This window comes from Rhinolophus sinicus, chromosome 16, assembly GCF_057876585.1.
Source record: "Rhinolophus sinicus isolate RSI-liver-muscle chromosome 16, RSI-T2T, whole genome shotgun sequence".
Taxonomy (NCBI): Eukaryota; Metazoa; Chordata; class Mammalia; order Chiroptera; family Rhinolophidae; genus Rhinolophus; species Rhinolophus sinicus.
This window is the reverse complement of record NC_142516.1, coordinates 140,019,961-140,092,049: the sequence shown is the minus strand read 5'-3', so window position 1 is coordinate 140,092,049 and position 72,089 is coordinate 140,019,961. Positions and strand designations below refer to the sequence as shown.

The 72,089-nt window shown below is 39.0% G+C and overlaps 1 long non-coding RNA gene across 1 annotated transcript; it reads left to right on the top strand.

The window, feature by feature from the left end:
• The first annotated feature begins 31,769 nt into the window (after positions 1 to 31,769).
• LOC141571297 (uncharacterized) lies at positions 31,770 to 55,566 on the top strand. The gene is made up of 3 exons (XR_012496058.2): positions 31,770 to 31,916; positions 50,166 to 50,238; positions 55,032 to 55,566. It is a non-coding gene; the product is annotated as an uncharacterized LOC141571297 (long non-coding RNA).
• Positions 55,567 to 72,089: the final 16,523 nt, after the last annotated feature.

The following is a 72,089-nucleotide window of genomic DNA, read 5'->3' as shown; positions in this document are numbered from 1 at the left end:
TTTTTTTAAGGAGGGCACAGCTCACAGTGGCCCATGTGGGGATCGAACTGGCAACGTTAGTGTTATTAGCACCACACTCTAACCAACTGAGCTACCCGGCCACCCCCTATCATAACTTTTAAAATATGAATTCTGTAAAATGTACGCATGGAATTAATACTGTGTAGAAAAATGTTCATTTACTCATTAGGCACAAGGACAGCTAACCCAATATTCAAAACATTTTCATTTTAAATGTAATTATGTTGAAGTAATTTAAATATATAAACAACCAATTACAAAATGATTGCAGTTAGTAACTTAAAATTCTTATTAATTCACCTCTCGATTTTGTTGTGTTTGAATTTTGAATATGTATTTCTAAATTTAAAACAATTTTTTCCCAAAAACTTTTCGTGATTGAAAACAAAATTTCACTTTATTGACTATATAACATTGCTGAGTAGTAAGAAAAAAAGAAAGAAAAAGAAAAGAAAGAAAGAGAGAAAGAAAAGAAAGAAGAAAGAAAGAAAGAAAGAAAGAAAGAAAGAAAGAAAGAAAGAAAGAAAGAAAGAAAGAAAGAAAAAAGAAAAGGAAAAGAAGAAGGATTCCTTCTTACACCATCCCTCTTCCTTGGAATGCTGGACTTGTAATCTAATACACTCACGTTTTGCCTGCCTAAATCGATGCCTTATGTAGCGCTTGCTGTTGGTGTTCTAGCTGCTGGATTAAAATGTTTGTTTGTTGTTGTTGTTTTCTGTCAGAGCAGAACAAAATTGTCTGCTTCTCAATCTGTAGCTCATGAGCAAATGACATGAGAAAAGGTCTCTAAAATGACACAGCTATATTTTCTAGGAGAGGGAGGGGGGGATGAGCAGTCAGGATGGCTGGGAGTGTCCTTGAACAGAGAGCAAATGTTAGGAAGGAGAAAGATCAGCCAGTGTTCATTGATCCCACTGTTTGTTCTAGGAGCAAGCTTTCACCCTGTTTTTCTAAACTGCTCAGGAGGTAAATACTAGGATAGGAGCCACCCTGCTTTTTGCCAGATGCTCTAGTGTTTTGTGGAACTGGATTGCAGTCAGACATCTTCCACTTTTCTGCAATTCACGTGCTGTTTCTAGGCTTGCCTTTGAGTCTGTTTTCTAGAGTTGTTTTGAAATCCAACCCAAAGATAACAGAAGAAATGTGACCCGCTCTTGTGAATGCTGCCACCAACTGGCAATGTTTTTTCCTAAGACAGAACGGGGCTCTCCTGCAAGTTGTTACAGCTAGAATGGTGATTGCTTTTGTAGAAAGTTGGTTACAATCTAACTACATTTCCTTTGCACAAATCTTTAAAGTAAATTGATATAAATAATTTGAGATAAAACAAAGAAACATTGACAATGAGTGACTAAGGGCAATATCAAATGACAAATGAGGAATGGATACATTAGTAAGTTTAAGAACTTAATTTTTTATGACAAAGTATCAAGCTAATATGTTCACACTTTTAAATACATTTTATATCTCAATTTGCATATTTACTTACCAAGAACAGCTATTGTGTAAAAAAGTGTGTATCAATATCCATTCAGATTTTAGAAAACTATTTGGTCAACAAAATAAAAACCAACAAGAATCTAAACTCAGGATTGTTTTGGAATGTTTCCTAAAACAAACATAAGAGTTACAATCAAGATTTGCTTGTCCTGAAGATAAACTTTTTATTATATTTCTCCACTAAATTTCCCTATCAGTTTCATATTTTTAGAATGAGTCAAAGTGTACTTTAGAGATATTGAAAAGCAAAATTTGAAAAACTATGGATGGGAAAGAAAATATAGTTTTAAAATTATAAATAACAAAAAACATTTTTAAACTATTAAAAAATAGCAGTTAATGTGTCAAAAGTGGCTCTCTTTTTTCTATAAACGTATAAATTAGATCTTTCTTAATTGCTTTAGTCTAAATCTTTAGGCGATGCAAATGATAAGAGATATTCCAGTTAGTGATAGTATTTTAGAGCTATCCAAATAAGTTATCCAAATAGAGTGAGGAGATCAGAAGACTTGATTTGTTTGCTACCAAACATGTCCTCCACGTACCTTCATCTGTGGGTGAAACAAAAAAAAGCACAAAAACAAACAAAAAGCTGGTACATAAAATAGCAATAATAATAATAATAATAAAACTAGTGAGAGTAGTTTATCAGTATATTTATGTATGTTAAGACATTTGCTTTTTACCAGTCTGTGGAATGAATAAAAAAATATATTAGTCTCTCCTAATGCCGATATTATAAACATGTGATTCCAACACAACTGACAATAGAGCTTAGATCTTTTAATTCGCCTACTGGGTAATCTTTAATAACCTGTCCTCTGAGCCCTCATACAATGTTTAAGAAGAATGATTAGTTATTTACATAGACATTACACTTCTTACCTTGTTTAGAACACTTATAATACAAATGGTATTAACTAAACTGAAGTAACTTGAGGAAATAGGGATTAGTGAAGTTCATAAAAAAATAAAGCACCAACTTGTGAAATTAAAGCAGATGCCACTTATTGCTATTTCCCGTGGACTGTTAAATGTTAAATGGAGATTTCAGTTTAGATAAACTCATTCTAAGAATTACTATTGGAAGTGTAAACATCAGCCTGCATTTTCACGTATGCTAGTTCTTTATTAAGATGTCTTGCTAAAGAGAGAGAAAAAATAAGAATTATATTAAAAATTTCTTAAAATTACATTTTATACTGCAAGAGTGTCTTTTTAGGTAGTAAATAAGAATTAAAATGTTATGTTTTCCACTGCTATTAAAAAGTACACAGAAAATGATATATATTCATATTTTGAGACATGACATTTTTCAGTTTTTATTTTGGTAAATGTGTACCTAATTTTAAAACTTCTACAGAGTAAAAGTGTATTAAAATTTCAAAATAATACCTATATCCCTCACAGTATAAATTAAAAGGAAATTAATATGATTAATGTCATTGAGCCTCATTGTTTAAAATCATTTTTTTTTCACTTATAGAATAATAAAAACAGTAGGATTATAATTTATTACACAGGTGAATATATATAGTTCTCAATTCAAAATATGAAAATCAGCAAACACTGAATTATTAAACATGTGAAGTATTTGTTAAGCATCAAACATATTTTAGGAATTATCTAGAATAGATATTTCCCCCTTGAGTTTTCCATCTAAATAATATAGCACTATTTTCCTTCAATTACTTATGTTTGAAAAATTTCTATTTCTTGCACCTTTTATTGCAATATTGGCCGCGTAATTTGGAAATGAAAATCATTATGTGTTATTACAACCATCATCTGGCATTTCTTAATTTTCTTAAAGATCTATTTTAATTCCTAACGTTGCTATACTTGCCTGTTCTTACTAGTAATAACCTGGTAGAAAAAGCGATTTTCATCTTTGAGTCTAGGAAGTTTCACAAAGCGTCTTATATCATATCAGATTACATATTCAGAGAAATTCTAGGAAAAGGTAATATGAAGATACAGTAAGAAAAGAAGAACTGAACTTCATCTTGGTTAAATAGAACTAACTTCTAATTAAAATTTTGTTGGCTCTTAGAAGAAAGGGGAAAAATTAAAACAAGTCAAAGGTGAAGTGAGGCAACTTTCAAAGTAATCTTGTTTTAAATGCCTTTTTATTTTATTTTATTGATGTTAGGTGTTGAGCAGTTAACATGTACATTGATTTGCAAGTGACCTGAGAGCTGTCTTCAGTACTGCAGCTTTATGTGGTAGCTGACACATCCTTCTGTGCTGTGAGATATCCTGCGTGTGCTCCCACAGAAGCATCACTGTGGTTCTTCCATTATTCAATGTTCAGTTACAGAGTAACAACACCACTTTTAATGGTACTGAAGTCCCTGTCATTCATTTCAAAATGTTCCTTAAATATAATGAAACAATTTGCTCATGTGTCTCACTGTTGCTTTCCTTTGGTTCCTTTTTTCCTTAAGGTTCTTAAACAAGTTTACTTTTCTCTCTTCTGAATGTGTTTGCAATCGAGCTAATTTCATAGGCGGGGGAAACTCCTTTTAGTCTCCCAAAGTTGTTTTCTGGATGGCATTCCTAGTCATGATTGGATTACAATTTCAAACATAATACTGCATAATTACAACATTTTAGTGATAATAACCAAGTGCCCATTTTATAAATAAGGCACATCCATTTAAAAGCTATTAAGGGTGCTTAAACTCAGTGCATGCTTTCAAAGTTATCAGCTGAATACTTCACAGGGAATGAAATAAAGCCTCTAAATTTCGTTTCATGGAAATTAGTTTTAATTAGTCAAACATCAGTAATTCTATTTAGTCTATTTTTAGGTTAATTTTTCTTTTTTTAAGTTAATGTTTTAGACTACTGATCCCGCTTAGGTCTACAGAACTCAGAATCTGCTTAGTATGGAGTAATAGTGAATAGATGGTTCCCAGTTATGTAGTCTGGCGATAAATTCATACTAACCGCATGAAATATTTGATTCCATTATATTTATCAATATGTTTTAAGATCCATTTTGTGTTAGACACTGTGTGTGGTCCTGTGGGCACCAAAATGCAAACCTACAGCAGCCCCCCAGCTGTTCCTAACTGGGAGCAACATCTTCCATGGGTTTTTCTGTTTCCCAAACCTCTTGCTGGATAAATGAAATATGCAAGTCCCTGGTCTCCCTCTACTCAAGCCAGGTTACAGGATTGCTTTTGCAGCCAGTCACCCTAAGGGATACAGTGATGGCTCCATCCAGGACAAATACCTGGTTTCCTTATTTCCTGCTACAGAAGAGGTGGGTTCCCCAAGCCTGGTGTGTCAGCTGTGACAAATGTCCTGTACCCACATAGTGCTTGGGGGGCAAGAGGAACAGAAAGGAATCCTGCTGTTTTCTGTGCCAGGAGTTTCTGATTCAAGATGCTCAGGTACTCTGCCAGCACACATGTCACCTGCAGCAGGCTAACTGATCAGTTTGTAAGGGAAGTGAAATGAAATCTCAGACCCCAGCAGGGCCCTCAGGAAGCTCACAGTCTAGTGGGAGAGAGAGAACCTATAGGCAAATAGCCAAATCAAAGGGCCACTGGGGTTAAGTTCAGAAATAGATCCAATTACAGAGAAAATTAGTGTATTATAAAGTTGACATTTTATTTCACTGGGGGAGAAGATAGGTTATGGAGTTGGCATAACTGGAAAACTTATATCTGAAGACCCATTAAAGTCGGATCCCTGTCTTCCACTAATGTCAGGTGAATCAAAGATTTAAATATTAAAATGTGAAACCATAAAATTTAGAAGACTATGAAATAAATATTGATAAATATGACTTTTGAAATAGAATTCTGTGCGAAAAAATACAGTAAAAACAGTGCAGATAGCTAACTAGGAAGACATCACAGCGAGTATCACAGATGAAGTACTAATTATGTATGGTTTTATAAAAGGTTTACAGTGGAATGGACACTTGAAAGAACCTACTGAAAATGTTTGGGTGATAAAGGAGGAGAATAGGGTAATACCCTCTCAGTCCATCCACGTTGCCACAAATGGCCAGACAGAGAATGACAAGTACCATATGATTTCACTTATATGTGGACGCTAAGAAACAAAATAAATGAACAAAGAAAACAGAAACAAATTTGTAGATACAGAGAACAAATTAATGGTTGCAAATGGAAGGGGCATTGAGGGATTGGAAGAAAAAGGTGAAAGGGATTAAGATGTAAAAATTGCCAGTTATAAAAATAGTCACGGGATGTGAAGTACAGCATAGGGAATATAGTCAATAATATTGTAATAACTTTGTATGGTGTCAAATGAGTACTAGACTAATGGGAGTGACCACTTCATAAATTATATAAATGTCTCATGTTGTAAACCTGAAACTAACATAATACTGTATGTCAACTATAATCAAAAGAAATACTTGTTTTTTAAAGAAGGAAAATAGTGTTGGTTGAACGGCAAGGACCAGTTAGGATAACCCTGTAGGCTCTAGCAAGTAGATGGCTGAAGGTGGCTGCTACTATAGGCAGAAGAAGTATGATGGATGGCAGGTTGAGTTTTAATACCTTGAAAGTTCCTGTAAGACAATAATAAAGAGACCAAAAACACATATAGAAATGGGTGAAAAATCTAAACACAAAGTTCACAATAATGAAAATAAATGCAAGAAAGTGTTAAACATATGCAAGATTGCTTAAATTTTCTCATTATAAGACAAATGCAGATTAAAACCATGGCATGGTACAACCATTCACCTATCAGACTGGCATAGATCAAGAAGTTTGATAATATAGTATGTTTGCCAGAATGTTGGGAAAGTTTCCCACCCAGGGTTGCTGGTGGTAGAGATGGAAACAGCATCTATACACAGCAATTTGACTATATCTATCAAAATGACAAATGTCTATGCTGCTTGACCCACAATTTAACTTTAGGTATTACTTGTGCATATATGAGATGATTTCTTGGTAAGGGTATTTATTGCATTATTGTTTAGAATAAAAATTTATACACATGTGTGAAATAATATGTATTAAAGTATCTTTATTACAGTCTTGTCTAGAATAGTAAGAATTTGGAAGCAAGTTGAATGCCAACAATTTAGAACTGGTTAAAAAATATACATATTCATACCAGAATACTATGCAACTGTGACATGAATGAGGCAGCTGTCTTTACACTGACTCGTGATTACTATTTGAGGATGCAACGTAAGATGGGAATATAAGCCCGAAAATGTGTACAGAAGAGTGCTACCATTTTTATAAAACGCAAATGTGTGTGTACTTGCATAGACGTTCAGGAAGCACACACACAAGCTGGCAACTTGCAGATTTGGCGGGGGTCAGGGCATGGAAAACAGAAAGGACTCGCATTTCACCAAGTTACTTTTTGGATTTTCTGAATTTTGTAATGCAGAATCTATTAGATATTCAAAGTGTACACATAATTCATTTTAATGTCAAAAGCTCAGTAGACATTGGTGGTTTGCATGTGAGGGTGGAAGGCAAGAATCAAGAATGGCTTCTGAAATGTCTTGTCCAGGACCTGGGTAGGCAGTAGCACCCTTCCCTGTGATAAGGGAGACTGGCCCCGGAGAGAGGAGAACTGGGAGACTGATTGTGTGACCCTGGAGGTTTGACATTCACTGTCAGTAATCCAAGAGAAGATGTCAGGTAGACTCAGAGAGGTCTGGATTGGAGGTACCGGTTTGGGAGTCAGGGGCATATAGCAGCTCGTAGTGCGAGAGATGAGATAGCGAAGCACCGGAATTGTGCCCAGACCAGTCTAACATTCAAGGCAGGGGCAGGAGGCGGAGCCCGTAGAGAACACGAGGAAGAAGCATCTTTGAAGCAGGAGAAAACTAGCAAGTGAGGAATCACAGGAGTGAGCAGAGGAGAGTGTGGAGGAGGAATCAGCGGGCCCTTGAGCAATCCAGTGAGGTGGCTCTGGAACATGGAAACCGCTGTTGATTTAGACCCACTTAGTTTCCTCAGGTGTTCATGGGGTGTTCATGGTGGAATCATGGGGAGGTGGAATGCAGCCCAGAGATGGCATGAGAGATGGCCAGAGTCCCCTGAGTGTGAAATTTAATGAGTGAAACACATTCATTTTATGGGTTGAAAGTATTGTGCCGGCAGGAAAAGTGGGGACCAAGAAAGGCACTGAACTTGGGTGAAAGCTGAGGTGGGAAGTAGCAGCATCTTCCAGGAACAAAGGGCAATTGGTGTCCTCAGGATGGACCTGGGTTTCAGATAACACTCAGGTTTGTAGGGGGATGGGCACTTGAAAGAACCTACTGGGAGTGTTTGGGAGATAAAGGAGGAAAAGGAGGCTGGTTGAAAGGCAAGGACCAGTTAGGATAACCCTGTGTGAGCACCTGGATGGCTGGAGGGGCTTCTACTGTGGTCAGAATTATGAAGGATGGCAGGTTGAGGTTTGTGTCTATGAAGACGCTAATTAAACTGTAGCCACAAAGGGAGGCCTGGCCTTTGTGAGGGCACTCAAGACTCACTCTCTCTGTGTTGCTTGTGTTGGCATCCATGGTAGGTGCAGCAAGAGCTGGCATGGGTGAACAGAGAGGCTCCAGCCATGGGGTCCTTCGTGTGGGACAGGCAGAAGCAGGGATGCACGTGTGCCTGGGATCCTTCTGTAAGTCAGTGCCCCTGGGATCCCCACACAGAGTTGTTGGACGGCCCCTGTCATATCTGGGCAGTAGTTCTCCATCACTCCTTTCAATCTCATGGTTTCCTTGTAAAGCTTAGAACCCCCATTACTGACTTTTCCTCCAAAGTAAATATCATTTTGTCATTTCAAAAATGGCTTTCTCATTTTTGGAACATGGGTCAAAACCCCCCTTTCCTCAACTCACAAGCTGACAGCTTGTTAGAACTTGTTCATATAATACCTGGGAGTGGATGCAACTTGTTTATATTCAGAAAGTCCCTTTGAATGCCTTCAGGTCAAGAATTTCCAGAGACTGCTCCATTAGAAGACAGATGTTACCAAACATGTGGAACCAAATGTGGGCGTCATTTGCAATAGACATGAAAACTAACACCCGACATTTCCTCCTGTACTCAGTCCTACAGACTGTCTGTCCCTTCTTGACTGCACATTCACAAAGAATTTCTCCTAATGGCCCTTTGAACTTGCCCTGGACATTTGTTGATTCATTCTTTACTCTTGATACAATTTCTTAAAGAACCTACCACATAGTAGATGCTCAATACATTCTTGTCACAATTGTTCTTCTATATTTGTGTATTATACTTGCATACGTTTTCTTCTAATTAAACATTTTTGTGGTTATAGAAAAACTCAAACAAAATAATGTATCAAGCCATGAAAAAATATAAATGAACCTTAAACACATATCACTAAGTGAAAAAAGCCAGCCTGAAAAGGCCACATACTGTATAATTTTCAACTATATGACATTCTGGAAAAAGCAAAACTATGGGAACAATTGAAAAAATCAGTGATTGCTGGGGTGGGGGGAGAGATGAACAGGCAGAGCACAGAGGATTTTTAGGGCAGTGAAAATGCTCTGTATGATAGTATAATGATGGATCTATGTCTTACCTATTTATCCAAACCCACAGAATGTACAACACCAATAGTGAGTCCTAAGGTAAAATATGGACTTTGGGTGATTATGATGTGTCAGTTTAGGTTCATCTTTGGTAAAAAATGTACCATTCTGATGAATGATGTTGAGAGTGGGGGAGGCTTGGCTTGTGGGGGCGGGGGGACTCCTTGTACCTTCCTCGCAATTTTGTTTTAGACCTACAACTGCTCTAAAAAACAAAGTCTTAAAAAAATAAAACTAAAAGTCACTGAATTGTATATTTTAACATAGTTATTTTTATATAATGTGAATTTTACTAAAAAATATTTGCCATAAATAAAGCATTTCACCTCTACAGAGAGAGCTCAAGTAACACCATGGTTTTCCTACTGTAGCGAACAGACAAACCAAAATGTAATATTTATTCCAAAACATGCCCTTATTGCAAAAAGAAGAAAGGAAAGAAGAGTAGAAGAAAAGGAGAAAGAAAATGAAGAAAGAAGGGCAAAGCCAGGGTGAACATGCAAAACTGTGACTTTCCAAAATTAAGAAGAGAAAAACATGTAGTGCCTGTAATCCCACCAGGATTTTTTTTTTTTTTTAATTATTTCTGATAAATTAACAAGCCTTCTTTCTTAAGGTGGTTTTGTGCCAGAATGTGCTGTGCTGAACACTCACTTTGAATCACCGGGGATGGACTTGAAAGGAAGGCTTTATCATCATGCATTAAAAGTGTCTGAATGAAAGCTGTAATTTGATTGCCCAAAGAGGCTTTTAAACCCCAACCACATAATTATGTCATAACAAACAAACATGTCTCTTCCCCATTGATTTCCCACACTATCTCACAGCACCTGCAGTTTCATGTGTGGTTTTCCAGCCTACCGTACAACTTCAATGTCTTAACATACACTTGAAGAGATTGGCAATGATTTCAGTCGCAATGGAAAATGCCACATATATGTCCTGATTATTGAAGAAATAGTTGCTTCTTGTAGAAAATGTTTACACTACAGAAAAGTGAATCAAAGAAAATTAAAATGAATGATACTTGTACCATCCAGAGACGACCATTGTTAGCAATGTAAGGACTTTTTTGCCGTCCCTTTCTACGCATATATATTATTGTGTAAAAGGGGAACTATGCTGCATATGCAGATGTTAGTCTGGTTTTACATTTCTGAAAGTCATCAATTTCTTAAAACATGGTTTTGTGTGGCTACGCATCATTCCTCCATGCAATTGTATCATGATTCATTTAACCACTGTTTTAAACTTGCCCATTTTTTTTGTTGTTGCTAATTTCTTACATTAAAAATTAAACAGCACCAACTAAACATTATTTTGTGGTGTTCTTTATCTTGGTAAGTACGTCACAATATATTTAGTCATGTGAGCTAAAAACCGATGTCCTTCTTGCTATGGTTCTCAAAGTCCTGTTAAGTTTCCATCTAAAATGTCTCATAAACCTATTCACTTCTTTCTACCACCACTCACCTCTGTGTCAATTCCTTGTCTTAATTTTTTTGAGTTCCTTATTTGTCTCTTTTTATCTCTTATTTACCTTATTATCTCTTCTATTCTTCACACTCTGAGAGGTAGATATCATCTCTTCCAACTTTTCTCTCACATATTTCATGAAATTTTGTTTATCTGAAGAATTCTTTTACATTATACAATTTGGTACACACACACACAAGGATATTTAACTTTTATGGCAACTATAAGTAATAATGTGAAATCAATATAATCAGCTCCAAGCTTAATAAATAGAACATTACCAATATTTTGAAGTCTATTGACTGGTCTTATTACTATCTGAAATTTTGTTTTATTATTCTTTGATTATCTTTATGATTTTACCACATATGTACATAAACCTAAATAATGTATTTCTGCATTATGCTTATGTTTAAGCATTATACAAGCATTATCATACAATTTGTATTTTCTGCAACTTGCTTGTGTTACTCAATCTTTTATTGAGATGTAATTCACATAACATAAAAAGATACAATGCAGTGGTGTTTAGCATATTCACAAAGTTGTGAAATCACCATCACTATCTAAGTCTGGAACATTCTCATCACTCCAGAAAGAACCCTGGTGCCCATTAGTAACTCACTCCTGATTCCTCCCCCCACCCGGGTCCATCACTTACCTACTTTCTGTCTCTAGTCAGCGTCTGTTTTTCAGAGTCATCTCCTTTGATTCATGTAGCTTTAGTGCATTCATTTCAACTGGAATAAATATATAACAACTTTTCACTTCTGCTAATGAAAATTTAGGCTATTTGTAGTTTACTTTTTAACTTTTATTTTAACCTCGCTTGTTTTAAAAATGTATGTTTAACAGTTAAGTGCTTGTTTACCAATTAAAGTACTGTTTAACAACTACTTTTATGTACATAGGTATTATGATGCACATAATAGGACACAGGAATGGAAGGTCTGGTCTCAATTCTGCCCATATTCAATTTTAATACATATTTAAAATTTATTTTTTAAAGTGAGTATATGCATTGAAAATCCCACCAAAACAGTATCATCAACTTTTAAATTTTCCTGTGTGCATGTGTGTAAAATAGTGCCTCATTGTGGTTTTAATTTTTATTTCCCGCTGTTACTAATTGGGGTGAGCCTCTTTTCATGGGTTTATTGGCCATTGGCATTTCCTCTTCTGTGAAGTGAATATCAAGTTTTTGCCCATTTTACTACTGGGCTGTTGGTCTTTTCTCACTGATTTGTAGGAGCTGTTTATTTTTTGCTGCATACTGATACTTGATAAAAATGTATTTTCCCAATCTGTTATTGTCTCCTCATTTTCTTCATGTGGTCTTTTGAATGAGCAGCAATTCTAAATTTTAATGGATTCAAATTTATCAAACTTCCCTTTTGGGTTTTGTACTTTTTTTTTTTGGCAGGGGTGTTAAAAAGAATTTCCCTATCTCTAAAGTCATAAACATTTATTCCTATATTTCCTTCTTTTCTTCCTTACTTTTTGTTTTTCTTTTTGTCTTTAAATCACTTTAAAACTCTTATTATATGTTGGTGTATAGTGTATAATAAGGGTTCTAGTTCATTGTTTTCTTATTCTTTCTGAAGCTTGTTTTGGATATTTAGCTTTTCCCCACCCATGTGAATCAGCACTTCTCTGATACAGTAAGTCTCCATGTTTGCACAGGTAAATACTGTGCTCTCTCTTTCTTCCACTTTTCTATTTCCTTTTTCCTATGCCAATACCACACTATAATAATTACTGTATTTTATTAATAAATCTCACTGTCTGGTAAAATATTTCCTTCACCTTCCTCTTCAGGAGCATCTTGAATATTCATAAACCTATTTCTTACAAGTTTTAGAATTAGCTTGACAGGTTTAATAAATCACCTGGTTAAAGTTTAGATAAGTTTGGCAAGATTGGGCATCTTTAAGATACTGAGTTCCTCTATCCATGAATATGGCACATCTCCCAATATATTCAGGGAATTTAAAAATATCTCTTAATAAAGTTTTATAATTTTTCCTACAGAGATCTTAAATGTATTTTGTTAGATTTACTCCCAGCAACTTATATATTCTGTTGCTGTTGTAAATAGCACCTGTATTAAAAAAAAACTACATTTTCTCTTTGTTGCTTGGTGATAGAAATCAACTTGATTTTTAATTTATCTTATATCTAGCAATTTCGTTAAACCCTGTTATATTAATTTGAGTAATTTAAAGATGTTTGGAGGGAGTGTCTTCGTACATAGTATACAAACAATGGGATTTTGGTGTGTTCTTTTCAAACTCTTTATTTCCTTATTTTTCTCATCTTACTGAACTGTCTAGAGCAGGGGTGTCCAAACTGCGGCCCGCGGGCCAACTGCGGCCCACAATCCATTTTTAATTGGCCCACAGCAAATTCCAAAAATATATTTAGTTTACTTAAATAAACCAGGTGAGGCAATATGTACTTCACGTCGAGTGAGTGGCCCGGCTGTTTGTGTATTTTACCGCATATGGCCCTTGGTAAAAAACATTGAAAAAAGTTTGGACACCCCCGGTCTAGAGCCACCAGTCCACGGTGTAAGGACAACCTTGTCTTAGTGATTTTTAAAGGGAATGCCTTACATTCTACCGTTTCATACAATGTTTACTCTAGGATTTTGGTAGAATCCATTCTTCTAGCTTAAAAAAAATATTCTCTTCTATTCCAATAGGCTGATGGTTTTCAGCTGAAGGGATTTGAATATTTATCAAATATTTTCAACACCTACTGAGATGGCCTTAGATTTTCTAGTTTAACTTAGTAGTATGGCAAAGTACATTGATTGATTTTCAAATGTTAAATCAAATTTGCATTTCTGGAATAAATCTAACCTGCTCATTTTTTAACATTGGGTTCCCATAAAAATCGACCTTGAGATAAATTCCCTGTGTCTGATAAGTCCAGCATCTGATTTTGTGTGTCTGAATTGTCATCTCTGTTTGTTTGCTGACTGTCAACCTTTGTGCCTAGATGTCTAAGTTACCTTGTCTCTTTTTGAGGGACAGATACGTTTCCATATCCATCCTCTTGCTGCATGTGCTCTTGGAGTTTCTGGCTGCATGAGAAGGTCCAGCCAGACTCTCCCCTTCCAAGAGCCCTAGGTATTTTTTTTTTTTTTTCTGCTTCTTTGTCTATTTTAAACCCAATGCACAAAGTTTCAGAATATTGGCTGATACCTCCAGGGAGCCCTTATTCATACTGCTGGCTCACCACTGGACTCCTGCCCCATTTGGTTTTGACCCCTGAGGATTTCTCTTACTTTCTTGCAAGCTCGTATGAACTTAAAAAGATGTGGATTTTTATTTTATTTTATAACAGATATTTTGTAACAGAAATTTTTTTCAGGATAGCAAATCTATAAGTTTGCTGGAAAGGGAAAACCAGAGGCTTTCAAATTTTTAAATTCAATCTAGAAATCTGTCTTGTGATTTATTCCTTTGTTTTTACACTTATAGCTTATAGATATTTTTATATATATTCTTTAAACAACATTTGAGGTGAATACTATATCACGCCAATAGACAGCTGTATGAAATATATTTCAACAAAGTTAACATTTTAAAGATATCGAACTCTAACAGGATGACTCACTTCCTTAGTAAGTTATATGTGAATGGGAACTTATTTGCAATATAAGTTATATTTTGTAATACGGGAAGAGAAAGGACAGAGCAGAAATCTTCCTTTGCTTACTGGCAGATTTAAGTGACACGTACCCTGGAATGAGCTGACAAAACCTAGTTTTGAGTGATACCTTTCACAATTTACGTCTGGTTGGTCAGGACTACCACATAAAGCCACACACAACTTCAGGGTCATTGTACACTATGAATGGTGGCCCTTGGATTTGTGCAGAGTGATGGCCCTGGTCTTGTGGCAGATGACATTCTTGAGCATTTAGGTATGCACGTATGAAATGAGAATTGTCATGGTGGGGTTAATACAATGAACAAACAGGAGAAGATGCATGAAATTACTCTAGAAAATGTTATTATTACCTCTGTGTGCACCTTTCAGAGAACCTACAAAGTTAGGACAAAGTCTGTTGGATTTTTGCCACCAATTCAACCTCATGAAGAACTTCAAGTTACATAATAAAGCTGTACAAACAACCTGGTTCAAGCCAAAGGGACCAGCCAAAGAAATTCTCTTGTCCTAGTTTCCCACTCTCTTTTAATATCACAGTGAGTCGGGTAGCATTATTCTTTCTATTCTCTCTTTCTTTCTTGGATAGCTATAGTATTTCCTTAGCTTTATGCAACATGAGGTTAAAGATAAGAATTCAGGAAGAGAGACTACCCTCCATTGTGCTTCAGATTCTCCCACCTGCCACAGAAGAATGTGTGGCCCCTTGCCGTGTGTGGCAGGCAAGTCCAGGGTCTTTAGAACACACTCTACAAGACGGGTAGTGCAGGTTCTCATGGGCACATGCTCAGCCCCTGGGACTCTGACCCAGGGGCCTTCTAATGTTCTGGGCCAGGTCAAGAAGGACTCCGCTGCAGTATTGGTGGTGGTGGCAGAGGTAAGAGGAGATAGCAGGAATCACAGGATACTCAGGTGGGGGCAAAGTGATGACTCAGTTTTAAAGATTTTACATTCAATACACTAGTTCTTTAAAGTATTTAGAGTAGAGGTGATAAGGAAATGCAGATAAGCCTAGGATGAAGCACCAGCCCGAGACGACTGAATGCAGCAGACATAGCTTCCTTTCAGGACATCAGCTCCCACTGCCACTTTGTGAGCACAGCTGATTTTGCTTTAGGGAACGGCTCTGGACCTTCGGGATGCAGCCACTAAACTCCCCATGTTTGGTTTAGGCCAGTTTGAATGGGATGGTCTGCCACCTGAACAAGGAAAAGCCCCACCTGATAAGTCTTTCAGAAAATGGTAGTACAGTACGCAAAGCCCTTTATTTGCCAGGTGTCAACACCAGTGTGCTGAACTAGTCTTTCCTTCAGGAGGGCAGCTGGAACTCTCTAGATGGTTTTTAAAGCCATGTTTAGTTTTTATATTCTCTAATTATCTATTCAGTAAAACAGATTAATTTGTCTTGTAGGGAAATGATAGCATTTACTGGGGTAAGGCACAATATAAGTGCTCAATAAGTTTTAGTTATACTCGTAGATAGCTACCACGTAACTGGACAAGGTCCAAGGAACTCCATTGTGTGCAAACCAGCACTGTCTCCTGCTGCTGTTGAGACACGTTCTCTGACTAGAGTCCCTCCCTCCTCTCTTACCTGTTCTCCTATCACTCGGGAGACCGCTTTGACCACTCTGTTCCAGGTGGACTTTTCTCTAAACTCTGGGCTCACTTGGAGTCCTTCTCACCCAATTTAGCATTAATTTATGCATCTTTTATATGGGCTTTTGGTTCACCTGTGTTTTAGCATGGTGGTTTAGCATGGAGCCCAGGCTGTCCAGGCAGCCTGCCTGATTTCCAATGCCAGCACCTTCACAGCCACCTGTGTGACCCCAGGCACGTTACTAGTAGCACACACTGTGCCTCGAGATAAAGGTCATCCCTACCTTATGCTAGGTAGAACCAAATCGGTTACATTCTTGACGTGTGAGGATCGCATACGCTAATATTTGAAGAGTACTAAAATAATATCTGGCGTATATAGGCATATAAGTATAAACAATCACTATGTTTTGGGGGTAACCATAGGGGCAAGTTCGGGGGCTTTAGATTCAGATAAACTTGAGTTCGAATCCTGGCTCCAAACTGTCTGTTGATGACATGTCCATAATCTTATGGTCCACAAAGCCTAGATATTGGCCTTTTATCAGCAGGCTGAGGCCGATCGAAGCTACAAGGAGGTCCTAGCAGAATGCTGGAAGACGTTAGCACAGACACAAGAAGTCCCCTCCTGCCCCCCTGCGACCCAGTGTGTGTGCCATCACTATGCTGAGGGCCAGTGGGCCGACATCCCTGGAGCTAATGCTGTAATGTCAAATCTTGGTGAGACATGTGCAATCGTAGTTCCTGTGCTGCTTAATGTTAAGTAGATATATATTAAATGGAACATGGTAAAGTTTAAATCTTTGAAATCCAATTTCCAGTACTCTTTATTGACTTCAGAGGATAGTTCAGAAGCCCCTGTGGGTGGATACATCTAACATTCTCAGGGTGACGAGGTGCTAAGTGCAGTGCTGGACCTCGGCTGCATAGCATCCGATGGTTCTCAGTGGGATTTCCAGGACCCCCATTGGGCCACCATGGGCAGGTGTGGGTCAGCACCTGTCCTGCCCTTATTGGCATTGGTGGTAGCCTCAGACTCCTCATTATACGAGTAAAGGGGTCCTGAGCTGGCCCTGACCAACTATTCCCTCCAAGGGAGAGGCTATTGCTGCAGACAGCAGATCCTCCTTATCTGACATGCCAATGAGCCCAAGTGCATCAGATCATTTCTGTGGCGCTATCATAGGGGGCTCGCTCTCTTCATCCCAAAGTGTATTTTGTGGTCTGAAGAAGGCAAATAGAATAATTTAGTCTTTGGATGGAAGCATTTAAACATTATGCCAGGATTGTCACAAAGGAGAAAGGAAGGCAGTCTGCTTCCCTGACAGTGACTCTGTCTGGCCATCCCACACTCAGCACACCCTCCTCTGGCAGCCATATGCATCGGAGCACCTAGAGTGTCAGGTGGTGACAGGAGAAGCACACACTCATCTATGTAAGCACTCATGAGCATGTGTGTGTTCTCTGTGAATTATAAATGGGTGTGCACTAAGGTAAGACAGGAATAGTCCATGGCAAAATCATGAGTTGAGAAGGATAATTTATGAATATTCAAAGGAGGGAGAAATACTATGCTTTACGATGGGCAAGAAAGGCTTTACGATGACATAAGGTTTGAACCATACCGTCTTGAAATTCATCTCCACTCTTTTGGAAACATCAATATAAACTGCCAGACATGCAGGCTATCTCAGCCCATCTCTCCCAGAGCAGCATGGGTCGGCTGCTCTGTGTGCTCTCTGCAGTGCAGCCAAGTAGCCTGATGGAGTAAGACCAAGGTCCACATCTTGCTTCTACCTCACTTGGCTGTGTGACTTTCAGTAAGACTTTTCATCTCTCTGGGCTTAAACATATTTTTAAATTTTAAATCATAAATCTCTCTGGATTCAGATGTTTTCCCAATCTTTAAATATGTCATGGCAGTATCTACCTCACAATATTGTTCAAAAAATTGGGAACGTTTATGTGAAGAGGCAGGCACAGAACTTGGCACTTGAGAAGCACCTGCAAAGTGGTAGCTATAATGTTCATATATTCACTCAACAAACATCCATGGAGTCTCCACCATGTACAGGTGCAGTGTCGAGACTAGAGGACGGCACAGTGAGCAATGACAGACGTGGTCTTGGCTTGGCAATATTTTCAGTCTAGTTGTAGATTATAGAGAAGTTAATGTGTAAATGCACATTAGTGTGGTCTTTTCTATTTTAGAAGGGGGGGGGGGGGCAAAGGATAGCCAAGGGAGAGCACAGAAGAAATCCCTCACCAGGATTTCGGGGATTATATATGTTTCCCAGATTGAAGTTCTATCTACGCTGAGCCCAGAAAGACAAATATCTGGGAGTCTAGAATTGACATAAGCTAGAGAAGTATGGGGTTGCCTTTTAGGCAGAAAGAATAACTTGTACAAAATCTAGGCACAAGAGAGTGCCATTTGGGTGGGGAGACACCAAAGAAATCCATCTGATGGGGGCAGCCTTGAGGGAGGGAAAAAGAGAACACTGGTGTGGGAATGACAGAATCTAGATTCTTGTCACAAGATCAGTCACTTCTCTTGAGCGAGTCAGAATTATTTATTTCTCAATTTTCAATCTTCTCACCATTAATTGTGCTTGTGTAGATGTGTATGTGTTCCTTTCTAGTTGCATTAATCAAACTAGACTGGGCTAAGCTATGAATAACAACTACTAAATCATAATGGCTGAACACAACAAGGTTTATAGTTCATAGTATGTGTCTTTGTAGGTTGTTGTGGGCTCAGCTCTGTAAAATTTGTGGAATAGGCTGGTGGAGGTTCTGCCACCTGAAACTTGTAGTCTCCTGTTTCCCAGACAGCAGAAAAGAGAGTAGAAGGCCCTGCACCTACAATTACACGGCTGCTTCACAGGACACTTCCAGTCACTGCCCATGAGCTGGAACTTGTCCCACAGCCTCGTGTTTGGGAAGTGTGGTCTTGTGTGCTGGAAGGAAAGAAGAGCCAGACACTTGTGAGCACAGCCATCTCTACCACAGTTCTGATGGGTACCGTCTCTACGATGCTACAGATTTAGCAAGATAATGGGAAGTTTATCGCTGATACCTGAGAAGTGCTGCTTTGTTCAGTTCACTGTGCATTTGTGCAACTTCTGCATGCAGGAACCCTGGCTCCTGAGGACCCAAAGAGAAATGAGACAGGGACACAAAATTGCGTAAGGGAAATAGAAGACATACCAGGGATCATCCTCAATACTTCACATGGATCATTATTCCCTCTTTATAGATGATGAAACTAAGGCATACAGAGGTAATTAATCTAAAATCACATGGCCAGTAAATAGCACAGTGAAATTCAGGGCCGGGATGTTGAGCTCTGCAGGCCACACTGGGCACATCCTCCTAAAGCTGTGTGATGCACTCAGCCACGGGGCAGGTTCAGACCCAGTATTCAATGAAGATTGCCAGTGACGTGCTTTTCTCCATGCTCTTCATTAGCTAAGCAAACAGTACTACATTGGGCCTACTGTGTGCAATTCACTGTGCTATGTGTTGGGGAGAGGGCGGGAAAATGAAGCATGTCACAGAGGTTCTGCCCGAGGAATCCTATAATAAAATTGGGTAGGAAACAGATGAAATAGTAATGGATGGTTACACTGATTAAGCTTTTATTTTATACCAGGTACCCAGGGTAGTATCCTGAGTTTGCACCTCTTCCTTTCTTTCCAGTGGAGACACTCTGGGTGAGGAAGATCAGGAGGGAGACAGAATGAGAATGAGCAATTCCTACGGCCACTGTTAGCCCAAAAATTCTTGAAGGAGCTAGGTTTGGTTCACGAAATGCCTCAAATTTCAGAGAATGACCAATAGACTCTTTAGTCAGCAGAATGACAACCAGAATCCCCAAAGTAACTCACAGAACTTCCATCCACAGATGGTTATTTATTGTCTAGATCCTTCCAATTAACTGCGGGTGAGGGGTGCCCTGGGGAAGCCTGTCTGTATTTTGAGTCTGATTGCCTAGACTTAAACAACCCCTCAATACATCACTGAATGTGCCCTGGCACTGAACACTGGGCTTAGTGTGGTGCCTGCCAACGTGACGGGCTAAGAGCGTTCCTGGAAGTACCTGGCTACAAAATTATTTGAAAAATTGGCGTAGGTATAAATGTTTTTAAGCTATTGTTCTTTGTAAATCTTTGGAACAGTTGTTATATATTTGCCTCAGGCCATACGGGTATGGTAGATGGGAAAAAGTTACTGTGAGATCCTGGTATAGCCCAAAAGGAGTATTGTCCAAGAGGAGAGGAAGGGGATCAACCAGCAAAAGATTGGGCTGAATATTGAAAAGAAAGAATACCAACTCCTTCATATTGAAACCACAATTAACTAATGAAAGAAAGGGATCCCATAAGCTTAAAATCCTTGGCACTCCCCTGGGTCCTCCCAGTCTTGGCCTAAGTGTCAGCACTGCCCTTCTCAAGGACTCCATGAGCATTCCTATGCTCTTGTTTGCTGCCATCATTTCTTCCACTGTAGGTCCTGACATCCATGTCCACAGATATCCATTCTCTCATTCTGCTTCCTTTTATGGTGACTTTGGGTAGCACAAGACCACATGGCTGAGCCTGCTAAGGACTCTCCAATCTCCTTTGGAGTCTAATGGTTGTGAGTCACTGAGTTCTAGGTGACGGGATGTGATGGGTGCCACCTCAAGTATAAGCCTTTCCAGAATTGGCATGAGCTCCCTAGCTTTTGTACCTCTCTAGCTTTTGAACCACTTTGGATGCACAGGTGGAAGATTTGTGTTGAGGATGGTGGAGCTGCTCTACCAATTCTGCACCACCTACATCTGGATTGATATTGAGCCCAATCAAAGGCCCATGGTTTGGACGCATTTGTGCAATCCCTCCCATCTTCTCAGCTTCATCTCAGATTCTAGCTACAGGGATGGCTGGTAGTGCAGGGAGGCTGCAGCTTGCTTCATGCTGATAGCACCTCAACTTAAATGCATGCCACTCCTCTCTTGGTTTTCCCTGGGCTTTTCTGATACCGAAAATACAAGGAAATGTGCTTTCAGCACTCATGTGTATGCTACCTGGAAGTACAGGGGACTTAGCATACCACATGGCAACTCTCAAACAATGGAAGTGAGGGATAGATAGACACGGGTGTCTCCTTTTTATACCACAACGTAGGTGGCAGTATATTATGTGGGCTAATAATCCTACTTGACTTGTGTCCTTACGGAAGAGGAAAAGAGACACAGAGACAGACACAGGGGGAAGATGATGTGAAAAACACAGAGAAAAGAGACACAGAGACAGACACATGCAGGGGGAAGACGATGGGAGAAACCATGTGACGATGGAAGCTGAGGTTGGAATGATGTGTCTACAAGCCAAGAACACCAAGGAAAGGTAGCAACACCAGAAGCTCAGTGAAAGTCACAGAACAGATTCTTCTCCAGAGCCTTCAGACAGTGCATGGCCCTCCTGATACCTTGATTTCAGACTTCTGCTCTACAGAACTAAAAGAATTAATTTTTGCCACATTAAACCATTAGTTTATGGTACTTTGGTAGGGGTGTCCTAGGAAACTAATACAATTAGCCTAAAACATTTTGTAGTGCCACATAATTAAGAAGCAATAAAAAACTATTAGGCATATTTCAAAAGAACTATGGAGCCAGCTTGACAAATTTCCCACTGGCCAAAAGGGTGAAATTTGAATTTCAATTAGGGTAGAAATGGCAAGGATTGACATATATCATACACGCTTAAATCCTTGTAATTATGATGATATTTTTTAAAAAACAAATTGGTCAGATTTTGAGGGGGATGAGTAATGAGTCCATTACCTGCAAACCTCAGTAAATAAAAGAAAAGAATGAAGCACTTATTACACTTATCCTATACCAACTGTATGCATCTAACTAAAGATTATATGAGTGGAAAGGTCTTCTTACAGATTTATGCCAGCTAACAAATGAAAACAGAATGATAGAATTAGAATACGGCTATTTTCCAATCTCCAATGACTCTAAGGATAGAAGCATTGAGCACCAATGGCTATTGCTGTTGAAAAGGAGCAAAAACCAGACATGAAGTGGCTCCTGATGATGGAGCCCAGTGCCACCAGTGGTCCTGCCAAAGGAATCAGACTCAAATCTGATCAAACCTCTGAATCCAGCTGCACACAGAGGACATAGGATAACTGCTGTGTGCAACCAGCAATTAGCAAGACCTAGTCTGTGGTAAACACTGCAGGACAAATGACCCACATTCTTCAACAGATAAACTGTAAGAAAAAGAAATAGCCCACATTTTTAAGAAAAAGAATGGGATCGGAGGAGAGATGTGTGGATTTAAGAATATATCAAGTTTAAGTACAACAATAAAAAATGCAAGAAAATGATTAGTATAAAAGTCAGGACAGTGGTGACTTTGGAGGGGCGAGAACCTACGATTGGGATAAGTACACATGCAGGGTTTCTGGGGAGGCTGACATGGTTCATTGTACTGACCTGCTAGTTGTTTTTATCTCATTGGCTTTGTCACAATTCACTAAGTTCTGCATATGTTCAGGGTGCCACGGTACCTGTGTTTTATAAGCTTGTCCCAGAAAAGGCTCCTGTTTTCTTCACATTGTTTTCAAGCTGGTAGCAACTCACTGCCCTTTCTTGAGAGCCCTCCTTGTCTTTTTTGATCATTTGAAAGACTTTACCTCTCTGTGCTGAACATGTCTTTATAGAGATAGACGCACACTTTTGTGTGGGGAGGGAAAATGGTCTATCAGGAGTACTGCAAATTGGTCATGAACTCTCACATGGAAAATTACTAGCTTGAGTACATCAAGATGATAGCAGTGCATGGATTCCTGTGCTGACTTGTCTATGCATTCATCAACCACTTGCTGCCAAGGAGTGGGAAAGAGAATATTCAGGACCTCTATGTAAGCAGAGGGGAATTCCTAGGGGATGCCAAGTGGATGGTAGAGAATTGACACACAGCAGTAATAAACCTGGCATTCATAGGGGCCTTCTGGGGGAGAAGTGAGTTTCTATAAACAGTACCCCAAAGCCTTGGGAATGAATAAGAAACAGGAGGCATACATGCCAGGACTCCTTTTCTTGTAACGGACACAACTTAAACTAAAATCATTGTATTGGAATATTAAATTGAACTTCTCTAGTGCCTCAGAGATTTAAGACAATGGGGCAGGATGGTTCTCATCGCTAATGGGAAAAAATATATATAGGACTTGCAAAAAGTCATTTCTGAGATCCTTTGCCTCTTATCCATGGCCAGCCAATGTAAAAGGAGACGAGGATTCAAGGAGACTGATTATTGAGCTCATTTTCCTTGAAGGGAGTTGTTAATCTAGTTTGAATTTTATGTCATTTGTGCTCCCCAGTCAACTGATGGATACCCATGAACATCTTTGAGCAACAAGGATGTACTGTCAAGAGGAAGAGACTTCCTGACATGTAAAATCTCACAAGACCTGCATTGGACCAAGAAACGTGCAGCCAGGAGTTCCGAGAGGCTGAAAGGACCCCCTGGAATTGGTGGGCAGATTGGAACACAGATTGTTGACTGACTGTTACCTGGAGAAGCAGGGAGGCAGGAAGGCTGGAGTAGCCCACAGTGACAGGACCAAAAAGACAGGGTAGCTGTGGGAGAAATATGCTCTTTCCAAATTTGGGGACTCGGGGGGCGGGGCAAGGCTACAAAGTTTTTGCGTTGACTAGCTGGATACCAGGAAAAGTAGCTGAGCTGGAACCCCACTCAAAGACATCTCCCAAGAGGGCTGCAGGGAAAAGAAAATGCCAGGGAGCAGTCCTCAGCTAAGGGTGGGGCTTCTGACACTAGAACACAGAAACACTCAGAGAGTCAACATTTGCAAACAGAAGGAGTAAACAGCCAGATTATGAAATATGTTCAAGTGGGACTTTCTCCCTTCTCTTCTAGAGAAGCCAGAGAAGTGAGGGAAGAGCCAGAACACTAGTGGTGGAGGGACAAATGCCAGCCCTTTCCTCATTGATGGTCCCCGGGATTTCAGGGAATCCCTGAGCTGGGAGGCAGAGATCTTTGGACAGGAAGAAAGAGTAAAGTTTTGTTTAGATTGGCATGGGATTTTAAATATCTGAGAATGTGATTGTTCCAAAACCCAAGAGTGACTAGAAAAGTTAATGGGACTGGTTTAAGGTACCTTTAGGAGGAAAGAGCAGGGGAAAGGTGTAGAAGGTGTTTGAAGTCAGCTGTGCCGGTGATTGCACGAGTTTAATCAGAAGACAAGACGTACTGAACTGCAGCTCTAAGCTCAGCAGTTGAATGGGCTGAATGTACATTTGGGTCTGGAGTTTAAATGGTGTAATGTAATCTGCTCTCTCCCCTTATTTCTGGCTTTTGTTTGTTTGTTTGTTTGTTGTTTTTCAATCTGTTTTATGCTTCCTTGTTGGCTTTATTGTCTCCATATGGTGGGAGAGATGGCTGTTGGCAACCTCCTCCTATTTCTTCATAGCTAGTGATCTAAGGGTAGAAAGCACCTCTTTCTCCCACTTGTCACAGAAGGACTCTGACTGAGCCTGCTTGGGAGTTGTCTCCATCCCCTGAACCCATCCCTGCAGAGGATAAATGGGATACCAGGATTTGCCAGACTCAGTCATGTCTCCTTTCTGTGGTTGGGGACAGGCAGTCCCAGAGTTAACCATCTAACCAGAGTCATCTAGAATGAATAAGGGAATGTTCTCCAGTGGAAAGAGAAGTGTGGGGTCAAGAAAATAACATTTGTCCACTGTTAGGAGCCCTGACAGTGAACTGGAGAGTCCGCCATAAACAGGAGTCCCACAGGAGGAGTCTGTGGGAGAGCCGCCCACAAAAGGCTTTTGATTCATTCAGGAAAGACTGAAGCACTTTTACATTTTAACATCTACTTTGCTCTCATCTTCGATGGAACAGACATGCAGTCCCCTCTCCCGTCTAGTATTTGTACCCTGGTGTCTGTAGCTGTGAGATGCTGTGTGGAGGAAAATGAAAGTACTGAGGCTATAGCAACATTCTGTTAAATAGGTAAATCGCTCAAAGGAACAGTGTATTGAAGGCCAAGAACAAACATGCTCGGCAGTGCTGGAAATTCCAGACCACACTAAAGTAGCTTATTGAAACACAAAATCGTGCATTAGATATGGCCGATGGTGCAGATTTTCCCACATATGACTGATATTTTTCTGTCAGTGTGTGACAACCAAGGGAATGCAAGGGAAGGCACTGTCCATAAATTATCACCAAGCAGCTGGCATACATTTTAATGCAAATGACTACATGAGAATAAAATTCCTTTTCACCGTACGCATACTCCTCCCAGCAATTGCCTAGTAACTGCATTTGCTTACGTTACTAAAAGACAGAAAAATAATTGTGGTGTTGTTTTTCCTTTTATGATGTAACAGTGGAAAAGGTAATAGGTTAAAATAGAAAATAGATATAATAATGTAGTTATTCTGTATTCTAATACTACTTGATTCTGAAAATGCGTCCTGTAAAGAAAACTGTTCTAAATCATCATTAATAGACACACGAATAGAACTGCATTTCAAAGTTGTTTCCAGCATGGGTTTGTTCATGGACATTTAAGTCAAGTAAGGTATAAATGTGGCAGCAACACAGCAACCAACAACATGAATTCTGTCTTGGCTTCTTCCATTTAGTAGCTACGTAATGGGCAGTGTACTTAGCCTAAGTATTTCCTCATCTAAAAATATGTGGGTATCTGGCTAAACGCTTGGTAAGGCTTCTTTCTGCTCTACAAAGTGATATTCTTCTCCAATGTTTAAACCCAGAGAACTAATCTTGTAAGCAATACAGCTTTTAGGTTTTATTATTTCAATTAGCCAAGACAGAATTGGACAGAATTATATATGAGGTACTATGCCAGGAATTAGAAAATAACAGGTAACTTTAGTGGGACCCAGAATTCATTGCTTCTCCCGCTTTACATGGTTTCTAACCCCTCCCTCAAGCCATTACTTCCCTCTGTACCCAACTTTAATTCCAAGGTCACCTTATTAATATCACTCCCTCAAACATACCCTCTGCTGCCTTTTCCCTCGCTCACCTGTAACATACCCACTTGTACTTATGTGCAATTCTCCACCACTGAGCAGCTGCACCAGACAGCTGAGTGCAGCAAGAGAAAATACAGGCCACAATGACTGGTCTTCAGTGAATTTTCACAAACACAAACATTGAGTGAGCCCAGGATGGCTGAACAGCTGTGCAACATTTCTGTGATCCTGGGCTCATTCCACTCCCCCACTCCTTCTCCTCTCCCCTTAAACCTCTATCACTTTTGGCTTCATCCTCACTCTCAGCTGATGTATGAGTTTCCCAGGGCTGCTGTGACAAATCCTCTACCCACTGGGGGGCAGGGGCACTTAGAACAACAGAAAATTACTCTCTCACAGTTCTGGAAGATTGAAGTCTGAAATCAAGGTGTCAGCAGGGCCCTGCTCCTTCTGAAGGCTCTAGGGGAGGATCCTTCCAGCCTTTTCCAGCTTCTGGTGGTGGCTGTGGATCTTTGGTATAAACACAAAACACTCCAATCTCTGCCTCTGTCTTCACATGGTATTTTCCTGCATGTCTCCCTGGCTTCTTGGAAGGTCATTAGTCATATTGGATTAGGGTCCACCCTAATGACTTCATCTTAATCTGGTCACATGTGCAAAAATGCTATTTCCAAATAAGGTCACATTCACTGGTACATACAAGGTCTGACAACTAAGTTCGCAAACTTGTTGCAACGATGTTGCTAATCTTTTTTTATATCAGAGGGATTATTCATTATGAATTTGTACCAACTGGACAAACAGTTAACCAACTGGACTATTTGGAAGTGCTGAAAAAGCTGTGTGAAAAAGTGAGATGACCTGAACTTTTTGCCAACAATTCATGGCTCTCGCATCACAACAATGCACCAGCTCACATGGCACTGTCTGTGAGGGAGTTTTTATATAACTGTATTGGAACACCCTCCCTACTCACCTGACCTGGCCCCCAATAACTTCTTTCTTTATCCAAAGATAAAGGAAATACTGAAAGGAAGACATTTTGGGGATATTCAGGACATCAAGGGTAATACGACGACATCTCTGATGGCCATTCCAGAAAAAGAGTTCCAAAATTGCTTTGAAGGGTGGTCTAGGTGCTGGCATCAGTGCATAGCTTCCCAAGGGGAGCACTTTGAAGGTGACCATAGTGATATTCAGCAATGAGGTATGTAGCGCTTTTCCCAGGATGAGTTTGCGAACTTAATTGTCCAACCTTGTATCTTTCAGGGACACGATTCAACTCTACAAGCAGATTTGTGCCTTTTTGTTTCCTCTGAATAGTTTGCTTTCTCTCAGATGACCATCTGGCTCCTTATTTCATTCAACAGAAAACAGCCAAGGGCTACAAGGACCTATTGCACCTGGAGCCATGTTTTCTCTTTTGCCTTCTATTCTAACTCTCTGCCCCTCACTGCTCCCGTATTTCAACAAACTTGGTGTCTTTGGACCCCAGGCACACTTCACTTGGGGCCATGCTTGGCCTTGCTGATCTTACCCTGACATCCTTTGGCCTTCCTTCTTCCGTAGGACTTTGCTGACATGTCACTTAAATTGATTCTCTTTACCATTTTCTACTTTATTTTTCATAACAGAAGTCACTTTGTAACTTGCAATATAATCTGTTTATTTATTGTTTCCCACTGTTAGAATGTCAGCGCCACATCTGTTGTGTTCACTGACACGCTAATTGTCTGGGAACTAGTAGGTCTTCAATAGCTGTTTAATTTATCAGTGCAGGCAAGAACTCCTTCCAAACATTTTTTTTAGAATCTGTCAAATATTTGGAGGACATACCCCTTTGAAAAAAATTTCTGGTTTATATTTTTGTTTAAAGGGAAGTAATGAGCCACCAGGTTTAGCAACTAAATACTTCAGTTAAAAAAATGAATGTAAAACTAATGTTGAGAGGCTAACCTGGAATATATAATTTTGGTCAAAAGTAAGATTTTATGAATACAATTTGTAGGAAAAATGTGAGGCTATTGAAAAGTTTAACCACTGCAGTGTACACCTGAAGCTGAAGCTGAATAATAATGAATGTCAACTATAATTTAATATATATATATGTAGAGTCACAGGATGTGGAGTACAGCATAAGGAATAGAGTCAGTGGAACTGTAACAGCTGTACGCGATGTCAGAGGGGTAGTAGATTGCGGGAGGGGGGTTATCACTTTGTGAGGGATGTAAATGTCTATTACATTGCTTTGTACACCTGAAACTAATAATAAAAAAAAGTACATATTTGCATTTTTGTAACTAGAAACAACACATAGGGTTGAGGGGTTTTTGTTGTAATTTCAATTACAGAAGTCAATATATCATGCTATTCTCTTGGTACTTAGTACATATGCATTGACTATTCATGCATGTTAAGGCACTTTCTTGAAGCACTTATTTAATTTTCAATCTAAGTATCATTGAGACAATATTTCTCTTAAAAGCATCATTAAGAACATTTCTGCACCTTGTTAAATTATATGAAGTGTTGGTAAATACTTGTTGGTCAAATTTCAAATAACAAATAGAACTTGGAAAAAGGACAACACTTGGCATCTGCAAAATTATATTATATAAAAATATTTCCAGAATAAGTAGATTCCTATATGGAAATTTTGTCTCTTATGGACTACCGAAGTCAATATTCAATTTAATAAATAAAAGATATGGTTAAGAAGTAATTAGGAATGACAATTTCTTTTAAATAACATTCCATATGTAAAAACCTTTCATAGCAGGATTTATATCAATACACTAAAATATATCAATTTAGAATGTTTTACTGTTGTTCATAGTGATGACAATGTGTGTATGGATATACTTTTCAGTCTAGAAAAACTATATGAATGCATATGTACAGAGTGCAATGTTAGGGAGGTATTGCTTGATTAGATAAAATGTCAACCTAAAATAACAATGAGATCAAATAGATGTACTGATTCGTTTGTACCTGCGGTTGTTGGGTCGTCCCCAACTCTTACCTCCTACCCCCACCCGACACTTGAATCCTGTAGTTAGAAGAGTCTTCCCGAATCACAGGTGGGATTAACCAAGTACAAAGCTGCTTAAGGAGTTTGATTAGAATGTAGGGACTAGAGCTGTATTTATGACACAAACATTATCAGAGGTAAGTTGGTCTCTGTTTGGTGTAAGTTTAAAAGTGTGTCTTATGTCTGCCCAATGTTTACCGTGGAAAATAAGGTTCTTCTAGCAGAGACATTTAAAATGATTTTAGAGGTGCTAAATTATGTAACAGTGAGTATCCTCACAGAAATGTTGGTGGACAATTTGGTCATATCTTAAAATCTAGGCAGGAAATTTCTCCTTGAATGTTAGGGCAGGTGGAAAGAGTCAGCCGTTTTTTACTTGGGAAAGCTCCTTAAATTTTGGCATTTACACCATTTGATAAATATTACAGTAGAGTCTACGTGTATGAAAAGAAGTTTAAAGTTAGCATTTTGTTTATTCATCTGAAGCCAGCTTTTCCAAAAATACATTGCTTTCTATAGTTCTTATCTGGGGCATTCTATAAGTCAGATGGAGTCAAAAGGAAAACACGTTATTAGCCAATGACAGGTTCACCTACACAGTTAATAAATTATTTACTTACATCGTGCATATATCTACCAACTACCATTGCACCTAACTGAGTAAATAAATTCTTGTGCAATAAATAAAACAGGGTATGGTCTTTCCATCTGATGTGATTAATGAGGAAGAATTTACTTAGAGTCAAGCATTATAATGAAATGATGAAGCTTAGCTTAGTCATTTCAGGCAGTACCCAACATGTGGTCTGGGAACGTGGGAGTTTAGGTGTCTGCAGTAATTTGCAAGGGTTCACTATGTCCATATCTTTCTAGTTCTGTGACCTTGAGCAAGTTAATTAATCTCTCAAGGCTTCAGTTCCTTCATCTGTAAAATAACTATACTAATAATGTACACTTATAATGTCGAGTGCGTAATTAGCACTATGCTTACCACGTAAGTACTTGGTAAGGCTCAGCTCTGATGGTTTTATGGACTGAATAAATTCCATTTCTCACACATACATGGTAGTAATTATAGAACTTGGAGATGGTATTGTTATTACTACATTACACATTCACTTAGTAGAAGTCCTGATGATACTGATACACAGTATATAGACATAGATATAGATCTATAGATATAGATATAACGTTTTTCATCAGTGGAGAATGAAGGTAAATCTATTACTGTATGGTGGTCTAAATAGTTATGGATGTCATAAAAATGGTCCTCATATGCACAAAGCTTGAAAATCACAATTCTACATCACATTTTAGAATCACACACTGGAATCTGCATTCACAGAGACTGAATGCAATATTCAAGGCCATTGAGTTGGTCAAAGGAAAAGTCAGCATCCAGCTTGCAGAATCCCCCTACTGCCATATCATGCTGGACTGCTCAAGAGAGAAAAGCCCTTGGGGATCAATTCACCAGTGGTCCACCAGTGGTCAGGGTTTTATGCCCATTTTCAGATTAAAACTTGAAAAAATGGTGTTGCTCATACTTCTTTGTTATAAGCTTATCATAGGGTTAATGTGAGAGTAATGCTTTTTCAAGTTTGAAAATTGTTAAATTGATATTTTAACAACTGAATCCATATGGATCAAATGGGATTTTTCAGAATAGTAATGCAATTTGACAAATATATTTTGTTTGGATATAAAGTGGTATTATTGTTTCATCCTGCTTTTAAACACTTAAGATGTTTATATTTATCAGTATTACCAAGTTTTTTTCAAAAATTCCCTCCCCCGCCCCGCCCAGGACTTCATTATTGCAGCCTGAGCTTCTGAGGCAAGAGATGAGGTACAATCGCTGCCCAAGTCAAATAAAACTTAAGCATAGTTGTAGACAGACATTTTCATTATTGCCAGGACTTAATTGCTATAGCATTACTAAAAAGCTCATAAATTAATTAAAACTGTGTTCTGTACTTTCCCCCCAAGAAAGCTCCACAGAAAGTCATGTAAATGGTGACTAGCTTTTGATGAATTATGCTGCTCTCATTCCTAATGTAAGGTTGAGTTTCTCATTATTAAATGGTCATGTGCCAAGGTAGTTGGTGGTCTAACGGTCAATTAAGTTTCAAATGGACTTCAAAGACAAGGATTAGTTATTTCCCTTTACTTTCAAATCTTTAATAATTTACTCAAATCCCTGAGAAAATTTTTAAATGCACTTCATTTGCAGTCAGGGTTTGCAAATTAGAAAATACCATTTTCCAAAAAAAAATTTTCACAACTGAAACTTTTTAAATAGCAAATCTGGCAATCATTAGAATTGTGATATAGTGAGAAGTAACAGTGGCTATGCCAACATGTCAGAAATGCAATGTTTTCATTGGCCTATTGAAGATGTTTTAATTCTGCTTCATTGTTTCAGGTTTCTGATTTGCATATCTCAGAGGGAAAAGCTCCGTGTATATACAATGTGGCATAAGTCTTATTAGAAGTGTGACCACTGTAAATGAGTGGTTTTCAAAGGAGCAATATTTGGGAAACTACTTGAAAATTTCTTGCTGGGTTTTCCCATTGTTTTATGATATAACTCATTTGATACAGAACTTTAATGTTGGTGGGGAAAAAAGTACCTAGATTTCCTATACCTCCAAACAAACTGACACAGGAAGAGTTCCAGACTCCTGGCCCTCGTCCCACAGTGAGCCCACAGAGCACCCTCTGATTAGCTCTGTTATCATAACAGAGATTGGTGTGCAACACTGAAAAGTACCTAGAAAGCCATGTGTTTTAAAGCTGGAAACCCGTGAGCTCCTCCTCTATGGTAATCTATTTTTTAAACCCACATTTCAAGAGGTCTGTCATACACAGACTTGGACATGGATACTGAATGCAAAACAGCAATAGATGCATCATAAATTATGGGCATCCTGGTCATATGGCTGATGTGCGTGGAGAGCCTGGATCTGGCGACGCAGAGGAGGGGCGGAGAGAAGGTATGGGAGTCCCTCAGCTTCTTCAGGCTCCAGTGCTGCTCTCAAGTATGGTTCTCCTAGAGCTTGGCCAACTGCTGCCAGCCGACCTGTGCTGTGGAGGCGGTGTACCCAGAGAAAGGTGGGGAGAATGGGCAGGTCTCAACTAGAAGTGAGATCCCAGGGCTTTAAAAAAAAAGCAAAAAAAAAAACAAAAACAACTTTTTTTTTTTGTAACAAGAAGTTGCAAAAATCGTAGAGCGAGAGATCTTTAAAACTGTTCTTCTCCATGGATAGTACCTTACATTGCTGTTGTATCATCCTGCTTCTGACAACCCATGGTCCCGTGGCTAAACATGCCCCGTGTACTTACTATACACTACTGTGAAAGGAAGAACTTCTTCTTTGATTCACACAGATAATGTTACTACCTTCAATGAAACTAGTGGGAAGCATGCTGACATGGGGCATAGCATCTTGATTATGAGATAATTCCAAGATATGACAAGGACAGCTGGTGATGGTGAGAAGGAGAGTGGAATGATGTATATTGTAGTTTGGGGTCCCCAGGCCCTGAAAGGTGTGAGGTTTATTACTAATATAATAAACAAGAGCAAAGGATTTCTATTGTTATCAACATATGTACCAAGCCATGTGTTATCCAGTGTTATATAAATGAAGTTTTTCTCTCACGAGAATAACTTATCTAGATAAGTAGAGGTGAATCCTTTCAACACCCAATATATTAATTTGACCACTTAATAGAAAGCTTTCTAAACTAAAGTGTAGGTATCTCAGCTTCTTAAACAATATGCCCCACACTTAACTGAACATTTCTTACTGACATAATGTGTACTAGAAAGAACATCACCCACACGTGTTCTTAGTTTTTAAAAGGAGTTGGGTTTTAGCAGTACTTTTGCTTCCACTGCTGGATCACTGAATAGCAAAATAGTGCTTTAGTAATCTCCTTGCTCTTCGGGGTTGCTGCTCTGATCTAGAATCATTTTAGAACCATCTAGAATCATCTAGAATGAGTCTTTCTGGGTTAGCCACCCAACCCCTGCTTTTAGTAAACCAGTTTCTCCTTTCTCTTTACTATTTACTTTGTAATATTAGAGAACTAAGATTTTGTTTGAGAACAGGACCTGCTGCTAAGAAATATTTTAACAACCAATGGATCAGAGAATCTCTTTATGATCATGTGACTCTACTTTGCCATACGATAGGGTTTACAACCAGAATATCGAGATTTCCTAGTTTTGAAATATTTCCCCAGTAGATATTCTAGCTGCTCATCATTTTCCATGTGTCCCATGTGCTGTCCTGGATTTCTGGTGGGAACAGGATTTTAGCCAGTGACAGTGGCCCAGTGCCACTTCCTTTTCCCCGATGATAGATTTTACTATGAACACCATCCCCTTGGGTGAAGGGAGCAGTTCTCTCTCACAGCAGGGTAGAGATCCATTAATAAACATGTGGCTGTGGTTGAAATCAATTGAGACAAAATACGAATAGCTTGAATGAATAGTCAGGAAGTATTCAAGATTCGTTTTTTTGAAAAATCCCCTGCATCAGCATGCAGTAGAATAAGGAAATGTCGTTGTTGATCAGGGTAAGGAAACATAACTGTCTTTCTATAAAATTAATAAACAAGTCAACATGTGATGTAATGCTCTTTCAGTTGGTCCTGTCATTCCCCAGGACAGAGCTGTACTCTGCTGGCAGAATTGTTCACATCATCATCTGTTTCTTCCTTTCTTTTTTTAAAGTCTCAAATGAAACAAATTGTGTCTCTTCTTGCAGCTTGGTTTCCCTATTAGTTGATGCAAAGGAACCGAGTCATATGAGGTAGGACAATAAAGTCCTAGAAAAACTGCTACATACCTCATTGCTGAATATCACTACAGTCACCTTTGAAGTACTCCCCTTGGGTAGCTATGCACCGATGCCAGCGCCTAGTCCACCCTTCAAAGCAATTCTGGAACTCTTTTTCTGGAATGGCCATCAGAGCTGTCCTCCTATTACCCTTGATGTCCTGAATGTCATCAAAATGTCTTCCTTTCAATATTTCCTTTATCTTTGTGTAAAGAAAGAAGTCATTGGGGAGCAGATCAGGTGAGTAGGGAGGGTGTTCCAACACAGTTATTTGTTTACTGGCTAAAGACTCCCTCACAGACAGTGCCGTGTGAGCTGGTGCATTGTTGTGATGCAAAAGCCATGAATTGTTGGTGAAAAGTTCAGGTCGTCTAACTTTTTCATGCAGCCTTTTCAGCACTTCCAAATAGTAAACTTGGTTAACTGTCCAGTTGGTACAAATTCATAATGAATAATCCCTCTGATATAAAAAAAAGTTAACAACATCATTGCAACAATTTCTCAAAGTTAATTTTCATACCTCGCATGCCTAACCATTTGAAGAATATTTTTTTTAAACTAGTCTCTTTGGGCAATTTACTCGAAAACCCACGTTTTCCCATTGTCATCAAAAGTGCACTATACTTCCTGAGGTTAAAGCACAAAAGTACAGTTTAATCCAAATTGTTCTGGATGCTATATTTTTAATTGAATCCCAGGCATACATAATATTAAAAATTATATCTCTTATGTTATAATGAGATTAAAAATCTGGCAGACTACACAGATAATAGATCATAGGACTGTATTTTTTATGAAAACGCATCTGTCATGTTTTAGATTCTAAATATCACCCTCACTCATGGACTAAATCACTGGGGAAATACTGTTGGTCAGGAAAATCAGCAATGGGCCCATCCTAAGGAAATACCCATAAGATAGCCTTATTTTTCCTGCATGAGCCTTTGATTCTGACATGCTCTTTCACTTGAAGTAAAAATTACGGAATAACTAGTCCGTCTGTGCTTTTGCTGGTCCTCAATGAGAAATAGGTAAAACGGCAACATCTTTTGGATGCTCTGAAGTGATTAACCTTTTAAACTCAGAAGTTTTCATTTTATGGCTGCCTGCAGATTAATCAATACCCGTAAGAGTAGAATTTTGCAAACTGGCCTACTTTCGTTAGCATTGCAAGACTTCAGAACTTTTGCCAAAATTCTTTCCATCCATTTTCCAAGCCAATGACAAAATTGGTCTATGGATGATGGGCCTTGCACTCTGATCCATTTTGAGGCTATTAAAGTTTTTAAAAATTATATTTATCTTTCTCCCCTTTTCAAATTACAAAGAGAAACTTTGACATATAGTGTTATTTCATATTTATTAATGACAAAGTGACTCCAAGAGTTGCATGATGTCCATCAAAGATTAACCACACAGTCCAGGGAGAATCATGACCAAATTTGGGGAAAAAGAACTTAAATTGCAGTTTGGCAAAGGGTGGCCATGTGACTCATCATGCCCTCGTCCTTATCATGGAGCACACTATTCTCTTCTGTCTGCCTGTGCCCTGTCCTGCTGCATGGCCTTCTGGACAACCAGCTTGTCTGGATTCCTCACCGTCATATAGGCTGCTTTAACCACATAACCAGGGCTTTCTGGCTGATAACTTCGGCCTGTCAGTTAAGTTTTTCCACCCTGCACACGTCCCTTGCACAAACACAGAGATAGCACCTTGGACCCGCGGCAGGTGGAGATGAGTATTTATTAACTCAGGTTTCCCACAAACACAAGGAAGAGTCACAATGAGAAAATGAAAGTGAGAGTTATTTCTTGAGGTGAGAATAAGTGAGTGGCAAGAGCCATCAAATGACTGGTGCTTTAAAAAAGAGAAAGAGAAAAAGCCATATAACCAGCAAAGCTCAGGAAGAAAGAAGTGGCAGAGGGGTGGCTAATGCCAATGCATGGCTCCTCTATACATCACTCATCCTCTGAACAGCACAGCCTCCCTTGAATCCAGAGCTGGATTCCAAACAATCCCCAAACTGCCTCTCCCCACTATAGCCTGAAGTCAGCCATCGAGGCTTCCTGAGTCCCCAGGCCAAAACTACTGAATGTCAGCTGCGATCAGAAACTTGAGCCAACTAGGTACTTTTTACATAACTTTGAACATAAATGAAATCTAAACACTGTTCTTCATAGTCTTTCTCCAAAAAGCCCAAACATCTCTCTTTCTCAACAATTCTCAGGAATTCATTGAAATAATTTGTATACCTTTATAAACGTACATTCATATAAAATTATGGACTGAACTTCCCATTTCTATCATTGGATAAAAAACACATGCAATTTTGACATTTTTTGCATTCAAACATATTCTTCTTTCCAGACATTAATAATGATTATAAGCAGAAAATTTTTAGTCCAAAGAACGCACAACATGAACAATAAAAGTCCAGATAGAAGTTCAGTTGGTGAGTTGTCTGAAGTGCTGCATTTGTTAACTTGCTTGGTTTGTAGCCATCTCACAAACTCAGACCTTTTACAGCATACTGAAAATATTTGCTATTGTGTGCTTGTGAGACTGATATGTTTATTTCAATCATAGTTGAGTATCAGAGTGAAGGTGGAAGTGATTCTATTTGCCATTTTGAGGTCTTATTTCAAAGGATTTAAGGAAATTAGAATTGCCAAAAGATGAGAATTTAATGTGTGCATCCCAAATTGTACATATCATGTAAACGTTAGAAGGGGGATAGATATAGTGATATAAATGCATAATTAAATGTACTACTCAGAAACGCCCTTTCCAACACTACAGGCAATGCTTCAATTTCACCTACGTTTCTGTCTTATTCAGTGGGGGAAGGCACAGGCCTCTGGAAAAGCAGTTCTGATTATGGCCTTCCTGGAGTCCTCTATTATCTGAACCCATAACCATTTCTTTGCTTTGCAGTGCACTGCTCATGGGACTGTGTGAAGTCAATGCCAGAGAGAATGCAGCATTTCATTAAAAACTGTATTAAGCCATCATTCTAGTATATTGAGAAAAACGATTAAAGAATCATAACATGTGAGGGTGGAAGAGGACCTCAAAATCCACTTAACTCAGTCGTCTCATTTCGCAGACAGAAACCCAAGCTTAGAGACATTGGCTTGTTCAAGGCCAAGTAGCCACCTAATGTTGTTGCTGATGAGGCACCAGATAGTGGGAAAGCATGAAATTTGGATGGAATCTGAGGACCAGGTGTGAATTATAACTCTGCCTCTTTTTAACTCTAGACATATGACCTCCTGGGGCCTCAGTTTTCTTCCTCACTGTATAACGAAGACACCACCTGTTCTACAGACATTAACCAAATGCCAGAATGCTGTCTGTAAAATGCTTGGTTTATAGATTAAGATACTTGGAGATGTGATTGTCCCTCTTTCTAAATGCACCTTGAGCTGGCGGATGTGATAGGATAGCCTGCCTGATTTCAGTCTTGGGTCATCCTACTGTATCAGTTAGCTGTACCATCATCTGGTGTTATCCGTCCTTCAATAAGCTGTTACGTGTAGTTACCTCAGAAGGCAAATAATGAGGTGACAGTATGTACCCATATGAGAAAATGATCTATTATAAAACCCAGTGTTTATTCCTGGAGGGCTGATCACCTAGACTTATCTGAATATAAGAGTTCCCCAAACGACAATGAGTTCCCCTTCATGGCCCATGGGTTGAGCATGTATGTGAGTTTTCCGACTCAGCAATGACTTATCTAATTATAGAAGACTCTTGTCTTTCCCAAATCCAGGTTCCCAACCTTCTAACCCTGATGACATCTCATCTGCCATAAACCTACTGTGGAAATGATTTCCCAGAGAGCTCAGGAATTCCCTGGTCTTTCTATGAATTAAGGAGCCCTCACTCTCTAGGTATCTGAGAAAAAGGAGAACTTAAGCTTTCCAAAATACTAAAGACTTTTTAATAGTTTTTTTTCCCTTGATACAAAAAAATTTCTGTTTATAGAAAACTCCCCTATTCAGAGAAAAATAAAGAAAAAAATTAAAATAATTCTATAAGCCTGCCAACTTGACATAATTATGACTTTTTTCTTTTTATATTTGGGATCATGATGTAATAGAAACCCTAACACACTTTTCTATTTAATAAACAATGTATGCCAGATTTTTCTTATGCCATTAGATATTCTTCTACAATATCTTTCTTTGATGGCTGTGGCATAACATATCCATTTTGAGCAGGGCATATACTAAAATAAAATACATTTTATTGAAATCATGAGAGATCAAAATAAAAATTAGTACACTTATCTTGAATGAATTAAGTGTATTGTGGATAAATCAACCTGAGCACAACTTACACAACTTAAATGGTGTAATAAGCTAACATATAAGTTAAACTAAAAAAGGCAGCCACTTTTTATAATTAAGACAACCAATATCAAAAGAACAAAGGTACAGGAAACATTTTAAAACATGTAATTATGGAAGACAAAAGGCATTTAAGAGAAAACAGGAAGAGTGTTTAAAAATGATTAGCCTAAAAGTGGAGAAACGAAGCCACCATTAAGTGTGGGGTGTACTTCCTGTGGCCTACAAATCAGGAGCTTAACAGTGGGGCCAGCCCAGAGCAAGTGTGGGGGCCATGCAGTGGCTGTCACTGTCTGTCTGCATCCTGCCAGTGACCCCCAGGGTCTCGTTCATCTCAATACCTCTTGAAGAAGAGCATTTGTTGAACACTTAGCATGCGGAAGGCTCCTTGCCAGTACTGGGAACACTGAGACCCATGACCCTACCTCTGCTCCCTGGGACACAGGTACAGGGGCCCAGGCAAGACAGAGACACACAGTGACATTGCCATCCTGTAGGAAAGCTTTTGGGAGCACAGAAGAACGAGCACACGGGGTATCTCAAGGATAGGAATGTTTTCCCAGAGGTATCATCTAAACTGATTCATAGAATGAGGAGCTGCTCAGCTGGGCACATAGGAGAATGGCCAGGTTTTGGAAAGTCAAACTCAAGTAAGCGCGGTGTGGGCACCCAGCACCCTGAGTTCCAGGGCAGGATGAAAGACAAGGATAAACCTTGAGCCTTGTCATCAGGATAACCAAGCCACATTCCCTGTGGCTTAGCCACCCCCTTACCCACTTCCTTCTCAAATATGTTTCCAGTCACCGTGTGGGAAGGACTCCTGGAGGTTGAAGAGCAGGAGTCGGCTAACGTGGGAGGATCCATCTTGGTGGCACTCACAGGCGTTTGTAAATCTGTTCTAAACCTTCTCTCTGGTGTGTAACGTTCACTTGGAACAATTGCATGTAATTTTACTTTGCCTCACTCTGCTGTGAGAAAATCCCTGCTTACATTGGGTGGTGACATTTACACTGCAGCCACTTTAAAGCTGTAAGTTAAGGTTTGCAGCTGGCAGGGCACTGTGGCTCAGGAGTCACTAGGAGTGTGAGACACGGGGCCCAGCACAACACCCAGGCCCTGTTTCTCCCGATGCTGTGGGATTCCTTTCTGGCTGTTACTAGAACCAATACCGACAAAATATTTTCAGCATAAAGAGCCCCTGGAGTTTATAACCCAATTATTACATGAGTGATATCAAGACTGGCACACACACACACACACACACACACACACACACACACACACACTCTCCAAACTAGAACTTTGCTGTTTCACAATTATAAAAGTAATTTAAAAGTTTGGAACTGCAAAACCTACATTTTATTATTAGTGTTTTTATTGTCATTGTTGTTGCTGGTGCTATCCTGGAGAAACTGTTTAGAGCTTCCCTCTTTAAACACTTTTGTTTGAAGCTGTCACCAACCATGCCACTCACTCATAATGCCAAGACCAGTATTTTTTCTCAGTTTTACTTCCACTAACGTGACACAGCAAAGCCACTGCAGTGCTCTGATCCTCTTCTAAGAAAACTAGAAACCAATAAAACAAAGGGAAAGCAACAGATAATGCCGAAGAGGTAAATCAAGGCAAAATAAAGGTGCTCGATCCAGATCCAGGGGACATTGCTCACAATCCTTGTGAGAGAATTGGGAATCTGCTCTGGGAATTCTGGCCAGCACGCCTGTGTCTTACTGTTGGTGCGTTAGTGGTGACAACTTAGCTAGACATACTCTTCTTGCCAGTCAGGGAATGTCACATGGCACAAAAAGTCCCCACGCCTGTGCTTTTGCCCAAGAGAACCAAGGATAGGGTATGCGGGCAGCATCCTGAGAAAGGTCGGACCATGCACTTACATCTAATTTATGGGTTTCTCTGAAAACAGAGGATTTGTATCCTTGGTTGATAAATATAACATCGCTCAAGCCTGATGTGCCCCAGTGAGATGAGAGTTCCACAAGACTTCTTTTGTTTTTGTTGCCTTGCTTCTGAGAAATATCTCTGCAGTGTAGGGGAAACCCTTAACCAGAATTAACCTCGCCGGGCTTCAGGAATTCCTAAGCTTTAGCTTTCACGAGGCTTTCGCATTCCTTCCAGCTTTGATACTATATGACAAGATGAGTTAGATGTGTTAAATGTTATAGTGATTCAGGGGCTTACTCTGTAACGCAACTGTCCTTAAAGACTGGAAATGTTACTTACCTCGCTCCAGGGATTTTTCATATGAGGATTATTCTTCACCTTTGAAGAATACGTCCCTAGAGTAATGTAAGAAAGATCCCTGGAGTGACGTAAATACCACAGGAGTGGGAAGCCAGGTCCTTGTCTGCTGTGGACTGCCCCCCACCCCCACCCCGGGGTTGCTGCGATGTCTGAGCTGAGCTGAGCTGAGCTGAGCTGAGTTGAGCTGGGGAAACAGTGAAATAGGAAATAGCAACCTTGCACCCACCTTTTGGGTTTCAGACAGAGCATCTGTGGGGCCCATCCTGGCTGCTTTCTGGAGCCAGGAGGAGCTTTCCTCCCCTCCCCGGGGTCTGGCTAGTTCCTACTGATCCTTCGGGTCAGGCTCTAAACACCCTTCTTGCAAAATCTCTTTCTCTGCACAGCGCTTACTGTGTTGCTGGATGGATTTATCCTCTCTGCCAAGTCTCTTGGGGGTAGGTCTGGTGTCCCATTGTGTCCATCCCATGCCTGGTACAGGGCTTGGCACTTAAAGGTTACTGGAAGATGCCCATGGACTGGGGCTGGGTCAGTGTCAGCCAGAGGCTCTGCCCTGAAGTGTCTGTCAAGGGGTACCGTGCAGACACCTCTCGGCAGTGCTGTGGACCAGCGCGAGTGTGGGAAAACATTGTTACTGAACACCTGGGGTTCTCTCTCATCCCATGAGGAGTCATCTTGAAGGAAAAGAAACACCATTTATGCTGCACTTGACATTGAGAACATGGCAGAAAGTTGCTGGTTTTCACTAAAGTCACTGAAAGGGGACTAGATGTTCTCAGTGGAAATGCTAGTGGAATAGGGGCTTAAAGCTTCCAAAGAGGGCTAACTCCGGCCAGCCACTCAGATGCCTGATGCACAGAGGGCCAGGAAAGGAGTCACAGGAACAAAATTGACAGCTAATTTCACTGCACTCTTGTTTCTTGGGAGAGGTTCTTTAGAGCAGTGAGACAGAAAATGAAGGAGCAAAAGAAGGGGAAGAAGCAAATGGCCCAAAGGTTCCCTTTAGAGTGCAGTGCAAGGGCTCTAAGAAATTCCAAGTTATATCTTCACTTAAAAAAATAAATTAATAAACTGTATGCTTAGTGCAGTCTTACGTTTATAGAAAAGTTGAGTGGAAACTACAGAGTTCCATATACAATAGTCCTCCTTATCTGCGGTTTCGCTTTAGCTATTTTAGTTACCCACAGTCAACCGCAGTCCGAAAATATTAAATGGAAAGTTCCAGAAATAAAAAATTCATAAGAAATAAAAAATTGCGAACCATTCTGAGTCACATGATGAAATCTCACACCATTCTGCTGCATCCCTCTGTCCAGTGTATCACGCTGTGTACACTGCCTGCCTGTCAGTCACTTAGCTGTCTCCGTTATCAGATTGACTGTCGCAGTATTGCAGTGCTTGTATTCAAGTAGCCCTTATTTTACTTAATAATGGCCCCAAAGCACAAGAGCAGTGATGCTGGCAATTCACATCTGTCAAATAGAATCATTAAGTGCTTCCTTCAAGTGAAAAGGTGAGTACAGTACAATAAGGTATTTTGAGAGAGAGAGAGACGACATTCACATAACTTTTTATTACAGCATATTATTATAATTGCTCTATTTTATTATTAGTTATTGTTGTTCATCTCATACTGCGCCTAATTCATAAATTAAACTTTATCATTGGTATGTACGTATACGAGAAAACATAGCATATGTAGAGTTTGGTACTATTCAGTTTCAGGAATCCACTGGGGGTTTGGAACATATCCCCCCGCAGCTAAAGGGAGGCAGCTATACCCCCAGCAAGTTGCCCTATTATTAACACCTTGGATTAATGTGGTATATTTGTGAGCATTGCTGAGCCAATGTTAATACTTTATTATTAAGTGACAATCTATAGTTCAGGACTCACTCTTGATGTTGTACAGTCTGTGGATTTGGACAAATGTGTAGTGGCATGTGTCACACAGAACAGTTTCACCACCCTGAAAAAACCCTCTGTGCTCCACCTAACGATCTCCCCTCCTCCCTAACCACTGACCTTTGCTGTCTCCTTGTTTGCTTTTCCTGAATGTCATACAGCTGGAATCACACAGTGTGCCGTCTTCTTAGACTGGTTTCTTTCACTTAACAATATGCATTTGAGGTTGTTCCTCATCTTTTTGTAGATTGATAGCTCATTTCTTTTTATCAAGAAATAATATTCCATTGTTAGGATGTACCACAGTCTGTCTGTCTTCTCTTTTTAAATGAAGAAAATGACAGTTTTGGAGGAAAGTAAAAAGACAATGTTTCCTCATCCATTAGTTTTGTTTCTTTTGTTTCACTTTTCTACTTCTTTGTACAAAAATAATACCATATTCTAAATGTAATGAAACTAGAAGTTGGTGAGCAGTGGGTCACTACAGTGTAAGTTTGTTGGTTCCTGTTTCAATCAGGGGCCTGCCCCAAGAGTACATATAAATACTCTGTGATCTCATTTATTAAAAATAGTGTGGTAAGCTAGGTCCCATCTGCTGTCACCTAGTGATGCCTCGGAAAACTAAATCTAATAGCTGCCCTTCATTTTTCAAACATGCTCCAGGATATGAATCATTAGAATTGTTTTATTCACCACTTACCTTCCCAATAACACTAGACCTAATGTTAGGCAGACATCACCTCAGTCCGTGGAGACATATTATACACTGACATGACCAGTCTGAGTCCTGGAGAAGGTGAGCCACCCAAATACCTGTTAACAACATCAAACTTCTATACCTAACCAGGTGGCACTTAGCCACTTTCTATTTCGTATGCGGTCTTAATTTTAAAATATCCCATCTTTTGTTGTGTAAAAGCTATTTAAATGAAATTCAGTTAGTGAGTGTTACTCAGCTAACTCACAGGAAAGCAAAATAGATCTCAAAACATGTTCAAATAATATCATAAATGAGCCTGTTCCTTTGGAAGGAACTCAGCCCTTCCCATATTTGGGAAGGACAAGAACTAAGTATGATGCCACGAGAGAAACCACTGGGTGACTAAGGGCCCACCCTACCCCACCACAGACATGAAACTTAAGACAGGAGAAGGGAACCCCACGGTGGAGTGCAAGGCCAGCAGGTGGCAGGGCTCAGGAACCCCCGTGGGGTGTAACAGGAGGAAGAGCAGCTCCCTCTGAGTCAGCTGGTCCAGCTGGCCTTGTGGGGTGAAGGCTGCAATGTCCTTCTGACCCCCACCCCTTGCATACCACGAGGTATGAAAATACGTCAGCCTGGGAGTTGTGACCGCGCATTCCTGAGCAGGAAGATTTTGAGTCAGTTGATATTTGACCAGAGACTTATGCAGGACCATTAAAGTATTCAAAAAATAAATAAAACTAAGCCAACTGTCAGTCACCCATGGCAACAACGTGGCAAAATTGAGTGAAAGATGAGGAAGAGAAAGGAAACTAAGACGTCCAGAATGCTTACTGGGCATACTTCATCTCTTTTGATTCTCTTCTATAAATCATCCACATTTTCATAGATAAGGAAATTGCAGGTCAGAGAAATCAATTAAGCCACTTAAAGTTGCACAGCTAATAAATGCCAGAGTTGTAATTTAAATGCAGGTTTATCAGCCCACAATCTATTGTCTTTTCAGTGCCTCACACTACCTCATGATAAAGTCTGTTATTTAGTGGCTCTAACTTATAACAAATCTCTTAAAAAAAAAAACAATAGGCCAGAACGCCACTGTTTTTCCCTTTGTTCAGACTGATTAGTGAAAGGGCAAAAGAATCTAAGGGTTGGCAAAGTTAGGCAGCAAAAGAAAACCAAGCAAAAATTTAAAACTGCACAAGTGTTTCATAAAATACCAAGAATTCTTTATGATCTAATCCCTTTCCAGCATGCCAGCTGAGAACATTTTTCTTAGCACATGTTCTTGCCTTCTAGCAAGACCTTGTTTTCTGGGCGGTCTGAGGTGGTGGTCACTCTCTAACTTAAGTTAGGGGTTTACTTTGTTATCGAAATAAAAATCTTCTAGTATATCACCATTGATACTTAATGCATCAGAAGGTAGTTGAGGGCTTTAAGATTAATTAGAAAACAAAGTAGCAACATGTCACTCTCACTATGGCAACCAGGTATAGACGACGCTTCTATTAGTAGAGTCTTGCCAAACATTAACTCATTTCAACATACTCCCAGATGCAAAGACATAGCTCCTCGTTCTTTATTAAAAATTGCCAGTTTTCACAGAAATGTCATTTTTTTTCTCTTGGGAGGTAACAGATATATGAACCTGGATGTAACTTCTGGGACAAAGGTCACTCACTGTCTTTATTTTATTGAGATATAAGTGACATATAACATTGTATAAGTTTAAGGTGTACAAAGTGCTGATTGGATACCTTTATACATTGCAATATGATCACCACCTTAGTGTTAGCTCTATCGTGTCACATAATTATCATTTTTTGGTGTGTGTGGTGAGAACAATTACGATCTAGCCTCTTAGCAACTTTGAAGTTTATAATACATATTGGGGTCTATAATCACTATGCTGAGCATTAGATCTTCAGGACTTATTTACCTACCCATTGCAAGTTTGCACCCTTAAAGAATATCAGTCTAATTCCTTCACCCTCCACCCCTAGGCCTTGGTAAGCACCATTCTCGTCTCTGTATTTATGAGTTCAGTTTTCTTTAGATTCCACATGTAAGTGAGATAGTACGGTATTCGTCTTTCTCTGTCTGAATTATCACACTTAACATAATGGCCTCAAGGTCCATCCATGTTGTCACAAATGTCTTTGGAAAAAGATTAAAGTGTCTGATTCATCATGATAGATAAAAGCCTGAATCAGACGTAGATCCTGAAGACTCCTGAATGACGTTTCATCCACACTACAAAGTGGTGCATGGCAGTTGGCATAGGAGGAACATGGAGGATAAAGAAACTTCCTTAGGAGTTAAGGGGAGGGAGAGAGAAGCTCTCGCTGAACAATTTGGTATCAAAGAGATGACACAGCAGCAGGAGCTGGGAAAATTGGGCAGGAATTGTCCCTCTTTAAATGTTTTAATTATAAATTTATATACTTCATAGAAATTTAGAATATAGAAGTTTGAAGAATAAAAATGAAGGCCAAAGGTATGGGCATTTATTTTCCTTAATTAGACATTGACATTCCTGAGGGAAAGAATGGCTTGACTAGAAGACATGGGGTAGGAACGCTGTGTGCCCCGACTGACAGTAGTCTAGGAAAACGCATCCTTGTATTAAGAATTGGGCTGGTAGACTAGGCCTGTATTTTGGAGGGTCTTCCACGCCAGGGAAGCAGTTTGGACTTTATTCAGTATGACATCATGGCGTATGGGGCTGTCATTTTAGGGTTTTAGGTAGGATTGTCAATGTATGCTTCAGGAAGCTGAAACAGGGGGTTGTGTGAATGCAGGCAGATGAGGAGACTAGCAGGGTAGCAGGGTTGTCCCAGGGGGTTACAATCCCCAAACTAGACGAACAGGTGGTGAGGTCAGAAGGGAAGATATAAAGAGGCATCAGACTGTTCCTTTCATGGGTATAGATAAAAAAGTGTTCCTGAATTTCCTATTGTTCTTCAATTTCCATAAAAGCAAAATACGTCCTTAGGATATTGCTGTACTTTGGCACCTAACAACAAAGTTCAAAAGTTAAATTTTAATATTTGAAAGTTAAATGAATATATGACTTTGGTGTGGTACATTTTATTATTTCTTAAGAGACCATTTATGTTCTGCGGAATTCTAAGGAACTGGGATGTTTTACACGCCCTCTTTACCAAATATTTGCTCATTTGGTTTAGTTGTAATACCATCTCTGGTAATCCTCCTACTTATTTTTTTTCTTTTTTTTTTAAATTAGTTTCAGGTGCACAGAACAAAGTAATAGACGCTTATCATTTATATCCCTCACACTGTGTCAACCCCCCTCCCCCATCCACTACCCCTCTGACATCGCACACAGCCATTACATTTCCACTGTCTCTATTCCTAATGCTGTACTCCGCTTCTTGTAAGTATATACATATATACATACATATATATATATATATATATATACACATATATATATATATATATATACATATATATATATATAAACTTGTAGTTGACATTCATTATTGTTCAGCTTCAGGTGTACAGTGCAGTGATCTTCCTACTTATAATACCCTTTCTGGAAAATTATCTATAGTACTTTAAAGTTTGCTCACTAACTAGGTAATAAATTTAAAATTTTTTAAACTTTTAAATTTAAAATAAAAAATAGAGTAAATAACCCTTGTTTCTTTCCCATTTTATTTCTAGTCTGAAAAACAATTTATTTCTTTTGATAAGTCCCTTTCTTGGGGAATCCCATACTTAAACATGCATACGATAGTTAGGCATTGTCTATTTTCTGATCTAAAATATGGAAAGTTTTATTTTTCAATCAATTTTGATTGCCTTTAAGAGAATCTATCAAGCTATCCTTACCAATAAATTTCTTATTTAGTTTCACACAGAAAGAGCTTACTAAGTGACCGGCATTGATGTATCATTTTGCTGTTTTCAGAGATACTTAGAATGAACTTTTCAAAACATCCTCATTCTTTATTTTTCACAACTAAAAACAATTTTCAATTCTGCAACCAATTAGGGAATACCCAAAAGAATCATAATGGACACAAAATTATACTGTTCACTACTGGAATATCAAAATACCTGTGACAGAAAAAGAGGTCGTGTGTGAACTTTATCAATTACCTGAATCTGATGACATTTCCAAACAGGAAATAAATGTTAATAGCATAAGTAAACACTTCAGCCCACACAGTTTTGTTTTCTTTTAATTAAGGGGGAAAATTACCTTATGACTGAGCTGGGGTTGCCCTAGGAGCTTCCTAATTTACTGCTGTGGGAGGCAGCTCATCTTACTGTGCTGGTCTGTTTCTTCACCTGATGCATCTTTGGATAACGCTTGTGGAAAGAGAATGTGCTAAGTGGCAATATCCACTTATTGCAGTGATTCCTTTTCTGGATGTAGGGTCTGGATAAACTCATTACAAAAAGAAAATGAGTTTCCCTAAGTATAGAAACCACAGTAAACTTATGGTTTCACATCTCAAAACAAAGTAGAGTTTTTAAATAATTCTCTTCACTGGTTTCTTTTCCATGTTTATGTTGTCAAATTCTAACATTATTCTCAAAAACATGAAATGAACACATATATATGCGCACACTCTTTCATGTACCCTGAGTTCTGGTTGAAACCTGTCGAAAGGAAAAACCCCATGCAGGTCTAGTTATTTGATTTTATGCTTTAGGAGAATTGCATTGGGACAGATACTATTTCAGCAATAAAACAACATTAGGATGTAAAATTATTTTGGTTTTCTTTGTCTCTTCTCAACTAGGTAGTTCTGTCACTTGGTAATTCTGTCACTGAAGGTGAGAATACTCAGATGAATAGCTTACAATCATATTATATGTTTGTTGTTGTACTGTGAAAAACTGCAATTATGCAATATAGAGATATCAGGATAAATACCTATTGGCACCCAATTTGTCAATTGCAACAATTAAAAACGGAGCAGACTTTATACAAGATCATACAAGTTCTGACAATTAAGTTCGTGAACTTTTTCCAACAATATTGCTAACATTTTTTGATATCAGAGAGATTATGAATTTGTATGAACTGCACACACAGTTAACCTAGTTTACTATTTGGAAGTGCTGAAAAGGCTGCGTGAAAAAGTTAGATGAAAACGACCTGAACTTTTTGCCAACATTTCCTGGCTCATGTATCACGACAATGCACCAGGTCACACGGCACTGTCTGTGAGGGAGTTTTTAGCCAGTAAACAAATGACTGTATTGGAACACTCTCCCTATTCACCTGACCTGGCCCCCAATGACTTCTTTCTTTACCCGAAGATAAAGGAAATATTGAAAGGAAGACATTTTGATGACATTCGGGACATCAAGGGTAATACGATGACAGCTCTGATGGCCGTTCCAGAAAAAGAGTTCCAAAATTGCTTTGAAGGGTGGACTAGGTACTGGTGTCGGTGCATAGCTTCCCAAGGGGAGTACTTCAAAGGTGACCGTAGTGATATTCAGCAATGAGGTATGTAGCACTTTTTCTAGGATGAGTTCACAAACTTAGTTGTCTGACCTTATATGATTTTCCTTGATGTTGAACAATAGCATGCATACATTTAAATAAAGATTTGTGAGATGCCTCCCTTGCCTTCAAATTGATGGGGAGAGGGCTGGGATTGGTTACAGGAAGACTGTCCCTGGGCTAGTGATCTGGGATTGCAAGGAGAGAGTCTCCTTTGCTACTTTGATGACTGTGGAAATTCAAGGGACTTACAAATGAGGAAAATATTTCCATGCAACTTTTGTCATAACTTGGAGTATCCTTACATAGAAAAGCATTCAACCATGACTGTCTAGTAGAACAATGAAGACATGGGCAAAAATGTAAAAGTCCACATAGGCTTAGGAGTGAGGACGGATTCAATTCTATATATGAATTGAAAGTGAAAACAGGAGATCCACTTGGAGATGTTCTATAGGCAGTTAAATATGGGAGAAGTCACCCAATATAGGAAGATATAAAACTCTGGAGCAATAAAAAAGGCTGATAAAGTTGGTAATCTATCAATCTATCCTTACCAATAGATTTCTTGTTTAGTTTCACACAGAAAGAGCTTACTAAGTGACCGGCATTGATGCCGTACCATTTCACTGATGCCGAAGACTTTTCTATGTAAAGATACTCCGAGTTATGAAAAAGTTGCATGGAAATATTTTCTTCATTTGTAAGTCCCAAACTACTTTTTTTCTGATAAACAAATACAAAGTTGAAAGATAGGCAAAGCCTAAGAAAGAGAGTTGCAGTGTATTTGATAGACCAAATCCTAGTTTCCTTAACATACCAAAACATAGTTTACAAATTAGTAAGAGAAGAATCTGCTACCCAACAGAAAACAGGCAAACAGTATGAATAGGCAACTCACAATTTAAAAAAAAAAAAAAAGTGGCTTTTAAACATGAAAAGTTGTTCAACCATTATCATAAGAAAAGAAATGAGAATTAAAACCACAAGACAATCTCATTGTCACTTAGCAGACTGGCAAAGATTGAAGTTTGAAAACACATTCTGTTGAAGAGCATAAGAGGAAATAGCATTCAGAAATCATGGGAAGAGAAATTTAATACATCGTCTTTGGAGGTCCATTTCAGATTACCTATAATGAAACTATGTGTAGTGAAAGCACATACACTGACATTTGCATTTCTTAAAATTTATCTTACAGATAATTACACATGGGCACATCAGACAATATTTGAGTTAACTTAAGATGCAGCACAGTGTAAACATATTTTACGTTAATACAAAGAATATTGACACATATGGCCATCATATGCATATAATATCCTCTGGAAGGTTGTAGAAAGGTCTTAGGGTTACATGGGGTGGGAAGGATGTCAGACAGTGAAAGAGATGGAGAAGAACTTGGTGAGGTGCTGGGAGAAACAGGAAGGTGGACTTAGGGAAGCCAAGACCAAGAGACTTCATAGGAGAGTTTGGAAATTTGGAAGCCGTCTGGGTCTCTGGAGAGAGCAGTCTCCTCCACCTACAGTGGGAGTGAAGGAAGAGGGTCATGGATTGAAGACAGGAACCCTGGGTGACATTAGAGTAGATGACTTCTGATGAGAAGTTGCATCATCATAAGCAAGAGAAAAATGAAACTTGAGCCGCTGATTGTTTGAGGGGTGACCTTATTTCATTTTCATTTTAGTTTTCCTTGTAAAAGAAAACTGAGCAAAGAGGAAAGACAGTGGAAAGGAGAGATGGCGCATGCAGTTTTGAAGGTGAGTGACCATAGTAAACATCCTAGGAGGGGAATGGGACTGAACCACGATGGCCACTGGATGAAGCACGGTGACTGCTGGATGGACAGCTAGCCTCGGAAAGACAGTGGGGAAGAATATTGTCATTAGTAAAATTTTAAAAATATTTTGAGGTGGAATAAAAGGTATATAGGAAAACAGTGTTGAAATAGATAGGGAATTGCCAGCAAAGGACTTGAGATGACCTGCCCAAAGTGGAGGGGTTTCCTGATCAAAGAGCATTGCTTTAATTGCAGTTTTTAAAAATATGCTATAGAAATTATTTGTCCTAAGTCTTAGTTTCCTTCTGATTGAGTATCTCATCCCTCCATGTATCTGATATGGAAAAAGAGAAAAAGCAATAGGGAATATCCCTGTGAATGAACCATGCTAACAACCAGTTCTGTCTAATAAAGGATGGTAACATTAGCAATATTCTCCTTAAAGAGGCTGCTTTTCTTATTTCTAATACCACTAGTGGCTGAATTAGACTTATTCAAGCTCATCTGCTTCCTTGATTAACTATTTCTCTGACAGAATTAAAAACTCAAATAAATTGACCCCTTCTTTAAAGTGACTATCTATTAGCTTTAAATAATTATTTTCATTTACCCATCTTTAATAACTTTTAGGGGTATATAAAACTAATCAGTGTTGAGGGTGGGAAGTTTTGGAAAGTATCGAAAGGTACATATATAGAAGGAAAGAATAATTTCTAACAACCACATGTAAACTATTTTTAAGTATACTGGGGTAAGGTCATAGTCCATCTCTACCCAGATGACATAATGTTCCTAACTATGATTTCAATAAAATATAATTTCCAAATTGTAATTTATCTGTAAAAGTTCAGAGTTCTTGCTTCTCTTATAGGAGATTACTTATTTTGATAGCTCAGGTGGCATTCAAGCATTGACCACAGTAGTCATCAAACTTCTATACACCGGTGGTGTCAAAAAAAATGTATATAAGTGGACACTTTGGTCAACGTTACTCAAGCAGTAGTTCGCCGTAATCAGAAGTGTCTGGACGCTGATGGTAACCACTTTGAGCACCTCTTGTAATTGCAGAAGTCATACATGACTTGTATTCATCTTTGGTTATTGGTATATATTGAGTATTGCAATTTTGATACAGGTTTTTCCTTTCTTAAAATGTATATACCTTTCTTCGGCACCCTCTGTGTATTGTGGACTTGCTTCCCAGGAACCATTCATGGCCAATGTTTCTGGCTGCAAAAACCCTTCGATAAGTAGTTAAAAGTAGGCAGTGAAGGATATTTCTTTCCACAGTACCCCTGGTGCTTCACCTTGGGACTTCTCAGGTCGTTTGTATCACTCGTGTTGATTGTGGTTGTCTGAAGCTCATTATTCTCCAGTACATTCCTCAGGGAAGGCCAATGAGGACAATGTTTCTCAAGTTTCTACAACTTTATAACTGTAACTTTTATATTTGAAAGTCAATTCCTGAAATTCAAAATGTTTGGCTCATATGTTTCCGTGAGTATGATAAATATAAATATTACTCAAAGTTGCTATTGAAAATTCTGAAGACAATCTGATTTTCTTTCCTTTATAGATTGGCTAATCGGTATGAAATTTCAGTTATGCAAGAGGAATAAGATCTAGAGAGCTGCTGTACAACACTGCACCTATCGATAACAATAATGCATTATATACTGAAAAATTGTTCAGAGTAAATCTCACATCGTGTTCTTACATACAACACAAATACAAAATAAGAGACGAAGTAAATATACTGAATAATCTTTTTCCCTAAATGTCCAAAGGATTTTTTTCTCTCTTTAAAAAATCCAATAATTTTATGGTTCTGCATATTTAATGCAATAATTTTATGGTTCTGCTCAGGAATGCGGTGCCCCATTTCACTATGTAGTTTGTCTTCCTTTTCCATGTCAGGAAAGATTGATTAAATTATAGTGTTTACTCTTTATTGCATTCCTTTCTTCTTTGGGAAATTCTATTATATTTACTTTAAAACTTTTTTTGCCTATAATCTATATCTTTCCTCTTTTTCTTCAACCCCTTCCTTTTGATTTGAAAACATCTCTTCCTTTTCACCTTCTACTCGCACGGAGGCATAGTGTGGTTCTCTAATTTAGCTCTCATTTCTAAAAGGAATTTCCTGAAGACAGCCACCACATTCCTGAATTTTGCTAGTTCTGAGTTAATTGATCTTTAATATCTTCTATTTTCTTAATGTCTTTTAGCTCGTGTTCAAATATTGTGGGTTCCATTTTTCATCAGCTATGTGGACATGTCTTTTAGGTATAGTCCCATTATCCACAGGAACATCATTCTAGTCCTTAGTCTTCTTTTTCTGAGAATAACTTTGTATGAAATTATACTGGGATCCTTTTCTGTTGCTCATTTTAACCTGAGATGAACTTTTCTGAGTTTTAGGAGAGATGAGTTCGAAGAGCTTTTCTAGCTTCCTGGCTCTGGAGCTCCCTTTTCTTTTTTCTGTGAACAATCGGGGTGTGACTGGCCCTTGCTGAGACTTCCTGGCTGTGTTCACCACCACCCCTCGTCTCTCCTTCTCTCTCCAATTGTCTCTGGCCTGCTCATTTTGGATTCTATCCACAGCAACTTCGACTCTGTGTGGACCTTTGTCCTGGAAGGGAGCTTGGCGGTCAGGTTGAGAGTGGACCCTTTTCATTCACCCACAGTTTGAATTTGCAAAGCCTCTCCTGTTTCTACCACTGTTCTCAGACTGGCCCCTGCGCTTTCCGGTGAGTCTTTAGGCTATTGGTTCTCCTGCTCTCATCGCCATAAGCTGTCTCGCCACTTCCCTCCACGTGGTCCCAAACAGATTATGGTTCCACTCAAGTCTTGTGGCTGTCGTTGCTTCCTATCTGTATTTTGAAGGTCATAGGGCTATCTTTTTTTACCTAGTTTTGTTACTAATGTTGTTGTTTTGTCATTTCTGCTGTTACCCTAGTTGTACTGTGAGTTTTAATTGGGGAGTGGGTAGGAATTTAAGGTGATTCAAAAACTACACTGCTACCATTATCTACCAAAGAATAGTTTTTAACAGTTCCGGATATATATATATATATATATATATATATATATATATATATACCTTTAGTACATATAACTTTGAAATGAAAGTCTAAGAAAAATATTTCAGCCAGCTGCTGATTTATTGGGGGAAATGGTACTTTATCAAAATGATGATACTAAATGGAACATATTTTACTACTTGAAAGAGTCAAATCACACAGTCATGCAGAGAATATCATAGAAAACTCAATATGTTATCTTAGCAAATTAAAGACAAGCCTAAATATTGGGCAAAACTTGTTTTCATTCTTTCAACTTGTTTGAGATTTTAAAAATGGCCTGCATCACAATTGAGAATACTAGTTAAATCTTGTTCCCACTGAGGATTTGAAAACTTCCAAGTGGAAAAGCAATTGAAGTCAGACTTCGCAAAGTCTACTTAAAGAAGAGAATTCAAGACTACATACCCACACACTCACACACACCCTCACACAAGAAGTCACACACTTGCACTGGCACACTCACACATGCATGCACACAAATGGGCACATGAGCACACACATGCATACACGCATGTCACTTTATGATTTTCTCTTGAAAATCTAAACAATATGCTTTTATGATATATCATGAAGACCACTCTGTTACTTTCCTTTATACTATTTAATATAGACCAATTAAGTTAATGCATCCCCTGGCATGTCTTAATTACTGGTAGATCATATTTTATGGGACTTCTTACATTTGCTTTCATCTTTACTAAATTGGAATGAAAATGAAATACTTATTTATGGATAGTACAAGAAGGGCTGCCTTTGCAAAGGGAAGAATGTTCTCTCTCTTTCATTTTTCCAACAAATACGGATGATTCTTTGCTATAGAGTGGGATTTAAATGCCACCTGCTAGAAGGTCACAGAAAGAGGTATGCCCTTCAATTTCAGGAACCCTTGTCTACTCCTTTTCTAATTTCCATACCACCAATGCTGGGGCCCCCCTCTCAGAGTTTCTGATTTACAGCCAGTCTTGGGCATTGATGCTTTGGTGTTTTAAATCTCCATAGGTGATTCTAACATTCAGCCTGTGTTAAGAATCACCGATCTAGAATATAGACCTAGAGGATGAGGTTAAGAAAAACAATAGACTTTAAACAGATTATGAATGACTAGGAATGTCTTTCTTAGGAATTTGGGACTTAGCTTTAGGGAGATATTGCAAGTTTTTATAAAGGAAAATACAAGATTTTACATAGGTATGTGTGAGGTGTGCTCACTAAAGTAAGTTCTCAACCTCTTCACTACAACTGGGACGGGTGTTCTGAGCAGGAGTAGAAGATGGTGGACTTCAGGAGGATCCCCTGAATTTCCACTAAAGATGGTTCCTTCCTACATCCCTGGCTGATGTGGGAATTGGGGCCCCAGCTGTGGAGACAAGATCCATAGTTCATGCCTGAGAGCTAGGTGAGGGGAGGGAGTGTGTATGGCTAGGAACCTAGGTAAGCTACTGTACCTGCGTAAATGCCACTTCTTGGCCTCATGTATGGTGGTATTTTCTTTCCTCACTAACAAGCACAAAGCTTTCAATCCTCTCTGTCTAAATAGCTAGAACAAACACTGATACTCAGGAGAATTGTTATCCTTCAACTTTCCTCCCACACATCACTTAAGGGTGTATTTGTTTCTCATGGCGGCAATAACAAATGACCAAAAACCTGGTAGTAAATACATTTTTTTTATCTTATTTTTCTGCAGGTTAGAAGTCCAAAATGGGTCTCACTAGGAAAAATCAAGATGCTAATAGGTCTGCTCATGGCCAACTGCCATCTCCAACCAGGAGATGCCTTTCTCACATGGCATCACTCCGGCTCTGAATCCCAAGTCCTCCTTTCACTCATCAAGACAACACTGGGCCCACCTTGTGATTACATTGGGCCCACCTGAGTCATCCAGGATACTCTCCCATCTCAAGGTCAACTGATCAGCAACATTAATTCCATCTGCAACCTTGATTCCCCTTGCCATGTGACATCACTTATTCACATGTTCTGGAGAAAAACAGAGAAATCTTTGGGGTCCATTATTCTGTCTACCACAAAAAAAGTGTGTTATTTCCCCCTAACCCCACAAACTTGGTCTTTCCAAACTTCCACACGTCTCAAAGACCATTTTAGTGTATTAGTACTCTATGGTAAAAACTTATAGATTTTTTGAATTGGCTAAAAACCAAAGAATGGACACTTGCCATGAAAATTCAAAGTGAAATAAAACTATCACTAAAATAAGGGAATGATGGATAATTTTGAGTTGGTTTATTAATTAATCAAATTTAATTACAGCCAAATCCTATAGGTTCTTAACATTTTAAAAAAAAACCAAAAAAAAAAACCACCATATAATAAAAAAGCTAACCTTGGGCCAGCCCAGTGGCTCAGGCGGTTAGAGCTCCATGCTCCTAACTCCGAAGGCTGCCGGTTCAATTCCCACATGGGCCAGTGGGCTCTCAACCACAAGGTTGCCAGTTCAATTCTTCCAGTCCCGCAAGGGATGGTGGACAGCGCCCCCTGCAACTAAGATTGAACACGGCACCTTGAGCTGAGCTGCCGCTGAGCTCCCGGATGGCTCAGTTAGTTGGAGCACATCCTCTCAACCACAAGGTTGCCGGTTAGACTCCCACAAGGGATGGTGGGCTGCGCCCCCTGCAACTAGCAATGGCAACTGGACCTGGAGCTGAGCTGTGCCCTCCACAACTAAGACTGAAAGGACAACAACTTGAAGCTGAACGGCACCCTCCACAACTAAGGTTGAAAGGACAACAACTTGACTTGGAAAAAAGTCCTGGAAGTACACACTGTTCCCCAATAAAGTCCTGTTCCCCTTCCCCAATAAAATCCTAAAAAACAAACAAACAAAAAAAACAAGCTAACCTTGAATACTATAGGAATGTAACTTAACATGAAATTCTGTTTTTTAACTTGTATCAGCTAGGTAATGAATAAACAGAATATTAAGAATTTAGATAATAAGCTTAATCAGACAATTAACTTTCATATATGCATACTTATGTTTACACTAACAGTATAATTGCCATGGTAGCATGGTTAGTCATTTAATATTTGATCTTCTCAGATCTATTGTGGGTACATTCAATTCTACAAAATCCCATGATAACTCCTTTTTACGAAATAGAGTTTTAGTCATAATTACTCTCCCTTTGCATTTCCCAGGAAAATATGTCTAGGGTCATATGAGGGTGGAAAATACTGAATTAAACAAAGTTAATCATTTTCTTTCCTGAAGGCTTGCTTGGAGCCTTTGACACACTGATGTGCATTGTCAGTATCACAGAGGGATTTCTAATAGTCAGCATTTCCAAAACTTCTTTGAACAGTAACCTCCTTGCACAGTGAAAACTCCATACGTTAATTAACCAATCAACATTTTTTCACAGGTATGAATACGTGAGGCTGCCTAAAATATACAATATTATATATAATACATGTATAACATATATATAAATATAGATAATATATATGATATATATGGAATTTATATATGAACAGAATGTATATGTGAATGGAACATACATACAGACACACACACACACACACACACACACACACACACACAGTGTGGGTGCCAAAAAAATGTATACACTTTTTAAGAAAGGAAATACCTGTATTAAAATTATGCTGATCTAACAACTTTGAGCACCTCTTGTAATTGCAGAGGTCAAACGTGACTTGTATTCATCTTGTTATCGGTGTATATTATTACAATTTTAGTACAGTTTTCCTTTCTTAAAATGTGTATACTTTTTTTAGCACCCCCAGTATATCTATAGCTATATTTATATCTAGCTATAGCTATAGCGATAGCTGTATCTATCTATACATGTATACATATATACACACATATATGTACATACATAAAGGGATACACAGGAAATTTTACTAAGAGGGAAAAAATGCAAATGCAAACATTTCCAGAACATAAATAAATGTAAGCTCTGATGCTATGATACTAAAATGAGAAGTTTTTAAGTTTCTATCTCCTGATAGACAGTGGGCTCTAGGGCAGGACTCTGTCTTATCTTTGCGCATCTAATGCCTATAAACATTTGTTGAAATAAAAATGAGAAAATTTTTAAAGTAGCTTATTGCGTTATATGTATTATATTATATATTATATTATATTAATGCATATTACAGTTAAACCCAGGATGCATTTATTGAACAGAAAGTTGTAAAGCCAGGTACATGGTCTCAATAAATATTTGTTGAGGAAATGGATTAATAAATGAATGAATGAAGATTAAAATTTATCTGAGGAGATCAACATAATCTACTTGAAAAACATATTAGTCAGGGTTCTCCAGAGAATCAGAACTAGCAGGATAGATAGATAGATAGATAGATAGATAGATAGATAGATAGATGATAGATAGATAGATAGATAGATGATAGATTTCATTTCTTTATTAAAAGAAATTGGCTGATATCATTATAGAGGTTGACAAGTCTTGGATCTTTCATCTGCAAACTGGAGACACAGGAATGTTAACGGCATCATTCAGTCAAAGTCCGAAGGTTTGAGAACCAGGGTAGCAGGTGTAAATCCCAGTCTGACGGCAGAAGAAGACCAATAGCCCAGCACAGCAGGCAGGCAGGAAGAAAGAGGGGCAAATTCCTCCTTCCTCTACCTTTTGTTCTATTCAGGCCTTCAGTGGATTGGATGATGCCCACACACACTGGGGAGGGGATCTGCTTTACTGAGTCTCCTGATTCAAATGCTAATCTCATCTGAAACAATGTTTAATCTGGGCACCCCATGTCCAGTCAAGTTGACACATAAAATGAAGCATCACAAAAGAATCTAGTAGTGTGCTTGTCCGCAAAGAGCTGATGCTAAGAACAAGATGGAAGAGTGTAGCAAACAGAAGAGCTAAATCTTTGTGAGTGATGTGAGATGTGGTCACAGTCCTGAAAGACTACAGAGTTTAGATAATTCCATAGAAAAGGAGAGACAGGAGCAAATGCAGAGCTAGTAAAAGTAAGTAGATCTACTTGATTGCAGTAACTGTCATCTTCTTCATACTTACAGCACTGACCATACATATACGGTGCCATTCTAGTTCCTTTACATATATTTGTAAGAACTTTTAGTATTTATAATTTTCACCAAAGTGTGTAAGGTGATATGATTACACCCACTTTGCCTATGAGGAAACTGAGGCACAGAGAGGTTATTTAGGTACCACAGCCTATAAATGATGGAGCCAAATTCATATTTTTAACCTTTATGTCATACAACTTCTGAACTAGATTTTGTATTTTGGAAAGAAGAAGGAAACAGAATTCGACAAATAAGGAGGCCCCAAGTAATGGATGGATTTGACAATTAGACAGAGGAGGTGGAATATGGTTGTTGAGGCAATATGGATTCATTATGTGCTCTTCAGTACAGGATTATCTGATTAAACCTTGATTAAGGAAGACAACTCAGCAGATATATGCAAAGTGGCTTGAAGAGGAGAAACCTGAAGGCAAGAGAACCAGCAGGAAACAATGTAGTCAGGGGTGATTAGAGGAGACAGAATGGAAAGGAAATATCTAATTTGAGGTCGCTTTCGGAGGAAGAAATAACAGCAGTTGTTGGCAGAGAAAGAAAAGAATGAGAGACATAGAATCGAAACTTGATCCAAGGTTTCTAGCCTGGTTTCTAGCTGGGTGGATGTGAAGCCCACTAAACTATGGTATACAATAGAATAGTTTTCTCCTGTTTTTTCCAGAGAAACATTAGGACGTGAACAACTTCTTGGTTATAATATTTCGCTGCCAATTCAATAACTCCCATCTCAAGCATCTCAAGCTGCAGCTGATGTATTTGAACTCAGGACTCTAGAGGCAAACTCTGAAACACTGACTGCCAAGAAGCAAAGCTCTCCCAGGAGCCAGGAGAGGGAATGCCTCTTGACCACATCCTTTGATAGTAGATTTATTTTTAATACACAGAAAGTGGAAATTCTAATCTTCTGAGTTGGAAGGCGACCCTGTACTTCCCTTTCTACTTAATCTTGTTTATCCCCAACTCTGAGCTGCTGCTTTCTTCATGCTTCCTGCTTTAGCTTACTTACAAAATATCACATTGACATAACCTGACCTTCAGATGACTCATTTCACTTAACAAAAACCGCTTCTAAGAAGCGATATACTTTATAAGTTACTATGAGCAATAAGAGACTCCAGGGGATTTCAATTCCACATTCATTTATTGAGTGAGTTTGCAAAGACCCACGTAAAATACTGGAGCGGATACCAAAAATGCTTTAAACAAGGGGGAGGGCCGCCTGTTTTTCAGGCGCTGGCACTCTTGTGAGTCAGGTAGAGAAAAACACAAGACACTATGCATGGAAAAACAAAATAAAACAAAACTGGAGCAGTAGAAACACAATGGGAGAGGATCTCAGAAAAAAAAAGACTGTGGGATTATGGAGGGGTTTAGGAAAATGTCTCAGAGAGGATGCTGAAATGGAGCTGAAGCACAAAGAATAAATAGGCTTTGATGAGGAGGGACAAGCATTTCATGCTGATGACATAGCATCAAATCATAAGAGTGAGTGGGCTATGTTACATATTTGGTGGTCAGGCAGAGCTGGGTCACACAGTGCATTAGAAGATGAGGTAGGATACAAGGGTACGTCTTGGTCATGGGGCCTCAGATACCACGATTGTATGTTTGGATTTTGTTATATAGGTTGCATGAAGCCACTTAAAGGAGTTTAAAGATGTGGGTGAGGTGGCCCTGCCTAGATTTTAAGAACAATCATATTTGCAGAAGTGAGAGACTAGAGGCAACAGGACCAGTCAGGAGTCTGTTGGCACTGAGCTTGGCAGTCCTTTCTAAGAAGGATGGATGGGAACCTGTGCAAAGAAAGTGAAGGCACAAGGGCAAGAGAGAAAAGATACGAGGGAGATCTTAGGACCACAGGAAGAAAAGCACACCTTTATAACAGCCTGAAATATTTCTGTACTCCTCTACAAAGAAGAACAAGTCTATCTCAAAGCGTATGCCCCCAGTGAGGTACGAGACCTCAGATGAAGAACAAATCTCCTGTTCACATACTGAGCTTCCACTTTGCTTGACTTATATCCTGTCCCATTAACGGAGCATGTCCTTTTGCTGATGGCTACGTAGGCTTCCAGAACTTTAAAGTTTTTTTTCTTCTTCTCCCTAAAGCCAATGGAGTGACAAAAGGACACAAGTGTCCTCCAATTGCATCCAAAAATAAGTTAGCAGTCACCAACCAACACGTGAGGAACATGGTTTTTCTGTAAGTACTACATAAACATTTACCTAAGCTGAAAATATAATGGGCTAACAAACTTCAAAACACTGAAAGATTATCTTATAGTGGAAATAAGCTAGAAATCAATAAAATTATAACCAGGGACTGCCAGATATTGAGAATTAAGTGATACACTAATAAAAAGCCTCTGAGTTAAAGAAGCAATCTGAAAGGGAATTAGAAAATATTTCTGGCTAAATCACAATGAAAACACAACGGAGTAAAACTTGTGATGTGAAAACTATACTTAGAAAGAAATTTATAGCCTTAAATTTATATATTACATGATATATTTATATATGAAATTTATATAATAACATTGGGTTTTAAAAAGATGAATAGCCAAGACAATCTTGAAAAAGAACAGCAAAATTAGAGAACTTGTTAGTAGCTACAGCTTTTAAAATAGTGTGTTACTTTCACAAGGATAAGCAAATAGACTAAAAGAAAACCTAGGTAAAGTCCTATTCATATGCATTTGTTTAATATAAGAATTAAGGTGACATAGTAATGCACTGAGAAAGTGATCTTTTCAATAAATGCTACAGAATCAATGGAACGTCTGTGTTTTACAAATACATTTTAACTCCTATCACGCACAAATACATTCCAGATGTGTTGTAGATCTAAAAATGAAATGTAAAGTATCTTTATGACCTTGGAGAAGGCAAAAATTCTTAACCAGAATGCAATTTCTCCCCCAGAAAGGGGGGAAAAAGATAAGCCATTCTTCATTAAAATTAAAACTTCTGTTCATGAAAAGACACTATTAAGAACTTGACTTTGGGTGGCAAACACATAAAGCAATAGACAGATGACGTATTATGGAATTGTACCCTTGAAGCCTATATAATCTTATTAACCAATATCACCCTAATAAATTTAATAAAATTTAAAAAATAAAATAAAATAAAAATGACAAAAAAAGAACTTGAAAATTCAAACTACAGTGGGTAAAAGTCTTGTGGTACATATATCTAATAGGAGAGTTGTCAGAATAAATTAAGAATTTCTGCATATCTATAAGAAAAGCAGATAGAAACTTAAGAAAAAAGAAAAAGCCTGGACTTGAAATGGTACTTCACAAAAATGTCTACCCAAGTAGCCAATAAGCATATGAGAAGATACTCAAATTCAGCATGGAAATGAAAATAAAATTGAATAAGATCATAGTACATATTCACCAGAGTGGCTATAGTTATAAAAAAATAGACAAGAAGGAAAAGAAATAAGAGAGACAGAGACAGGTAGAAAAGCAAGTAAGCAAGATGAAGGAAAAAGAGAGAGAAAGAATAGAGCAATTCAAAATGTTGGTGAGCCTGCAGAACTGGAACTCTTGTATAAAACTGGTGGTATTTTCTAAAACTCAACATATGCATACTCCGTAATCCTTAGTATATGTTCACCCCAAATGCATTTGTAGCTGTGCACCACAGCTTTCAATGAAAACATTTCTAGCAATATTATTTGTAGTAGTCCCAAACTGTAAACAATCGTTATGTCCTTCAATAGTAACATGATAACCACGTTGTGATATATTCACACAGTGGAATGCTATCTAGCAATAAAAATGAATGGTGTGTAGCTATACTCAACACTATGAATTAATCATACAATATTAAGAAAAAAAGTGTCAGACACAAAATATTACATATTATGTGATTTTATATTTATAAATTTCAAAATCAGTAGACTAACCTGTGTTGATAGAAATAAGGGCAGCAGTAGTCTCTGGGAGGGCGGTAGGTCAATGACTACCAGGGGCCATGAGAGTGGCCTGTTGGCCTGCTGGTCAGGTTCTGTTGGTTAATCTGTATGGTGGTTAACAGGTATGCTCACTTTGGGAAAATGATCAATCTGCATACTCATTATATGTGCACTTGTCTGAATGTATATTTTACTTCAATAAAAATGAATATATGTGTTAAAACGGACAAGAAAAAATTGTGTATACAAAGTAGGTTGTATCCTGAATTTATCATCTAACTATTATCTATGAGTAACTATATTATCTATCATCTATCTATCTATCTATCTATCTATCTGTCTGTCTGTCTATCTATCTATCATCTATCTATAAATTCATATTAATTTCCTAGAGCTGCCATAACAGAATACCACAGACTGGGTGGCTTAAACAATAGAAACTTATTGTCTCTCAGTTCTGGAGGCCACAAGTTTGAGATCCAGGTGTGGGCAGGGTTGGTTCCCTCTGAGGAGGTGGGGGAGAAGCTGCTCCTCTCACTTAGCTTTTGGTGGCTTCCTGGCAATCTTTGGCATTTCTTGGCTTTTAGACACATCAGCCTGGTCACTGCCTTCATCTTTACATGACATTCTAAGTGTACGTGCTTGTGTGTCCAAATTTCCCCTTTTTATAAGGACACAGTCATATTGAACTGGAGCCTACCCTAATGACTTCATTTAACGAGTTACATCTGCAAAGACCCTATTTCCAAATAAGGTCACATTCTGAGGTACTGAGGGTGAATATTCTGACATATGAATTTGGGGAATACATAATTCATCCAGTAACACTATTTATAGCTACACACACACACACACACACACACACACACACACGAGACCATAAAACATTTGTAGTCCTTTAATAAAATCCTACCTTTTGATCAAAGCTTGTTCTTCGAAAATACAATTTTATTCTAATACCTAGTGGCAAATTTTTATAGCTAAGTTCAAAATACATATATATTTTGTATTTAACATATAACCTGGGACAATAAAAAAATGCAGCCACAATAACTTAGCTCTAGATATATGACTAAAACATTGAAAGGGGTCCAACATCATTTTTCAGTAGAATTTATTTATTGGTCCTTAATCCAAAATTATTCCATGGAGGAAATGGTGTCACTAGTAGAAATTACAATTGGATTCAATTGCTTTTTCAGACTTAGTTACACAGAGAAATGTCAGTTTTTTATTAAAAATTAAGAAAACATTGTTAAAATTAATACTACCAAAGAGTCATGAGTGATAGAATTTCAGATTCTTGTGTGCAGGTCGTTCCAATGCAGGGCTGTGGGGTGATAAGAGCTAAGACCTTGCTTGCCCTGTGCTAGCTGCTTTTCTTACAGTCACGAGGGCTACCCACTAAGCAGTGTGTGCTGAACTGAACAGCACACGCTTCACACTGCTCTGGGAAAAATACCTTTGCATGCTTGTACTATGAATGGTGAGTCAATGTGTTCAGACAGGAACCAGAGCAATAGCGTTTCACATCTGTATGGTACTCTGGAGGGAACAAAGTGCTTTCAAGTAGGTCATTTGTTTTGATCTCCAGGACATTCTTTGGGTTTAGTAAGGCAACTTAATTATCCTTACATTAAACTACATTAAACAGATAGGGTGAGTGACTCACCTGCCTCCTAGAGTGCCTGTGAGATTTAAATGTGACATTTCCTATTAAGTACTTAGCACAATATTTGGCACATAGAAAGGGCTCAATAGATCCAGCCTTAGTTATTACAATGATTTTTATTGTTATTACCTCCTCAAGATTATATGGCTCATAAAATTCCAAGAAAGAACTTGACCTTAGGTCATCCAACTTCAAAAATTCCTTCTGTTGCCTTGAAATATTAAAAACAATAAGACTGAAGCAAAAGATGAAGAATCCTGAGTAATCCCAGGGTCACATCTAGATAAACAATATGCTGGCTCTATGCCAATTTCTGTCAACCAGTTGGATCCACTGTTACGAGAGTGCCTGTTTAACACATAGGAGAAAAATATCTAGTTGTTATCATTTCTAAGAAAATCCCAGCCTGGAGTAGCTGCACGGGAAATACAGAAATAGGTCCCCCTGCTAACTTAGGTCCTCATTTGTCAGGAAGGGTCATAGCAGGATGCAAAGCAGACCTGGCTCCATCGCCCCGTTACCAAGAAGCTGAGGAAAATATCATTCATTTCAAAACTCTCCCTCCATTCATTCCTGGAGGCAGACATTGCAGCCTCCTTTCAGACAGAAAGAAAAAGGCCACGTTTCTGAGAACAACACAGAACAGTCACTTGAAAAATAATCAGGCATCAGCTGCAAATGAACCATCTGCAGCACACGGACCACTAGGCGAAGAAAAGCCATGAAGGAGAAAACGACCGACCCAGGAGTCATTTTGTCATCTTTCTGGGTGAGTACACACATGACATGAGGAGAAGAGAAAGTGGTTTCTGAAGTTGGAGGCACCAGCATGTTGCCAGGCAATGAACACAGGCTGGGAGCTCAGACAAAAGGCAGCAGGGCTGATCCTCTGCTCGCTCGCATACAAAAGAGAGCAGATGCTGCTGGCCCGGGAGGAGGCGGCAGGAACACTGCAGAAAACTCGGCCTGGCTCCGTTTTACAAAGGAGAGACCGCCATTCTCTCATTGATCCCCAGAAGGCCCTCCTTGTGCTGGCAGAGAATAAATTAGGAACTCGGGAAAACTGCACCACGCAGAAACCAGACTAGAAACAGACTAGGAATCTCAAAGGAACCCGACCAGATTCTAAAGGGAAGGGTGGGGCTGAGTGGAGAAGCAATTACTTCCTTTTCTCACGAAGCCTTCACAGGAAAAATGGAATGATTAATTCCATCCTCCCTGACAGAACTATTAGTAATTTTGTAACTACCATAATTAATAAAAATGATAGAATAACAGCATCTGTCTGCCATGAAAACAGTGCTGGCATCTCCGTGCTGATCTTTCCATCTGTGCCCCTCACCACAGTGTGAGGCCACACAGAAGGTGCTTGTGATCTGGATGAACAGGCACAGGTTGCCCGTTCTCCCCAAATCGGGCTACCAGTCAGAATACCCTGGAGATGCCCCATGGTGGGTGCCAGACCTTGTAACAGTCACTTAACATCTCAGCCCCAGTCTTCTCAAATTGTACACTGAATCGCACAGAACCACTTTCCAGGGTGATTGTGATGGTTAAATGAGTTAGTATTGGTATAAATTCTAAGAACAGCGTGTTATAACGGCTATGTCAATGTTTGCTGAATTAGAAGGAGGTCCACCCCACACCGATGGAACGGAACCACTGGGACTGAGACCTAAGAAAGTCCATCTTAGAATGTTCCTCCAGGAGATTTTCAGTGGAGCTACTCCACAGGCAATCATTTCAGAACCTTTGGGTTATGTAACCTGCCAAAGTCTCTCAACTCATCAGGGAACTAGGAAGATCCTCCCATCACCGCACCAGTTATCTCTTCAATGTCCTTTCTATTTTGCCTCCCGCCTGCCCTTCTGGACTCACCTTCCTCTTTCACTCAGGGGCCCTACAGCACACAGTGGAGATCTGTTTGGGAGCCCCAGCAACACAGTTTCACAGAGTGGTGCCTCTGTGTATATTGGTTTTCTTCCTGCAAGGCTGTTCTCCACTCTCAGTTGGACAAATTCTTACTTATTTTTGTAACTCTGCAATGCTTTGGTCTTGGAAATCTCCGTCACATGCACACCCATCAAGTAGCTCGTGATTGTGTACTCCACTTTGCTGATTTCATTCATTCTGTCGTAAAATATGTATGGCTTTTCTGCTCAGACATAGGACATAACAGCTCCCACTTCTGTGAATGTAGTAGGATGGTCGAGTCAAGGACAATTACAAGAATACAACATAAGATGTGTGTGTCACGAGAACAATGAGAAGAGAAAGGTATGCATTTCTTACTTTGGGGAGTCAGGAGAGGCTTCCAAGAATGAGGCATCACTTGAGATCTATGAGTTCAGGAGGATTTAACCAGGTAAACGTGGAGGAGGGGATTTCAAGGAAGGGGCTGAAAGAATCTGGAGTCCCCTCCAATGGCCCCTAAGCCCCTCAAGAGAGCCAACCATGTATATCTAGCCTGTCTTCTTAGCACCTGGTGAGTGCGAAATAAATGGTTAAATGAACAATTAACACAGCAGCAGAGGCATGCAAATAATACAGTTTAGAGGGCATCGAGAGAGATGGCTTTGTTGTTTTTAATTTTATAGCTCAAACTCACAGTTTCTTCCTACAAAAAAAGCAGAGAATCTGATCACCACACCGTGATGACATATGCAACCTCAGACTCAGACATCAGGAAGAAGATACAAATCTGCATTCTTTCTATTTCCAGGCCCTACACGTAGGTGGGGAAAAGTAAAAACAACCCACCAGGTGTTTTTGCTGGTTAGCACTATAAAGTATGAAGGCAGCAATCCTGTATGTGATACACATTTTAAATGATAAAACACCTTGCAGTTTTATTCCTTGGAGTTCTATTCTAAACGGGCAAAATACAGGACATCATAAACACATACACATACCTTTTCTCAAATTTTATTCTGAGGTCGGCAATGTAAGTTAGTTTCTTATTAGTTATATATGTAAATTAGAATCCTCCCTCGGTGAACACTGACATATACTTAATACGTGTATCTGTCTAAATGGTAAGCAGAGAAGGTTGCAACTAACCCTACAACTCCTTCGTCCTCTTTCTGTCTTCTGCTTCTGCTCCATATAAAAAAAAGTCTTCTGAACTGGAGGGCTCAAGCAACATACATGACTTCCTCAGAGGCGAGTGGAATTCTAGCGACCTGACGGGCGAGTTGACTTTCCTCTCTAAATGCATTGCACACACTTGGTCATTTTCAGTGAGCACAAAGAAGAAATTTAAAGTGAGGGAGGAGTGGTCTGTTGGTTTGGGGAGGACACAGCTGAGAGGGGAGATTATTTTTTCAACGCTTATGAAAAATGCTGGTCTCATTTGTTCTCTCAAGTAATCACATAAAGACCCTGCTAATGTTTCTGATGCGACAACCCTGAGGAGGTTAATTTCCAGACAATGAAAGGTGAGAAGGCTAGAAAGGACACCTGATCCTGTGGTGTCTGGGGGCTCTCAATCAATTTTAATTGAATCCACTAATTGAATCACCCACATCCTTTTAAAAGGGACGTAGAAATGACAGAAGCAGGTCTCTATTTAGGTACCCTCTCCATTTCTCATGGTATGTCAGCATCAATCATTGTGTTTCCACAAAACACTGAGTTTCTTTCCAGTGGAGAAAAAGCAGGCAGCTGGCAAAAGGTAAATTATCTAGAATTAATAAATTGTTAGGTTTCTTACAAAATTTTCCAAGAAATAGTTACTCATAGACTGAAATTGTCAATGATGTCGCCAAATACTTTCCTTGACATACTTCTCCTCATATCTTTTCATATTAGTCTCACATTAGAGTCTCTGTGGGGACGGTTGGAATATCCTAGCAGGGCAGCCCCTGCTCCCCTCCCTCCATCCCTGCACTGACTTCCCCAGGGGAAGCTCAGGAACACAAGGTGTCTGTAATGGGAGGAATAAAGCACTTCTAGGAGAAAGATGATGTCTGTGTTTACACAACAATGCAATCCAAAGGGGCCTAATTGTTGTCCTCCCTGTTTCTCCCCACTGTGTACACAAAGTACCAGGGCCACAACTTCCACAGCTGAGGATTCTATTTGCTATGTAAAACCCTTGACTCTTCACCTATTAAAACGTCACCAGGCAGCAAGAAGACTGAGAAAGAAATATGGGAGATGAGCACATAGCAGACATTGCACCCATTACTAAATCAGCAGGCAGGGTAGGCCAAAACCAACTCCAAATAAATCCTTCTGTGTCGTGGGGCCAAAGGATCGAGGAGCAAAAGGGCAAAGGAGAGGGGTAGAGGGATTGTGACAGGAGCGAGATGGACATCATCTTGGTTGGGAAGTCTATTGCTAAACTGCTTTTCATTTCTAAGAATTTGCTCCATCTGTTGTCCTCCTAACACTGTCTAGACAATTTCAGAGTATTACATAATTCATAGTGGCTGAATATTTTCCTGTTTACTACAGAGTTAGTCTACAAAGGTCACTGATAAAATAATCATTTTAACTGGTATGAAAAACATCTGAAAAATCCAAGAAACTTAAGGGCCAGCCATACAAGTACTTTTTGATACTGATTTGTGGGTAAAATAAATCCACAACAGGCCTGACTCTCCCTGGTTTCTGGCCAGGTTTTGACAGGTATCAAAAAATGAGAGGCCGGTTCATCTCCACACAGTAAATGGAGACTATTATCCATGCACAGCCTTTTAATTTTGTGATGGCCTGCTGAGCAGAAACATAATGCTGATGACACAGGACAGTCTGCCCTAGTTAGAAACCATAGCTGAGTTAATGCATAATGCCCCTCAAAATAACATTTTTGGAATGTATTTAATGGAGACTTTGGGTACTTTAGGCTAAAAAGGGAATAAAAAGGAAGCAATGAAGAAAGAGAGCAAATAGAAGTGGGGGAGGGAGGGGGAGAGAGAGAGAGAAAGAGAGAGAGAGAGAGAGAGAGAGAGAGAGAGAGAGAGAGAGAGAAGAGAAAAGAGGAAAGGAAAAAGTGAAGGAAGGAAAAGAAGGAAGGGGGAGGGAGGAAACAATTATGGAAACGAGGAAGGTTCATTCATTCAGTGTTGGTTTCACTTTGGGACATAAGCCAGGATTTGCCCTCAGAAAAGGGAAAATTGGGTTTCCAATCACAATGTTCATTATTTAAAAGGTGTTTTGCCATGTGTGAGCTCTCAGGCTTTCACACTTCTGTAGCTATTGTGCATGCCCCACTGTTCCACAGGGCAAGGGGGTACATGGAGGTACCTGCCTTGGTGAGACCGTGGTGTAGAACAGATATGGCCATGTAGAAGGCAGGGACTTGGGACAGGCTGGGCTCTGTGAGGAGTTTCCAGTTCTCTCTCCACCCCAAGTACCTAAGAAGTGACAGAATGTAAATTGATTTTTTTCCTAGTTAATCATGTATTTCCTTATTAATGCTATCACTGCTTATTTTACATATGTAAAAGGAATTTTCATGAGCTTCTGGGGACTAGACACCAGGATGACCAGCTGATAGACGACCCACGAATATCCTTCTCCCGGTGCCCCGTGACCCATTGTCTGACCTGGGAGAAGCCCATCTCTGTTTCTACGAGTGTGGCTGATCAGCCTGTGGCAGAAGAGCAGGGCCACTGCCCTTGCAACTAGTTTTGAAAAGCAGCCCTATACACCTGTCAGGGGGGCACAGTCATTGTTCATGAGGACGTGTGTCAGAGTGGCATGAGGCCCCACAGGGGACTTCAGAAGAAGGCGTGGCATTAGCAGCACACATCTCTGCTCCTTCTCAGTGTCCCCCACTGCACATCTTCTCCCAGACCCCCAAGCTATGTTGGGACATGGTATTTAGGTAGGGAAATGAAAGAAGAATGGGGCTTCAAAGCAGAAGCAACTGCTACTTTGCTATTTTCTTTCCAGAATAAACATCGATATCCTGAAATAGCCCAAAACAAAGTTTAAAGAGCATCTAGGGCATGCTAAATTTTTTTTTTTAATTAACGTGTATTAGTAAAGTTACATAGGTTTCAGGTTTTAAAAAGGCTGCAAATCCAAGTGTTCGCTAGAAGTCTTATCGATGTGGGAGCTGAATAACCCCTGTGTTATGCAGCACGGAAAGTGGGGCGTGAGAGTCCGAAAAAATCAGCACGGCCATACTTGTGAAATCTTTCTGATTGGATAAACATTTCATCAAGGTGATTATTTTAGAAAAAATAGAAATACTTTACTGATAAAACTAAATAAATTTTAATTCTAGAGTTAGATTTCACTAAAAAAAAAAAAAAGATCGCTAAGATTATGAATAAAAGAAGTATGTGTGTCTTTGGTTCCATGGAATCTCAGAATATGTCCCAAATCTGGTCTCATTAGTAAATAGTCCTACTTTTGCTTAACATTTTTGCAAAGTTAATTTGAGTTGATCATGTTAGAAATCAATTTTTGACCATAACATGTGGCTTAAATTTACATGTGTACTACAATTCTCTGAGTCAATTATCACAATATATATGATATTATGCTAGAATATATAGCACATATATGTCATTATATTGGATTATTATCACTTTGGCAATAACCTAGCTAATCTAGATATTTCACATGGAAATATATATATATATATATATATATATATATATTTTATATATAAATACAATACATATAATATATATATTAGGTAAATATTGTAACACACATGCACAAGCTCGAGGTCTGACAATTAAGTTCGCGAACTCATCCTAGAAAAAGTGCTACATACCTCATTGCTGAATATCACCATGGTCACCTTCGAAGTACTCCCTTTGGGAAGCTATGCACTGACACCAGCACCTAGTCCACCCTTCAAAGCAATTGTGGAACTCTTTTTCTAAAATGGTCATCAGAGCTGTCATCGTATTACCCTTGATGTCCTGAATGTCATCCAAATGTCTTCCTTTAGATATTTCCTTTATCTTTTGATAAAGAAAAAAGTCATTGGGGGCCAGATCAGGTGAGTAGAGAGGGTGTTCCAATACAGCTATTTGTTTACTGGCTAAAAACTCCCTCACAGACAGTGCCGTGTGAGCTGGTGCATTGTTGTGATGCAAGAGCCAGGAAATGTTGGCAAAAAGTTCAGGTCGTTTTCATCTAACTTTTTCATGCAGCCTTTTCAGCACTTCCAAACAGTAAACTTGGTTAACTGTTTGTGCAGTTCGTACAAATTCATAATGAATAACCCCTCTGATATCAAAAAAGGTTAGCAACATCATTGCAACAAGTTCATGAACTTAATTGTCACACTTTGTGTGAGGGTGTGTGTGTGTGTATGTGTGTGTGTGTGTGAAAAATTCCATGCAAAATAAAAGTTAAACTCCAATTAGCCATAGAAATAATCCTTCAAGAAACTGCACAATATTCCCACAGCATAAATATTTATTTATCCTGAGGGTGAACTTTTTAATTAGTGTAATATACAAATTTTTAGTCAATTACATGTCTAACCATTTAACATGAAACTACAAAACAAAGAACAAAGTTGATTCATAAAAAAAGCATCAATAACATAAATGTACTGCAAAATGATGCTTAAATTTTGTTTAAAATTTCATAACTGTGTTTAAATAAATACATGCATATATAGAACTAGAATTAGAATTAAATAACAAAACTGGTGTGCAAATAAGCATATTTTATATTTTTCCTAATCTCTTTGACCATAATTAAGGAATGTAATTTACATATTTGTAATTTGAATGTATTTCACAGTTAATTACATACAAATTACATTTATTTGTAAGTTACCTACTACAGGAAGGGAGTTTTAAAGCCTGTTTTAGTTTTCTATTGCTGCATAGCAAATTATTCCAAATTTAGCAATTTAATACAACAACAATTATTTATTATTTTCCATGCTTTCTATGGGTCAAGAATTCAGGCAGGACACATTGGGTGTGGCACATCTCTGTTCCATGAAATCTGGAGCTCATCTAAAACACTCTAATTCAAGGGACTGGAATCATCTGAGGACTCATCCTTATATAAAGGGTAGTTTATGCTGGAGCAGTTGTCTGGAATTCCCACACACGGGCCCCCACGTGGTCCGGCCTTCCTCACAAGATGGTGTCTGGAT